The sequence below is a fragment of the Mobula birostris genome, chromosome 4 (genome assembly GCF_030028105.1).
Source record: "Mobula birostris isolate sMobBir1 chromosome 4, sMobBir1.hap1, whole genome shotgun sequence".
Classification (NCBI taxonomy): Eukaryota; Metazoa; Chordata; class Chondrichthyes; order Myliobatiformes; family Myliobatidae; genus Mobula; species Mobula birostris.
Window position 1 is genome coordinate 182,451,644 of NC_092373.1, and position 72,089 is coordinate 182,523,732.

Genomic DNA, 72,089 nt, shown 5'->3' on the forward strand with positions numbered 1-72,089 from the left:
TACAAAGATCAACCCTCTGAATCATTAATGCATGCATTGTTCCAATTCTTACAGAAAGTGAAGTCCTTTGGAATGTGGCGTTTGTTGTAAACAGTGTGGCAGCCAGTGTACTACATGATCCTACAAGCAGCAGTCTGATAAAAGAAGATACAGCATTACAGCACAGTGCATGCCCTTCAGCCCATGATGTTGTGCCAACCCTTTAACCTGCTCCAAGATCAATCTAACCCTTCCCTCCAATTTCCTCTTGTCCATGGAACACTCACAACATGCCGGAGGAACTCAGCAGGTCGGGCAGCATCCGTGGAAAAGACTGACCGAACTTTTCCACGGATGCTGCCCGACCCGCTGAGTTCCTCCGGCGTGTTGCGAGTGTTGCTTTGACCCCAGCATCTGCAGATTATTTTGTGTTTTCTCTTGTCAATGTTGCCTAACTGACTCTTAAATATCCCCAATGTAACTGCCTCCACTATCCCTCCTGACAGTATGCTCCACACACCCATCACTTTCTAAAAATTTTTATCTCTGACAACCCCACCTATAATTTCCTTCAATCACCTTAAAACTATGCCCTCTCGTATTAGCCATTTCTGCCCTGGGAAAGTATATCAGTTTTTCCACTCTATCTATGCCTCTTGTACACCTCTATCAAGTCACCTCTCAACCTCCTTCGCTCCAAAAAGAAATACCCTAGTTCATTCAACTTATCCTCATAAGAAATGTTCTCCAATCCGGGCAGCACCCTTGTAAACCACCTCTGCACCCTCTCTAAATGCTGACCGGTGGTGTAGTGACATCAGCACCGGACTTCGAGGCGAGTGGTCTGGGGTTTGAATCCGGCCGGCCCCTTGCACGCTTTCCCTCCGTGCTGGGTTGAGCATTGAGCTAGCAACTCGGCCTCATTAAAAAACAGACAAATGCTAAGGAAATGGCAAAAAATGCTGCCCAGTGCGCCACAAGGCGCGTAAAGGAAGAACAGCCCTCTCTAAAGCGTACATACCCTTCCTATAATTAGGCAAGAGGAACGGAACATAATATTCCAACTGCGGTCTAACCAGGGATTTATAGAACTGCAACAATACCTCATACCTCTTGAACACAGCCCCCCCAGCTAATGGAGGCCACCACACCATAAACTTCTTAATAACTCTGTGAACTTGCACTACATTTTGATGGCTCTAATAATGAGGACCCCAAGATTCCTCTGTTCTTCCACACTGTTAAGAATCCTGCCATTAGCACTTCAAGATTGATAACCTCTTGTATTTAGTGTAGCATTAGTTGAGGAATACAAGGGAGAATTTCTATGCACCTCTACATGCTTTCCCAACATCTCCAGGGTCCACCTGTGAAAGCGCATGAGGCTTTAATATCCCAGCTGAAAGCCGAGAGCTCTGTCTGTACAGAACTCCCATAGCACTGGACCAAGCTATCAGTATGGATTAGATGCTCATATGTCATGAGCAGGCCAGAAGCCATGATCTTCTGACTGCCAGGTAAAGACCATAAGACCACAGGACACAGAACCAGAATGAAGCTATTCAGCCCATCACATCTGCACTGCCACAGCATCATGCCTGATTTATTAACCCTCTCAACCCTATTCTCCTGCATTTCCCCATAACCTTTGGCACCCTGACTAGTCAAAAGTAAAGGTGCTAACTTAGTTAATTAAATTTAAATTGCTAAATTTATGGATATTACATTGAACTTTTAATCCAGAACTTCAACTCATAATCTGTATCAAAGTTGCACTGTGGGAAGTGTTAGAACACCCAGAAGAATTGGCCACTTTAACCTTCCCTGAACAATGATAAATAATGACTATAAATAATAATTTAGTGCAGATTTACCAAGAAATTATTCTCGATTCATTTCTACAAGTCTCTATATCACTTTTATTTTTATAAATCTCTCAATCCTTAAACAAAGCACTTCTGTTTGTTGAGAGCACTCAGACCTGTACTCTTCCTGGAGAATTGTCACGAGATTACTTAGTTAAAATTTGGGATGGAAGAAAATGCTACTCTTGAGTTAAATTGTGGGCCACATTCCAAATATGCTGTTAACCAGGCCTTTAGACTAAGACTGGGTATTAGCAAGCAAAATATAGAAAGGCTGATTCTGAGAAACATGACAAAGGTCTCTCTGGGAGATAGCCCAGCAGTGGAGAAGTATGTAGAGTTCTTCTAATTTAACTTCCGTGCTTCCAAGATTAGAGTTGGTAAACATTGTTTCTGGCGTGGAACTGATTTCTGGTATGGGTATGAACTTTAGCTTCAATATAAGCATCAGATATTATCAGCTGATCGCCTGCCTGCTAGATACTACTGTGAATTAGGTTCAGGAAGGTAGCCAGGGAAAGGATAAGCCTACTCAAGGATCTGGAGGGAATTTATGCATGTAGTCAGAGAAAGTGGGTGAAATCCTTAATTTGAGTAGTAGTTATACAATCACTCAGGTCAAGTCTGATGTTCTCCCAATGAGTTATTACCTTAATGGAGCATGCCTGTGCATGACTTTGTTTAACACTGGGAGGCTGATGCATGGGCATCTATCACACAGTCCTTAACAGACTGGGGTCGGGGTCCAGTGACATGGAGAGCAAGATGACTGAGGACCCGTCACTGCCGCAGCCTTCCCGCATACTCACTGACACTGTGATCTGTCATTATCCCCATCAGCTCCACCATCATGGTCTTTGTCTAGAACCGTGCCGAGCAGCTTCCATCGTCAAGGGCCTTCACCACACAGGACATGCCCTCTTCTCGTTGTTACCGTGGGGAAGGAGGAACAGAAGCCTGAAGGCACACATACAGCCATTCAGTACCAGCTTCTTCCCCTCTGCCATCTGATTTCTAAATGGACATTGAATCCATAAATAGGACCTCACCACTTCTTTTAAATTTCTGTTTTTTTGGTTTATTTATTATTTATTGCATTGAACTGCTGCCACCAAGTTCACAGATTTCACGACATATGCCAATGATATTAAACTGATTCCGATTCTGAACTTCCTGTTTGACCTTGCCGCCATGGTGACCATACCAGGAGCTAATCTCAGATAGCGTAGCTTTTGGGATCTCAGAAACTCATGAAGCTCTCCACCACAACAAGGTGATAATCCTTAATAAGAGTACTTCACATTGGTACTCACCAAGGAAAGGATGTGAATGATGGTAAAAATAGGAAGGAGTATTCTGATATTTGATGGAAGTGTTAATATTTAGAAGGAAGAGGTGTTGGATGTCATGAGAACCATTAACGTGGATAAATCTCCAAGGCTTGATGAAATCTGTCCCAACATATAGAGGCAATGGGGAAGATTTCTGGGGCCTGTACAGAGATCGTTATAGCCTCTTTAGCAACAGGAAAAGTGGAAGAAGACTGGAGAATAGAAAATGATGTCCCTTTGTTTAAGTAAAGAAACAAGGACAAACCAAGAAATTATACATCAATGAACCTTATAGCAGTGGTAGGAAAAGTATCGAAGAAGATTCTTGGAGAGAGGATTTACTTACATTGTAAAGGAATGAACTTATTAGGTACAGTCAGGACGTAGGAGACACCTTGTCCCACTCAAGGCTTTTTGATGCTAGTTAATGGATTTTGTCTACTTGGTCTTCTGCAAAGCATTTACCAGAGTCCATCATGGCAGACTGTCTAGAAAATTAAATCACATAGGATACATGGTGAGTTGGTAAATTGAATCCGAAGTTTGGTTTGGTCATAGAATCCAGTGGTATAGAAATGATGCCTGGCTGGAGATCAAGACCTGTGGTGTTCTAAAGTATCAGCATTGGGATCTGTGTTATTCGTAACAGATTATTATAATCAGAATGAAAAGTTTGATTAGTAAGTTTGCAGATGACATGAAAATTCAGATTCAAATTTCAGGTCAGGTTCGGATTGATTTTACACATGTACAAACGTATATTGAAGCATACAGTGAAATGTGTAATTTGTGTTAACAACCAACGCAAGCAAGGATCTGCTAAGGGCATCCTGAGAGTGTCACCGCACATGCAGGTGCCAACATAGCATATCCACAATGTCCAACACAGGAACAACACAACACACAACACAGAACAACACAATACACAACACAGAACACAACACATAACACACAACACAGAACAACACAACACACAACACAGAACCACGCAACACACAACAACACAACACACAACACAGGAACAACACAACACACAACACAGAACAACACAATACACAACACAGAACACAACACATAACACACAACACAGAACAACACAACACACAACACAGAACCACGCAACACACAACACAGGAACAACAGAACACACAACACAGAACCACGCAACACACAACACAGAACCACGCAACACACAACAACACAACACACAACACAGGAACAACACAACACACAACACAGAACCACGCAACACACAACAACACAACACACAACACAGGAACAACACAACACACAACACAGAACAACACAACACACAACACACAACACAGAACAACACAACACACAACACAGGAACAACACAACACACAACACAGAACAACACAAACCACAACTCAGAACCACGCAACACACAACACAGGAACAACACAAGCAGCAGCAACAACAACAGGACAACAACATCAGCACAACAGGCCCCTGTCTCACCCTCCCGATACTCATACATGCATGCAGGCCTCCTACCACAGGACAGAGTATCTCCAGGTCTCCAATCCATAGTCCCTAGACCCTCAGACTCACAGATGCTAGGCCTCCAGCCTCTAGTCTCTGGCCCAGACTCACAGATTTGAACTTCAGGCCTTTATCTCTAGACTTACTGGCTTCGGTCGTTGACCTTTCCAGCTTTCTACCTCCAGACTTGTTCATCTCTGGACTTTCATCTTCATCTCTGGCCTCTGGACTTTGTTCACCTTTGGGCATCAACCCCAGGACTCGCCAATCACAGTTTGACCTTTAGGCCACAACTGACTCAACCGTCGGGACCTTCGGCCACAGAGCATCTCGGGCCTCAACTTCTGGACTTGCACAGACCCAGGATCCCAGTTGCCTGTGAGGGGGTGGGGTCAGTGAAGAAGAATAAAGCAGGAATAAGATCAACTGGAAATCTGGGAAGGTTAATGACCGATGGAGGATAGTCCACACAGTGTGAGGTGACCCATTTGGAAGATGAAATACAAGAGGAAGGTACATAGTAAATGGCAAGATCCTTAGCTGCACTGATGTAGAGAGAGGACTTTGGTGCAGATCTATTGCTCCCTGGAAGTGTTAGCACAATTGAAAAGAGCAGTAATGAAGGCATACGGAACACTTGTCTTTGACAGCTGGGCGGCTGGTAGGTCATGTTACACCTGTTAAAGACTTTGGTTAGGCCACATTGGGAGTATTGTATGCCATTCTGGACACTCCATCACAGGGAGAATTCGGAGGCTCTGGAGAAGAGATTCACCAGGATGTCACCCAGATTGGAATTTTTTTAGCTGTATGGAGATGTTGAACAAACTTGGACTATTTTCACTAGAGCAACTGAGGCAGAGGAGTAACTGACAGAAGCAAATAAAACTATGAGAGACATAGAGAAAGTACATAGCAGTGGCTTTTCCCCGGCAGAAATGCTGAATTCTAGCAGGATAGGTTTAAGGTGGGGGTCAAAAGTTTGAAGATTTACAAGACAAACGTTTCTATGCAGGAAGAGGTAGATGCCTGCAATGCACCACCAGGAAGGTGTTAGATGCAGATGCAGTCACAATGTTTTAGAGTCAGTCAGATAGGAGATGAACAAGCAAGGAATAGAGGACTATGGACCATGTACAGGTAAATGGGATTACTTTTGATGGGCATCGTGGTCAGTGCTCTTCTTCTGCAGACCAATATGTTCACAACCTCATGAGTGGAATTTTCACCTCAGGCCTCAAATAAGTGCAATTGGTGAAAATTCATAATGATGATTGCCTCGCACTCAACGTCAGCAAGACCAAGGAACCGAATGGGGGACATCAGGAAGGGGAAGTCGGGGGAAAACACACCAGTCCTCATTGAGTGGTCAGCAGTGGAAAAGGTGAGTAGCTTCAAGCGCCTGGATATCAGCATCTCAGAGGATCTGTCCTGGGCCAACACATTGATGCAATCATGAAGAAGGCATGGTTGTGGCTTTGCTTCATTGCGAGTTTGAAGAGATTTAGTGTGTCATCAAAGACGCCAGCAGATTACCAGAGATGTGCCATGGAGAGCATTCTGACTGGTTGCATCACGGCCTGATATGGAGGCTCCAATGCCAGGATGACAAGAGGCTGCAGAGGGTTCCAGACTCAGCCAGGTCCGTCACGGGCACCACCCTCTCTGCCACTGAGGACATCTTCAAGAGGCGGTGCTTCAAGAAAGCAGCATCCACCATTAAAGACCTTCACCCTCTGGGACATGCCCTCTTCTCATTATTACCATCTGGGAGGAGGCAAAGAACCCTGAAAACCCACTCTCAGCATTTTGGGAACAGCTTTTCCCCTCTGCCATCAGATTTCTGAACAGTCCATTAACCCAGGAAAACTCCCTCATTATTCATCTTTCACTAAGTTTGTAACTTAGAGTAATTTTTATATGTCTTGCACTGTGCTGCTGCCACAAAACAACAAATTTCACAACTTATGTTAGTGATAATCCAATTCTGATTCTATTTAGCCAGCTTGTAGCCCTTCTATACTGGTAGATCCAATACAACCAAATTTATACTCATGATGAAGTCATGATGGGGAGAAGTTCAGCAGAATTAATAAGAGAAACTCTATTTCTCTTTCCACAAATGCTGCTGAGTATCTCCAGTATTTTCTGATTTTATTTCAGATCTCCAGACATTACTCCAGCCTCACCTGCTGAATATGTTTGGATAGGTTAATGTTGGGCATCATGAGGCTACTCACCTGCCATGATCTAATCTACCTGGCCAGACCCAGCATCTCCTGGATGGTATGAAAGGGCAGCACACACAAAGTTCTGAAGGAACTCAACAAGTCAGACAGCATCTGTGAGGGAGTATAAAACAGTCAATGTTTTGGGCCAAGACACTTCAGAGTCAGAATCAGGTTTAATTTCACTGGCATATGTCATGAAATTTGTTGTCTTTGCAGCAGCAATACATAATAATGCAATACATAATAGAAAAAATATGAATTACAGTAAATATATATAAATAAATAGTTAAATAAGTGCAAAAATAAAAAGGTAATGAGGTGGTGTTCATGGGTTCAATGTCCATTCAGAAATCCGATGGCAGATGTATTATTGGGCGGTTCATATACGCTATGCATGTTCTTGGTTATATTGGACTGATAAAAATGAACGACTACCATGGGTTGATTTGGAATTGAAAGTTGTGAAACAATTTTACTTAAGTTCGTTATTAGGAGCTTCTTTACCTGTACAATTAGCTAAAATTTCTATTTTAAATATAAATCCTATGATTAAGCAGTCATTATGAATTTGGTACCAGTTTCGTAAGTTTTTAAACCTTAAAAAATTTAACCTTCTTAGTTTAATTTATCGAAACTATTTATTTAAACCTTCACTTAGTGATCTTACCTTTTCTCTTTGGAGGAATAAAGGAATTTATTCCTAGATGGATCTGTTTCAAGAAGGCCGATTGATGTCCTTTGAGAAATTAGTAACCAAATACTCTTACACACTCACACTTTTTGCAATATCTTCAGGTCAGACATTTTTTACAAGAATATTTAAGTGATTTTCCATATATACAAGATTCTGACCTGTTAGACATTATTTTAAAAATGAACCCTTTAGTGAAAGATTTTATTGGGAAAATTTATAATTTACTATTACAACAGGATAATTATCCTCTATTTAAGATTAAGCAAGATTGGGAAAGAGAGCTTAACATGACCCTGATAACAGAGGATTGGTTGCGAATTTTGAAGTTGGTTAACTCTTCTTCGATTTGTGCCAGTCAAATTTCTGGCACAAAAATTTAATTGTGTTAAATTTAATTCAATTTAAAATTGTACATCGTTATTATTTGACAAAGGAGAGACTGTCTAAAATATTTCCTAATGTTAATAGTCAGTGTGACAGATGTAAAGTTGAAATAGCTACATTGACACATATGTTTTGGTCATGTTCTGCATTGAAACAGCTTTGGAAATCTATTTTTTCTACAATTTCTAAAGCTTTAAAAATTAATTTACAACCTAATAAATTGACAGTTCTGTTTGGTATAATTCCTCAATATATTCATGGAATTTCTATATCAGACCAACATGTAATTGCATTTGTTACATTTTTGGCTAGAAGGGCTATTTTATTAAAATGGAAAGATGCTTCTGCTCCCACTTTGAAACAATGGTTCTCTCAGGTGATGCTATGTCTTAGTTTGGAAAAAATTAGAAGTCGAACTTTTGATCCTCGATTTGACTTTGAGAAAAGGTGGGGCTCTTTTGCCTGCTACAACCGTTTGATTTGAGTTAATTAAGATGGTCCCCTTCTGATTCTTGGGTTGATGTGGTTGGTGGATTGATGTTTTCTTTTATGGAAGCTTGTATGGTGTATAGCTCCGGGTTTGTGCTCCAAATGGGTTTTTTTCCCTCATTTTTTTTGTTAGCAGGGTTTTTTTTTGTTTTAATTAGCAGGGGTTCTTTTTTCCTTCTTTCTTTTTTCCAAATAAAAGCTTTAACATTTTGATTTTTCTTATTATTATTATCATTGATATATTGTTCAGCTTGGCTAATAGTTTGACTCTTTATTATACATATAGATATACTGACTTGATTATTTTAATGTTTTTTTGGTTGTCGATTTTCAATAATAATTGATAAAAAGATCTTAAAATGAAATGAGAAATCCGATGGCAGAGGGCAAAATCTATTCCTGAATCACTGAGTGTGTGCCTTCAGGCTTCTGTACTTCCTTCCTGATGTAGCAATGAGAACAAGGCATGACCTGGGTGATGGGGGTCCTTAATGATGGAAGCCACCTTTTTGAGGCATCGTTCCTTGAAGATCATCGTGACTGGAAAGGAAGGTGGCAGAAGCCAGAATAAGAAGGTGTGGGGCCATGGTGGTGGTTGTGAGCTGGTGGAGAAGAAGCTCAAGCTGGCAAGTGATAGGTGAGACCAGATAGGGGGAAGGAGGGTGGGTGGAGGAGAGGGGGGATGAAGTAAAAAGCTGGGAATGTATAGGTGGAAGAAGTAAAGGGATGAAGAAGAAGGAATCTAAAAGGGGAAGAAAGTGGACCATGGATGAAAAGGAAGTCAGAGGGCGGTGATGGGCACGTGAAGGAGAAGAGGAGCAGGTAACCAGAATGGGAAATGGCAAAAGGGAGGAGGAAGGGTGGGAGAAATTACTGGAAGTTGGAGACATTGATGTTCATGCCATTGGGTTCGAGGCTATTCAGGTGCAACATGAGGAGGTGTTCCTCTTCATGGCAGCATAAGAGGCCATGGATCAACATGTCGGAACGAGAATGGGAATTAAAATTGAGGTGGGCTTTCTGTCTTTTGCAGTGGACAGAGCAGTTCCCCCAATCTGTGTCGGGTCTCACCAGTATAGAGGAAGCCACATTGGAAGCACCGTATACAATTGATGACCCCAACAGAAATGCAGGTGAAGAGTCACCTCACCTGGAAGGACTGCTTGGGGCCCTGAATGGTGATGAGGGAGGAGGTGTAGGGGCAAGTACAGCACTTGTCACACCTGCAGGGATAAGGTATGAAAGGGCTAAGTGAATCACCGGCAGAAGAAGACCACTGTCCAGGACTCCCAACCAGCTGTAAGATCAATATCAAATCTGTTGGAATTCTCTGAGGAAAAAGCTGACAAGATAGACAAAGGAGGGTCAACGGATGTTGTTTACTTGGATTTTCAGAAGGCCTTTGTCAAGGTGCAGTAAATGAGGTTGCTAAGCAAGATAAGAGCCCCCACCCCATACTACAGGAAAAATAGTAGTGTGGACAGAAGATTGGCCGACTGGCCAAAGGTAAAGAGCCTTTTCTGGCTGGTTGCCGAGGGTCACTGTAAAATCAGTATCAACACCAGTGTTAACTAATACGGTTCACATTGTGGGGGAGGGAGGGGCCAGAAGCGAATTCTGCGACCGGCAAGAAGAAACGGCTCTTGACCTGACGTCACCCCAGCCTAGTCTTGATTTTAAGGTTATTTCTTTATATTTTCAAAAATAAATTTTATTCATAATAAAATATACAGTGGCATGGAAAAGTCTGGGCACCTCTGGTCAAAATTTCTGTTACTGTGAATAGTTAAGTGAGTAGAAGATGACCTGATCTCCAAAAGTTATAAAGTTAAAGATGAAACATTCTTTTCAACATTTTAAGCAAGATTAGTGTATTATTTTTGTTTTGTACAATTTTAGAGTGAAGAAAAAGAAAGGAGCACCATGAAAAAGTTTGGGCACCCCAAGAGATTTGAGCTCTCAGATAACTTTTAGCAAGGTCTCAGACCTTAATTAGCTTGTTAGGGCTATGGCTTGTTCACAGTCATTGTTAGGAAAGGCCAGGTGATGCAAATTTCAAAGCTTTATAAATACCCTGACTCCTCAAACCTTGTCCCAACAATCAGCATCCATGGGCTCCTCTAAGCAGCTTCCTACCACTCTGAAAATTAAAATAAATGATGCCCACAAAGCAGAAAGGCTGTAAGAAGATAGCAAAGCATTTTCAGGTAGCCATTTCCTCAGTTCGAAATGTAATTAAGAAATGGCAGTTAACAGGAACGGTGGAGATCAAGTTGAGGTCTGGAAGACCAAGAAAACTTTCCAAGAGAATTGCTCGTAGGATTGCTAGAAAGGCAAATCAAAACCCCACTTTGACTGCAAAAGACCTTCAGGAAGATTTAGCAGACTCTGGAGTGGTGGTGCACTGTTCTACTGTGCAGCGACACCTGCACAAATATGACCTTCATGGAAGAGTCAGCAGAAGAAAGCCTTTCTTGTGTCCTCACCACAAAATTCAGTGTCAGAAGTTTGCAAAGGAACATCTAAAGAGGCCTGTTGCATTTTGGAAACAAGTCCTGTGGGCTAAGGAAGTTAAAATAGAACTTTTTGGCTGCAAAGAGCAAAGGTATGTTTGGAGAAAAAAGGGTGCAGAATTTCACGAAAAGAACACCTCTCCAACTGTTAAGCACGGGGGTGGATCGATCATGCTTTGGGCTTGTGTTGCAGCCAGTGGCACGGGGAACATTTCACTGGTAGAGGGAAGAATGAATTCAATTAAATACTAGCAAATTCTGGAAGCAAACATCACACCATCTGTAAAAAAGGTGAAGATGAAAAGAGGATGGCTTCTACAACAGGATAATGATCCTAAACACACCACAAAATCCACAATGGACTACCTCAAGAGGTGCAAGCTGAAGGTTTTGCCATGGCCCTCACAGTCCCCTGACCTAAACATCATCGAGAATCTGTGGATAGACCTCAAAAGAGCAGTGCATGCAAGACGGCCCAAGAATCTCACGGAACTAGAAGCCTTTTGCAAGGAAGAATGGGTGAAAATCCCCCAAACAAGAATTGAAAGACTCTTAGCTGGCTACAGAAAGCGTTTACAAGCTGTGATACTTGCCAAAGGGGGTGTTACTAAATACTGACCATGCAGGGTGCCCAAACTTCTGCTTCGGGCCCTTTACCTTTTTTGTTATTTTAAAACTGTAAAAGATGGAAATAAAAAAGTAATCTTGCTTAAAATATTAAAGAAATGTGTCATTTTTATCTTTATGCCTTTTAGAAATCAGGTCATCTTTTACTCGCTTAGCTATTCACAGTAACAGAAATTTTGACCAGGGGTGCCCTTGCATGCCACTGTATATATACACGAAGGAATGAACACAAAGCAAAGCTCTTAACATCCTTAGTGTCATTTGGTGTTAGCACGAGAAGTGATACTGATATTTAAAATGTTCTGTTCGCTCCCATTGTAGGACAAAATCTCTCTCTTTCTCTTCCCCCACCACTCCACTCCCCCCGCCCCGCCACCATCCATCCCCTTTAAACATCACCATTCAGATGACCCTTTGAAGCTTCTAGTCTCAGCTTTTTCCAGCTCGTTAATTCATTGGATTTGATTTCCCGGTGAAATCAAATCGTCGACCCGCAGACCATAGCGGATGGAGGCTGCATTGGCTGTGCTTTGGAACCCGTCCCGGGACCGTACTGTGGACGAGAGCAGCTTTCTCCCCGCAAGAGAGCGGTTCGCACCCTCCCTCCGACAGGCATCGCGATGACTGATCTCGCTAACACGGGCTTCTGTGTAAATTGAGGCTAAACAAACACAGATGGATCGCCGAATGCGTTCACAAAAAAAATGTTGGCAATGCGAAGAAGGGACTTCAGTTGACATTCTAACATCACTAGAGGCATAGCTTCAGAATTGTTGCTATAGCCGCCGAGGAGGAGCGTTCTCTCTCTCTCTCTCTCTCTCTCTCACACACACAAACACACACACACACACACACACTCACACACACACACACACACACACACACACACACACACACACACACACACACACACACACACACACACACACACAGTACTGAGGTTGATACGGAAGATTTAAATAAATACAAACTTGGCTTCTTCCATCAGAATGAGGACTTCGGAAAACCTAGATGTGACTGAGTGGAATAAATTGTGTGTCAAGCGGATCGGTACAATAAAGAGGTTGAAACGGAAAAACCGCGATGTCCTGAGGCACGTCGAAATGGAGAAAGTTCACCGGGCTCAGCTGGATCCTTTGATCGCCCGGTTGGCGGAGGGCACCGGCTGCTTCAACGGGACGGCCCGGGACAACGGCTCCACGGTCACTTGCAAAGACCCGCGGGCTGATGTGGTGGATTTGCGCAGGATTGCGGCCGTGCCGAGCGTGCCGGCTGGAGGAGTGGGGAGGGGACGAGAGGATGAATCTCCCGCTCCAGGTAGGGGCAAGCTGACTCGAGCACCTCAGTCCCAAACGTGCGCCTTTGAACCGCCGGCGCTGACGGAGCCGCCGAGCCTCCAGCCCCGGATCGTGCTCTGCCAGCACACCCCGGGAGGTTCCTACACATCGGTTCCGCACGCGAACTACAGCCCATCGCCCAGGAAACGGCCGGGGGAGACTTCCAACACCTCTACCGAGATCAAAGCCATTCAGCAGACCAGAAGGCTACTGGCAAACGCGAGGGAGAGAACCAGGGTCCACACCATCAGCGCGGCTTTCGAAGCCCTTAGAAAACAGGTAAAGTCTATCCAGGGACAGCGACACACTTCTCACCCTCACACAATGACCATCGGTTCTTCCAGGCAGAGGAATGTTTTATTTTATGAATAACTGAATCTCAGCTACTGGGGAGGGCAGGTCTTCGGGTATATTTAAATCAGAGATTGATAGATCCTTGATTAGTAAGGGCGTCAAAGGTTACCGGGGGGGGGGGGGGAGTGGTGAGGCCGGAGAATGGAGTTTGAGAGGGATAATAAATCAGCCATGCTGGAATAGCGGACCAGACATGATGGGCCGAATGGCCCGATTCTGCTGCTATGTCTTAACTCCAAAAAATACTCAAAGAAAACAAATAATGCTCTCTCTGAACTATGTGTAGTTTAAACTCCTGTAACTTATAATAGGTATATTGAGTGTTTTGGTATTAATGGTTGTGGCTTTAATACCTAAAGCCCAATAGGTTCACGTTAAATTGGGGATAGTTTAAATGGATGGGAGCGCCATGTACAGGGCACCCTTAAGTAACTATCGTTTGCGGACTATCAGAATTAGATGCGGAGGAGGACTCCCTGAGTGCTTCACGGAGATACAGAGGAGCACGGAAGTACACGTAGATGCATGCACACTCGTCCTTTTGCCTGTGAAAGATTCGGCTGTCCAACGCAAATCCCGTTGTCCCTTTAATACGGAGCCGATCGCTCAGTGCTTACACTTCAGATCAGTGCTTAAAGCTTGACTGTCTAGCCCAGCCCAGAGTGCCGCAAAAATAGAAACTTGTCAGCCCGCATTGGGTGTATATTTCACAAGTCTGAGGGAGAAAGGAACACGCTTCACACAAAGTGCGAAACATTTGCCTGGGTTATATAATGCAGCGTGCAGGCGAAGACATCTGTGTGTATGTTTACTGATGGCTCTCTGTGGGGGGAAAGGCCACTGTACAGATTACCGCAAAATAGCACAAACTGCGTTCATAATGAGCTGCAAAATTGTCGAAGCGATATTTGGACAAGAGCCCAGGGAATATTGGACGTGTTGTGCTTGGTTCTTGATTTTCCTCAAAACAATTAACTTCTGAGCTTGGAGGAACCTTATCATTAGTGAACTCGTCGTTATATCAAACCAACCTTGCTGCGGTTGCTTTATAAAAAAATAAAAGTAAAACCAGCTCAGCGATAAGATTCATTTCACGGAAACCTACCTGCATAACACTGTCGCAACTCCCGTGACCCCTTTTGTAAATATAAGTCACCATGTGAAGGCCAGAAATAGCATTCGGCTAATATACATAAACATTAAAAAGTATTTATCTATTTGATGTACAGAGTCATATAGTATTAATCACTGAAGCAGGCCTTTCGGGCATCTTGTCCGTGCCGACTAATTTGCTCTCCTAAGCTAGCCCCTAGCCCCACATGCCCGCGTTTAGTCCGCATCGCTCTAAACCTTTGCTATCCATGTACTAATGCATTTATCTATTAGAAATACTTTCGTGTGGGTATGCACGTTTCTGTGTGCCTTTTATGGTTATCTAGCTATATGTGCACAATACATATTATATATAGTGTGCATCATATGTTCATTATACTATATTATTTGCATTGTATAGCATATAGCATGATGTTATGGACTATAATATATATATCATATATTCTATATATTATAGTCTATAATGTTATTCCATATACTATATAGCACAACGTTTTACAGTAGTAGTGACAGGGGTTCAATTCTCGCTGCTGCCTGTAAGGGGGTTGCACATTCTCCGCGTGACCGTGTGGGTTTCCTCCGGGTGCTCCGATTTCCTCCCACAGTTCCGGTTTGTAGGTTAATTGACCGGTGTAAATTCTCCCGTGATTAGGCTAGCATTAAATCGGGCGGCGTGGCCAGAAAGGCCTATTTGTTTCAACGCTGTATCTCAAAAAATAAATAAATAATGTATATTATGTTATATAATATACACACACGGACCCACACACACAATATTATATATACAGTTTATATGCATTGTATATAATTGAAATGTGCATGTCTGGCGTGCCAGACGTTCATCTTGTGTTTTCTCCTTCAATGACTCTGGGCGCCTCTCTCCAGGTTCCTTGCTATTCCTATGGACAGAAGCTGTCCAAGTTGGCGATCCTAAGGATAGCGTGTAATTACATCCTGTCCCTGGCCAGGCTGGCTGACCTCGACTACAGCTCGGATCACAGCAACATGAGCTTCTCCGAGTGTGTGGAGCAATGCACCAAGACATTGCAGGCAGAGGGAAGATCAAAAAAGAGGAAGGTGAGCTTCCAGCCCGGTGCCGAGAGCACAAGGTCCCCTGTGCAGCTTTCTCACATGTGAACAGAGCTTGGTCGGGGAGGTGCTAGGGGATACCCACTCCTTTCTGTTAACGTAAGGGTTAAACAGTGTCCCCCCAACGCGTCAATCCCACTACCCCCATTTGACTCATAACAAGTATCGGTTGAGTTCGATCTGTTTATCTGTCTACATTCTGCATTTCGACAGAACTCCCGTCGGCCTTAACAAGGCTCGGCTGAGCTCCGACATTGCAGAACAGTGCCATCATTTGTTTTGATATGAACTCGAGAAAAATTGGAGTGGGATGGATGCTGGTGGTGTGTGTGTGTGTGTGTGAGTCAGACTGTGTGTATGTGTGTGTGTGTGTATGTGTGTGTGTGTGTGTGAGAGAGAGAGAGAGAGAGAGTCTGTGTGAGTGTGTGTGTGTGTGTGTGTGTGAGAGAGAGAGTCTGTGTGAGTGTGTGTGTGTGTGTGAGAGAGAGAGAGTCTGTGTGTGTGTGTGTGTGTGAGAGAGAGAGTCTGTGTGTGTGTGTGAGAGTCTGTGTGAGTCAGACTGTGTGTATGTGTGTGTGTGTGAGAGAGAGAGTCTGTGTGTGTGTGTGTGTGTGTGTGTGTGTGTGTGTGTGAGAGAGAGAGAGTCTGTGTGTGTGTGAGAGAGAGAGTCTGTGTATGTGTGTGTGAGAGAGAGAGAGTCTGTGTGAGTGTGTGTGTGTGTGTGTGTGTGTGTGTGTGTGTGCGCGCGTGTGTGTCAGACTGTGTGAATGTGTGTAGCCGCGCGCGTGTGTGTCTATGTCTTTGTGTGCGTATGCGGCGTGGGTACGTGTGTGTGTGTGTGTGTGTGTGTGTCCGTGTGTCCGCGTGCTTATGTGTGTGCGCGTGTGTATATGTGTGTATGTTTGTGGGTGTGTGTGTGCGTGTGTTTGTGTGTGTATCTGCCTGTATGTATGTGTGCCTATGTGGTCGCGTATGTGTGTGTTTGTATGTCTGTGCTTGAGTTTGTGTATCCGTGTGTGTTTGAGTGTGTGTATGTATGCGTGTGTTTGTGTGTGTATCTGCCTGTATGTATGTGTGCCTATGTGGTCGCGTATGTGTGTGTTTGTATGTCTGTGCTTGAGTTTGTGTATCCGTGTGTGTTTGAGTGTGTGTATGTATATATACAGTGTGTGTGTGTGTGTGTGTGTGTGTGTGTGTGTGTGTGTCCGTGTATGTGTGCGTGTTTGAGTGTGTGTACAGTGTGTGCCTGTGTGTGTGTGCGCGCGGCGGGGGGGGGGGGCTGAAGAGACGGGGGTGTGAAAATTGAGGGAAGTTTACCAAGACGATCGGTTCAATAAATATTTACTCACGAAAATCTGGGTGTTAATCAACTTTTATTCTGTTGACACTTAAGGATTCACTTCCTTTGATTCCAAACATAAAGCTAAACATTGATAATATCGTCAAGTAAGTACGCAAACTGCGTTTAATACAACTTTTTTTTCAAAAATAACTTGTGAAGCGATTAAGTTAAAGTGATTCAAGCTTTCGTTGCCACTTTATGACAATAGGAGTTTTTTAAACTTCATCTGAACTTCCCTCGGCATTCTTGAATGTTCCAGCTGCAATATTGTCTAATAAATCACACGCTGATCTTGCCACCGTGTTGTTTGTGGAATGAATGAATGGAGGGGATGGTTTTCGGGAGTGTTTGGTGTTTTGTGCAGCCCCAGACTCCAGATGTTCAGCTGCTGGTGTGGGAAGCAGCGCTGGCGCCACTCGGGGCAGAGGGCAGAGGAAAGGCACGCGATTTGGGGAAGAAACATTCAGTCACACGAAACTTTTGGCACATTCCCCAGCACTCGGGTGGACATCTGTTCCAGAAAAACTTTTTAATAGCTGGTTTGTGAGCAGCTCCTGAGGATACATTGAGTGCAGCTGTTTCATGTGAAGAGACAGACGGGAGGGGGGGAGGGAACGAAAACGTGTTATAAACAACGACGTAATGTTAAAGAATACTGTAATCATAATGCAACTTTAACGCCAGGAATGTTACTATCTTTTCTCTTTTTAAGCAAAAATTTTAAACTAATTTTTGTTGAGAATTTGATTTATTAGTTTCAATTTGTCTTGATGTTTCCTCACTCCAAAACAAGATTCCAATTTGTGTAAGTTTACCATGAATACAAGGTTACCATTCCAATCCTCCCAGTTTCTCTGTCTCTGTTACATCTGTACTGATGAGGACACTTTCTCTACCAGTGCTTCTGTTGTGTCTTCTCTTTTTGTTCAGCTGTGGTTTCCCTTCCTCTTTCATCTGGGGCAGTCCCTCTGGATCCACTCTGGTGTGTGCAGCCGATGAGGATCGCACTGTGACCTTCGGGGCTGTTGCTGTTGGGATCAGTCGTGGGGGTCCTGAAATGCCAGTTCCCAAGCATCATATTGCAGAGTGCAAGATGCCGGGTCACGGTTGCTTTTAACTTGGGGGGGGGGGGTGCGTTACTGTTGTCCGTGAGCTACCACGTAGGTTTGATTGAACAAGGTGGCCCAGAGAGACAGGAATCCAATAAGATTGGGGAGCAGGATCTGCTCCATGGGATTTCACTGCTGACACATCGATTGACTGTGGTCTCAGATACTTCTATTACAATCCTTACCTTCCATCCTACCAGCTTTTGAGCCAATGACTCATCCTCCATGATGCTTGACACCTCTAACATGATGCTAAGACTAAATCCCCTCCCCTCTAGCAATATGAGGAGATTCTTCCAAAAGCTTCCAGATCATTTCCATCAATACCTACTGTTCTACCCATGCAATCACAGGAGACACAGTTACTGCTCTTTTATTGCCTTCCTCCCACCCAGGGATTCAAATCCTCCCTCCGGGTGAAGCAGCGGTTAACTTGTGCATCTTGCCGAATTTGGTTCAAAAGTTGTGTTACTTCTGGGTTTTCTTTGAGGGCGAATTCCTTCTGTTTCACAAAGCTACATTTCACAGGGCCCATGTTATCAATCATTTGGAGGACGGGGTGGCTTCAGTGCTAACTTAAAGCTTAGGTTTTCTCTGTATTACGAATGGTATGGATACGCTGGAATGGAATTCTGGAATTCCCAGGCCAGGTGCAGCACTGGTTTGCAGTCAGGATTACTGTTGTTTCATGTGCTTGCCAATGAGACAGCTGTAAGAAGAGTACTTGACATGTGAATCTCACTTCAAGCTGGTAGGTAGCTCGAGAGCTTGAGTAAGATGGGTCACGCTCACAAAGACAGTAACTTGCCTTTGTATAATGCTCCAGAGCAAAGTTTTTACTCAAGGTATTTTATTAGGATTATTAAGTATGACACTAAACCACAGAAACAGATCAAGGTGTAGATTTTATAAAAATAACAGCGTGCACTCATAAAACAGTGCAGACTCTGCAAACTTTGGAGTCTACACACTGATAAATGCAGAATCCAAAATGTTGATATCAGAAATATCTTGCTCCTTCTCAGTACCCAGCAATTGACTTAAAATGAAGACGGAATGTAAAACAGTAGTGCAGGAATGGGTCCTGGAGCCCACTATGTCTGTGCCAACCATGATGCCAGCCTAAACTAATCTCATCTGCTTGCACATGCTTTGTACTCTTCAATTCCCTGACAGTTCATGTGTCTGTCTAGATGCCTGTTAAACATTGCTATCATATCTTCTCTACCCCTCCCCTGGCAGTACGTTCCAGGCACCTAGCATTCTCTGTGTTTAAAAAGAAAAGCTGGCTTTGAATATCTCCTTTAAACTTTAAACCCTGTCAGCTTTAACCTATGCCCTCCAGTATTTAACATTTGCACCTTGGGAAAATGATCTTGGCTGTCTACCCTGGCTACGTCTCTCATGATTTTGTATACATCTTTCAGGTCTCCCCTCAGCCCCTGAAGTTTCAGTGAGAACAACCTACATTTGTCCGACTTTTCCTAAAACAGGGTTCAATGAGGCATTAAAATGAAAATTCTACACACAACATTGAGTGAAGTGATCAGAACACAGAACAGTACAGGAACAGATCTTAAAGTTTATCCACCCTCCCCTTACTCTCTAACCCCGGCAACATCCTCTTCTACACCTTCTCCAAAGCCTCAACATCCTTCCTAAGTTGTGGTGGCCAGAAATGTACGCAATACTTCCAATGTGGTCTAAATGAAGCTTTTTGCAGCTGCCACATGACTTCCTGAATTTTGTACTCAATTCCTTGACCAATGAAGTCAAACATATTGTGTGTCTCCTTCACAGCCTATCTACTTGTGTTGCTGCTTGCAGAGAGATATAGATTTGTATTCCAAAATCCCTCTGTATTTTAATGCTCCTTAGCATCCTGCCACTTAGTGTCTAAGTTCCTCTTAAATTTGACTTCCAAAATGCAACTCCTCATGCTTGTCCAGAATAGACTTTCATTTGCCAATTCTCCACCCCAATTTCCTGCTGTATCTTTTGACAAGCCCTCCTGAATCCTAATTAAGTTTTCTCCTGCTTCATTCTCTTTTCAGTTAAATTTTGCAATATCTTCTCACCAAAGGCTCCTTATCTTTCATACAGAACAGACTTGTAACATCATAAATCAGTGAGTTGTTTGTTATGCCTCTCCACTCACTGTGAAATGGGGAAAACCTCTTTTCCCCTTATTAGGGAGAGAGAGAGCTGTGGTAAGTCAAACTATCGGGTGAACAATCAGTTTTTGGGGTACTGTAAGCCTGTGTCTTTACTGATGCTTCGCTGCACACTTGAGTGCTCGGTGGAGGGTGCCGATGCTTTTTTGATGGTGGGGGAGTGTCGTTGCCTTGCTGTTGCTTCTGCGTGGGAGGGGGAGTTGGGGGGGCTTCAGGGTTCTAACATTTTTACTGTCATTCATTTGTTGGGGCACTCCTCTGTTTTCATGGATGTCTGCGAAGAAAAAGAATTTCAGGATGTATATTTTATACATTCCTCTGACATTAAATGCACCTATTAAAACCTATCGAAATATGCTGGTCCTGAACTCGAACCAGGAGGCATTTAAAAGATTCTTATATCTCAGATGTAGATTTACCCACAAACTGCTCTGTCCGTCTACCTCCCCAGCTCCTGCCTAATAGCACTAATTTAGCACTTTCATTCAAGGACTATAGAGTTAGAGAGTCATAAAGCACTGCAGCACAGAAACAGCTCTTTCAGGCTATCTAGTCTGTGCCAAATAGTTATTCTGCCTAATCCCATGGACGGGCACCTGGACCAAGGCTGACCATACCCCTCCCATCCATGTATTTATCCAAACTTCTCTTAAATTTTGCAATCAAGCTCCCATCCACCACTTCCAATAGCAGTTTGTTTCACACTCAACCACCCTCTGAGTGAAGAAATTCCCCCTCAGGTTCCACTTAATTACTTCACTTTTCACCCTTAACTTATGATCACCAGCTCTAGCCTCAACCAGCCTGTTCAACCTTTCTCGATAACTTAGGTCCTCAAGGCCTGGCATCATAGTTTTACATGTTCTCTGTACTCTTTCAATCTTATTGATATCATTACTAGTCTTATCCTGATCCATCACTATCTTAAGTTTACAGAATTATGATATCTATTCCTAAAATGCTTCCCCACTGAAACTTCGATCTACCAGTCAGGTCTCATATGGCCCCATCCCTAGTTGGACCATGTACATATTGTTAAAAAAAACCTTGAATGTACCTCAGAAATGCAGCCTCATCTAATCCCCTGACACTAAGGGAATCCCAGTCAATACTAGAGAAGTTAAAAATCACCCACTATGACAACACAGTTGTTTTTACACTTTTCCATGGTCTGCATTCCTCCAACTCCCATTGTCTATTAAGAGGCCCATAGAAATACACCATCATAGTGACTGTACCTTTCATATTCCTGAATTCTATTCATGTGGCTCATTAGATCAGCCACCCAAAATGTCCTCTCTAAGTTCAGCTCCGTGCGGACTTGGGGGACCTATTCATTGTTGCCCAGTAAAATGCCAACAAGGTGAGAGCTGGACCAGACTAATTTCATTTTAGAGAAACAGCTCAGTAACAGGCCTTTCTGGCTCAACGAACCCACTCCACCCAATTACACATGACCAATCAATCTATTGACCAGAACATCTTCTAGAATGTGGGAGGAAGCCCACGCTGTTCGGGGGAGAATACACAAGCTCATTACAGACAGCAGCGGGAATTAAACTTGGGTTGCTGGCACTGTAATAGTGTTGCACTAACCGCTATGCTACCCTCTCTCCACTGTAATAGTGTTACACTAACCGCTATGCTTCCCAGTCTCCACTGTAATAGTGTTACACTAACCACTGTTACCCTCTCTCCACTGTAATAGTGTTACACTAACCACTATGCTGCCCTGTCTCCCCCAATTAATTTTAAACAGTTTGCCAGAGATCATTAAATGCCAAGTAGCAATTCTAGGTCTGAAATTTTAATTTTACAAGTGGGAGGTTTCATTCATTCAAAAGTTAGCGTTGAAGAATTAATTGCCGTTTTTTGCTACCTATCACTTCCACCTCTCCTCCATCCCATCTGCCTTTCTGCAAACAGCAGTGTCAGTGTAATTTCCAGTTCCTTTTCAGAACACTGATGGCTTAGGGAAAACTTCCAGCTGTTTGGTTGAAGTGCTTCTCTTACTTTGACTGGCGGCCACAAAAACTTTTTTGGATACTGGGACAAATAATCCAAAATCGCAAATCTTTGAAGCCGCATTAAAAAGGTGATAAGGCCGAGGAAGGGGAGTCCCAGCTGATCTGACAGCACAGCTGTCTTTGGGCAAGTTGGTGGTAATCTCGGGGGATGTAAGAGGCCAGAATGTGTGCAGGTTGGATGGATCATGCAGCACAGAAAATGAGTCTTGACAGGGTAACACTACCAGTCACAATCCTCTAGACTTCTCCTTAATTAATAAAGGGTGCAAAATCTCAAACCTATCACCCAAACACAATTTGCATCCTTCTTGGCCTTTAACACTATAGTCTGACTCAATGCGGTGTCAACACCTAGCAAGTTATGCTAGAAATTTCAAGCAACACACATAAAAGTTGCTGGTGAACGCAGCAGGCCAGGCAGCATCTCTAGGAAGAGGTGCTAGAAATTTCAGAGGGTTACGCATTGACCCCATCTTATAACTGCATTAAGTTTAGCTGCGTCAGTTCATCCTGAATTAATACAGTGGGGCTATAGCTGGCTGTAGCAGTGGGAATCACAGTGCCAGTTCTTGACCAGCATCCTCTCCAAGCACCAGGAATATTTAAATTCAAGTCAGCAAATAAATCTGGAATTTGGAATAAAGGATCAGAATCAGAATCAGGATTATTAGCACTGCCTTATATGATGTGAAATTTGTTGTTTTGCTGAAGTAGTATAGCACAAAGACATAAGATTGCCGTAAATTACAATGTAAGTAGCGTAGGTGCGGCACGGTAGTTTAGTGGTTAGCACAATGTTTTACAGTACCAGGGAGGGACCCGAGTTCGATTCCCAGCACAGCCTGTAAGGAGTTTGTACATTCTCCCCATGACCACCTGGGTTTCCTCTGGGTGCTTCAGTTTCCTACCACAATCCAAAGACATACTAGTCGATATGGCCATTGTAAATTGTCCCATGATTAGGCTAGGATAAGTTGGTGGAAATGCTGGACTGAGTGGCTCAAAGGGCCGGAAAGGCCTATTCCATGCTGTATCTTAATAAGTAACAAAAAATAAATAATCTGTGCAATGAGAAAGGAATCATGTGCTCATGGGTTCAATGTCCATTCAGAAATCTGATGGCAGAGGGGAAGAAGCTGTTCCCAAATCAATGAGTAAGGGCCTTCAGGCTCCTGTTCCTCCTTGCTGATGGCAGTCTTTATCAGCAACAATAGCCATCATTGTAACATCACATCTGATTGACTCATATCCTTCAAAAAAGGAAATTTGTTGGCCTTGCCTGATCTGGCCTATATGTGACTCCTAGTCAAAAGGCCACAAGACAGGAGTAGAATTAGGCCATCAGGTGTCAAAATGTCCAATAACATTGAGTTTACTTTGTCATTCCATCATGGCTGATTTATCATCCCTCTCAACCCCATTCTCCTGTTTTCTCCCAATAACAGAGCGATATCTGTCTCTCCCTTGTCAGTGAGACAGGGAGAGCCTGTGGGGGATGTCAAGGTGTTGGATTGAACAGTTAGTCCGTGATGGACTGTAGATCACGATCTCGCTTTGGGGTGAGGGCTTCACTGTTACTGGCATGGTGGGTGGTGGGAATGCTGACACTTCATGCTAGAGTAAGGGGAATTGTTGATGCCACTTTCTGCTGCATTTTTGTCAAGTGGGGTAGGGGAATTTGGGGTTCTGTTTTTTTTGTTATTCATTCTTTAAGGTTTTTTCCTGTTTCGAAGATGTCTGCAGAGAGTAAGAATTTCAGGTTGTATATCATATACATTCTCTGATATTAAGTGGAACTATTGAACTTTTGATGTCTTACTAATCAAGAACCTACAACCTCTGCATTAAATATACCCTGTGGCTTAGCCTCCACAGCCGTGAATTGCACTGACTCACCGATCCAGCCTCCTCAGCTCAGGGCCAAATGGACAATGAATCCACGAAGACTAGCCTCATTACTTTTCCCCTCCATTTTGCACGCTTATTTAATTATTTATACACATGTAGCTGGGGATGGTAGTGGGTGTAAACTCCCACTACCTATTAAATACTTCCAATGCCGTGCATCTCAAATAGCCTCTGACAATCAAATCCAGTTCCTGGCTTTCACATGTGGCTTAGCTAGTAAGCTCGGAGGAACCCTCTCTACTGATAGGAGAAGGGGCAAACACAGGTTACTGGTGCCTTAAAACGAGTTGCTTTGAGCAGATAGTTTTTGTCAGCTCTGGTTGGCAGCTAGGAGAAGAAAGACTCTGATCTCAAGCCTCCACTGCCTGCGGCCATACCCACTCATGGGTAAGGTTTTGAGAGTAAACCCCAAGGGAAAAATCCGGAGCTGGAGTCCCTAAGGCAGCCCTATGTTGAGTTCAGCTCTGACTGGCTACTCCTGCGATGTCGCTGGTGCCAAATTGTTTTGGTCTCTGCTGTTCCTTTGGATTTATCAGCTGAGTGGAGGGAGGGGGTAGCCTGCTACATGGGCAGCAGCTTGCTCTCCATATCGTACAGCCCTGGCTTGCGTATCAGATAGACAGCCGGGGCATAACATCTATGGTTGACTCTGATCAATGGAGGGCCTCATATAATAATAACCTGATTCTGATTCAGATTCTGAATTAGGGACAGATAATAAACACTGGTATCACAATGAACATCATATGGGACACATACATAATTACATAGAATTATGCAATACAGAAGAAGGTCAATCAATCAATACCTCATTCCCTCCTTAGCCCTTCAAGAAAGTTACCTAACTGTTCTGAACAGCATGGGCCTATAAATGTCTGAATTAAAGCTCTAATAATTAAGAACTACTAAATTAAGTTTTATCATTCCATTTTCAGAATTAGAATCAGAATCAGGTTTAATATCACCAACATAGGTTGTGAACTTTGTTGTTCCACAGCAGCAGTATAGTGTAATACATTGCAATAAAAACTATAAATTACAATAAGTATATATAAACATTAAATTAGTGCAATAAGAGAGAGATACAAAATACTTAAGAAGTGTTCATAGGTTCATTGTCCATTCGGAAATCTGCTGGCAGAGGGGAAGAAGCTGCTCCTGAAATGTTGAGGGTGTCTTTTTGGGCTCCTGTACCTCCTCCATTATGGTAGCAATGAGAAGAGGGCATGTCCTGGGCAAAGGGGGTCCTTAACAATGGACTTTTGAAGGTGTCCTTGATGCTGGGGAGGCTAGTGCCCATGATGAAGCTGGCTGAGTTTGCAACTTTCAGCAGCTTCTTTCCGATCCTGTGCAGTGCCCCCCCCCCATACCAGACGCTGATCCAACCAGTTAAAATGCTCTCTCTGATACATCTTCAGAAATTTGTGAGTGGCTTTGTTGACATACCGATTCCTCTCAAACTCATAATGAAATATAGCCGCTATAATTGCAGATGCATCAGTATGTCTGACCCAGGATAGAGTCTGGTCTTTTCCTTGAAATCACTAGACAATCAGATAGATGATTGAAAGGGATTGCATCGATCAAATAATCCCAAAACGCTGGCTCTGAAATCCATTTTCATCTAATAATGAATAAATACAATCTATATTTTTATGTAAAATATGTGTACAGGGCACTCTCTGACTAGAAACTACTGTTAAACATCAGGATAAATACAGGCAGACCAACTAGACCAAAACTGTCCCTAACATCCCATGGGAATTTGTTCTGGCTCATATCTTGGCAAAATTATGATATGAGGAAGTCTGCTATGAGAACTCTCCAACAACAATGTCACAGTGGTGCAGTGTGTGTGTGTTGATATGTGGTTTACTCATTTACCACAGCGTTCATTCTCTTCTCCATCATGCTTTAAAAATAAATGTGATCTCTGAGGGTAAAACACCATCTAAACTCCAATTCCCCTCTTCCATTTGAGTGAGAGTAAAATTAATCACCATTCTCCAAGGTTCCTGCTAGTGTCGCTGATTATTTTAAGAAACCCCTCTGCCTTCTCCCCCACAGCAAACAGATCAATCAAGACAATTCACCAGGTGCAGGAGACAATGGAGAAAGATACTCGTAGGAAGAGGGAGGATAGGAAAGTCATTCAGTCCCCTCTTTGCAAGGAACAGATAGAGTCATAGAGCATAGAGCACAGCAGCACAGAGACAGACCCTTTGGATCATCTAGTCCATGTTGGAGAGTTTGTCCCATTGACCCATACCTGGACTATAGTGCTCCATAGCCCTCCCATCCATGTACGAATCCAAATTTCTCTTAGATGGTGAAATTGAATCTGCATCCACCACTTTCACTGGCAGCTTGTTCCACACTCACACCAAGATTCAAGATTCAAGATTGTTTAATGTCATTTTCCATACACAAGCGCCAAGGAGAACATCCTCTGAGTGAAGAAGAATGATATAGATTTTTGCCTGGATGGTAAATATCGCCAAGAGGGCTCACAGAAAATTAGCCCAAGAGGACAATGTGATCATTTAAGAACCCTCAGGAATTTTTCTTTCATTAAATCGAACAAAGATCCTGTTACAAAGATTTTCTTCTCTGGACCTTGCTTATTGTCCTGGCAACACAGTTAAAGAAAGTGTAGCCCATTGACTATGAGTGATATGGGATGCATTGCCATGAAATCTACATCACTCTACAGTGTACTATCATGAGATTTTTCAAATGCATTGTGTCACTTCAAAATTTTAAGGCCTTCATTTTTAATAACCAACTCTTCAGTACAAGTAATAAATTATGTTTAAATACGTAGCTTCCTGTCAGTAACAGTGTTGGACACCACGTGCAGTGATTGCTGTTGCTTGGCATAGACATAGAACATAGAATAGTACAGTGCAGTACAGGCCCTTCGGCCCACAATGTTGTGCCGACCCTCAAACCCTGCCTCCCATATAACCCCCCACTTTAAATTCCTCCATATACCTGTTTAGTAATCTCTTAAACTTCACTAGTGTATCTGCCTCTACCACTGACTCAGGCAGTGCATTCCACGCACCAACCACTCTCTGAGTAAAAAACCTTCCTCTAATATCCCCCTTGAACTTCCCACCCCTTACCTTAAAGCCATGTTCTCTTGTATTGAGCAGTGGTGCCCTGGGGAAGAGGTGCTGGCTATCCACTCTATCTATTCCTCTTATTATCTTGTACACCTCTATCATGTCTCCTCTCATCCTCCTTCTCTCCAAAGAGTAAAGCCCTAGCTCCCTTAATCTCTGATCATAATGCATACTCTCTAAACCAGGCAGCATCCTGGTAAATCTCCTCTGTACCCTTTCCAATGCTTCCACATCCTTCCTATAGTGAGGCGACCAGAACTGACACAGTACTCCAAGTGTGGCCTAACCAGAGTTTTATAGAGCTGCATCATTACATCGCAACTCTTAAACTCTATCCCTCGACTTATGAAAGATAACACCCCATAAGCTTTCTTAACTACCCTATCCACCTGTGAGGCAACTTTCAGGGATCTGTGGACATGTATTCCCAGGTCCCTCTGCTCCTCCACACTACCAAGTATCCTGCCATTTACTTTGTACTCTGCCTTAGAGTTTGTTCTTCCAAAGTGTACCACCTCACACTTCTCCGGTTTGAACTCCATCTGCCACTTCTCAGCCCACTTCTGCATCCTATCAATGTCTCTCTGCAATCTTTGACAATCCTCTACGCTATCTACAACACCACCAACATTTGTGTCATCTGCAAACTTGCCAACCCACCCTTCTACCCCCACATCCAGGTCGTTAATAAAAATCAGGAAAAGTAGAGGTCCCAGAACAGATCAGACATAGAACATTACAGCACAGTACAAGCCCTTCAGTCCGCAGTGTTGTGTTGAGCATTTAATCTGCTCTTAAGGTCAATCTAAGCCTTCCATCCTAAATAGCCATCCATTTTTTTTTATCATCCATGTGCCTATATAAGAGTTTCTTAAAAGTACCTAACATATCTGCCTCCACTATCACCCCTGGGAGGGCATTCCACACTGACATACCCTTTTCTTTCTTCCATTAACCTTAAAGTTATGCCTTACTCATATTAGCTACTTTCACCCTGGGAAAAAGTCTCTGGCTAACCACTTGATGTATGCCTCTTCTCATCTTATACACCCCTATCAAGTCACCTCTCATCCTCCTTCACCCCAAAGAGAAAAGCCCTAGCTCAGCCAATATAGCCTCATGAGACAAGTTCTCCAAACCAGGCAGTATCCTGGTAAATCTCCTCTGCACCATCTCTAAAACTTCCGCATCCTTCGTACAATGAAATGACCAGAACGGAACACAATACTCCAAGTGTGGTCTAACCAGGGTTTTATAGAGTTGCAACATTACCCCCATGGTTCATGAAGTCAGTCCCCCAACTAAAGAAGGCCAACACACTATACACCTTCTTAACAACCCTATCTATTTGTGTGGCAACTTTGAGGAATCGATGGATGTGGACCCCAAGTTCCCTCTGTCCATCCATACTGTTAAGAATCCTGTCATTAACCCCAAAGTCTGCCTTCAAATTTGACCTTCCAAAGTGAATCACTTCACACTCTTCTGGGTCGAACTGCTGCAGCTTGATCTCCTAGTGTAAGGATTAACTGGTTATGGTGGGAAGATGTTTCACTACACATACTGCAGCAGTTCAGTTACCCACATCCCCATCACTTCCCCAGGGACAAATGGGGCAAAAAAAAAATCCCAGCCAATGATGTCTATATTCAACAAACAACAGGAATTCTGCAGATGCTGGAAATTCAAGCAACACACATCAAAGTTGCTGGTGAACGCAGTAGGCCAGGCAGCATCTCTAGGAAGAGGTGCAGTCGACGTTTCAGGCCGAGACCCTTCGTCAGGACTAACTGAAGGAAGAGTGAGTAAGGGATTTGAAAGTTGGAGGGGGAGGGGGAGATCCAAAATGATAGGAGAAGACAGGAGGGGGAGGGATAGAGCCAAGAGCTGGACAGGTGATTGGCAAAAGGGGATACGAGAGGATCATGGGACAGGAGGTCCGGGAAGAAAGACAAGGGGGGGGGGGACCCAGAGGATGGGCAAGAGGTATATTCAGAGGGACAGAGGGAGAAAAAGGAGAGTGAGAGAAAGAATGTGTGCATAAAAATAAGTAACAGATGGGGTACGAGGGGGAGGTGGGGCCTAGCGGAAGTTAGAGAAGTCGATGTTCATGCCATCAGGCTGGAGGCTACCCAGACGGAATATAAGGTGTTGTTCCTCCAACCTGAGTGTGGCTTCATCTTTACAGTAGAGGAGGCCGTGGATAGACATGTCAGAATGGGAATGGGATGTGGAATTAAAATGTGTGGCCACTGGGAGATCCTGCTTTCTCTGGCGGACAGAGCGTAGATGTTCAGCAAAGCGGTCTCCCAGTCTGCGTCGGGTCTCGCCAATATGTAAAAGGCCACATCGGGAGCACCGGACGCAGTATATCACCCCAGTCGACTCACAGGTGAAGTGTTGCCTCACCTGGAAGGACTGTTTGGGGCCCTGAATGGTGGTAAGGGAGGAAGTGTAAGGGCATGTGTAGCACTTGTTCCGCTTACACGGATAAGTGCCAGGAGGGAGATCAGTGGGGAGGGATGGGGGGGACGAATGGACAGGGGAGTTGTGTAGGGAGCGATCCCTGTGGAATGCAGAGGGGGGGGGGGAAGGGAAAGATGTGCTTAGTGGTGGGATCCCGTTGGAGGTGGCGGAAGTTACGGAGAATAATATGTTGGACCCAGAGGCTGGTGGGGTGGTAGGTGAGGACCAGGGGAACCCTATTCCTAGTGGGGTGGCGGGAGGATGGAGTGAGAGCAGATGTACGTGAAATGGGGGAGATGCATTTGAGAGCAGAGTTGATAGTGGAGGAAGGGAAGCCCCTTTCTTTAAAAAAGGAAGACATCTCCCTCGTCCTACAATGAAAAGCCTCATCCTGAGAGCAGATGCGGCGGAGACGGAGGAATTGCGAGAAGGGGATGGCGTTTTTGCAAGAGACAGGGTGAGAAGAGGAATAGTCCAGATAGCTGTGAGAGTCAGTAGGCTTATAGTAGACATCAGTGGATAAGCTGTCTCCAGAGACAGAGACAGAAAGATCTAGAAAGGGGAGGGAGGTGTCGGAAATGGACCAGGTAAACTTGAGGGCAGGGTGAAAGTTGGAGGCAAAGTTAATAAAGTCAACGAGTTCTGCATGCGTGCAGGAAGCAGCGCCAATGCAGCCATCGATGTAGCGAAGGAAAAGTGGGGGACAGATACCAGAATAGGCACGGAACACAGATTGTTCCACAAACCCAACAAAAAGGCAGGCATAGCTAGGACGCATACGGGTGCCCATAGCTACACCTTTAGTTTGGAGGAAGTGGGAGGAGCCAAGGGAGAAATTATTAAGAGTAAGGACTAATTCCGCTAGACGGAGCAGAGTGGTACAACAAGTTAATTTTGCTTCAGAATGTTCTTATCTGAGGGCATTTGGAAGGGATATTGACCAGTACATTGAGGTGGCAGCATGGTAGCATAGTGGTTAGCACAACGCTTTACAGTACAGTTGACCCAGGTTCAATTCCCACCACTGCCTGTGAGGAGTTTGTACATTTTCCTCGTGATTGAGTGGGTTTTCTCCGGGTGCTCCAGTTTCCTCCCACAGTCCAAAGACATACCGGCTATTTGGTTAACTGGTCATTGTAAATTATCTGTGATTAGCAAGCATTAAAATTGAGGGATTGTTGGGTGGCATGGCTCAAAGGGCCGGAAGGGCCTACTCCCCACTGTATCTCAATAAGTAAATAAATCAATCTCAGCAAACAGGTTCTCCTGCTGCTTAACATGTCTAATCTTATAATTAAAAACAAAGAAGCGTGCAGTTGCTAGACTTCTCAAATATAAACCAGAAATTCTTAAAGCACTTAGTGGGTCAGGCAACATCTGTGGAGAGAGAAGCTGATGCTGCCTGACCTGCTGAATTTATCCAGCATTTTATGATTTTATAATTCTTTAACTTTTCAGAGTAAATCCTGAGAATTACAATTGCAAAATAAAAAAATGTAAATAAGTATATTGGCATGCATTAAATGGCAATTGGACCAGTTAAGAAAGAATTTTGTGTTGGGAACAAATTATCTGATCATTCATCAGGCAGAAGTTGTTTGGTGATTGATAGTGGGGTAGGTGTCCTGCATCCATTGGCATATATCAGGAGGATACTATACCATCCCAAAGGACGTTGACAATATCTTTCCTTAAATTCCATTCACTGCTCTGCGCAAAGTGATGCCACCTCAGTTAGCGACACAGACGGGATCGTGGCATTTGACTCCCGTATGTGATGGCAAAGCCGGATGGAAACAAAACCATCTAGGATTCACATTCTTGGAAGTGTTGTTTTGAGTATGTCAGATGAGGACAGGGTTCAGCTTGGCTGTGGTATCATCCGCACTTGCCAGTCAATGTGGCCCATGTCTTGTTTATGTAGAATGGCCACCCGTTGACGAGCTGAATGACTGCCAAAGCCCATGAGACTACATCCTTACAAGGACAAAAAGAAAATAGCAAAATAAAATGTCCACTTTCTTTGACCCAAGTTTAACATGAGAATGTTATATTTCTTGGAATAGAGATATGTTGACAAAATACCATGCTTCTTGATTGCTTCACAGAAGCTCTGGCATTCTAATAAAATAACATTCCAATGTTTGTAATGGATTGGAACAAGTCCATGGATATTGCAAACTCAAAATAGAAGTTGATTTTGTTAGCTTCATTGAGTCAATAGAGTTCTTTTTACTGTATGTGAGGTTTATGGATTTAAGTCCCACTCCTTTAGCATATAATGTATTGTTGAGGCATCGCTGTACTTTGGCTATGTAGAGCAGAAGCCCTGTCTGTCCATTCTCATGACTCAGGTGGAACATCAAATTTCCACAGTAGTACCAAAGACGACAGAAGGTATTCTTTATGATTTCACCCATCGCCTTCCAACTCGCCCCCTCCCTCCCCCCCCCACCTTTCTATTTTGGTGTCTTCCCCCCCTCCTTCTCCGTCCTGAAGAAGGGTCTCAGTCTGAAACGTCAACTGTTTATTCATTTCCATAAATGCTGCCTGACCTGCTGTGTTACTCCAGTGTTTTGTGTGTGTGTTGCTTTGCAAATGATTACCTGGTTATTTCCCTTGGACATGCTCTTTAAGATGTTATTACATAGAATATGCAACATTACAGCACAGCACAGGCCCTTCAGCCCATGATGTTGTGCTGACTTTTAACCATCCCTAATATCAATTTAACCCTTCCCTCTTTCACAGCCTTCCATTTTTCTATTGTACACGAACATTTTGAATGTATTGGGGCAAAGTGATACTATGTAAAGATCCAAATCTTTCTTCAACTGGTTGCGTTCTTACTTAGCTTTTCCCTCTGTCTGGTTCACATACCGATCTTGTGACTTGCAATGTGATGGCGTGCTTCGTGCTGCGACTTCACATAAAGCCAACAAACTAAGCTGGCATCATTCACAGTTTGGGAATTTCATAGAGTGTCTAGCTTATCTCAGCTGAGTCAATTCAAGGTAAGATGAAAGTAGAATAGCGAAGAGCTAGCAAGCCCAAGTTAGCATCAGTCTCAAGCTGGACACTCGAAACTTCCACGGTCCAACCAAAGTTTGAAGACATCTCTTACAGGAGAAAGTTTCTAGTCTCCCATCAAAAGTAGGGAGAGATGTAAGGAAAGTCATGAGAAATTTTTTCTCAAACTGCCAATGACACAAGTGCATCTTTAGAGGCTCTCCGCAAGCATTCTTTTCAGTTCTAATATTGGTTCAGATCTTGGAATTGTTAACTCTGACTCTTTGACAAAACTTGAAGACGGGTAAGTGGACTGTGAAGTATCCTAATAGCATCATATGGGCTCCATCTCCCCAGGATCCATTTTGATAGAAGATAATATTGAACGATAAAGTTGAAACCGTTGTGTTCAAAATCTGAATTCTTTGCTGCCCCAAATTAAATATCCAAGCATTTTTTGCTTAAGTGAGATGCAGTATCTTTCAAGGAGTTTTACAAGAGCTTTCAGCTAATCTGCCTTCATCTTCAAGTCTGTGTATAATACTGTAATACAGAACATTTTTGACTGCTAACAGCTGCTAGTAAGCTTAGTACTCTATGGGTTAATTAATCTCATCCTATTTCACATGCCCTGAGAGTAATTCCTATCATAAATTATATTCTTCCATTTCAGGAATGACCTGCAGAAGGAGCGACATTTCACAGGAACATCACACAGCGCGCTGGTGTCTAGCCAACACTGGCAGGAAGGCAGAAAGTGAAGAGAGGATATAGAATTACAGGGGACATCATGTAGAAGAGATATTAACCCAAAATGAAATGATGCTGCCTGTTTAAGATAATAAGTCCTTTATCTTGGTGACACAATATCAGCGTACACGAACAGTAAATTTTTGGACAAATGCTTTCAGCACTTTCCTTTTTTTTGTTGTGTTCGGGGATAACATTTGTTTGAGTCATCCTTTACCTTAAGATCACCAATATCAGGATAAGGAGGAATACAGAATTTTCTATAGATAACTTGCTTTTTCTTAAAATTTAGGAGAATTAAAAGCAGGCTCTGAGACTGAATTAGCCATAAGCACATACTGGCCCAGTGGGTACAATGTAATGCATTGTGTAATCACGGCTGCACAAGAATTTATAAATCTGTAGAGAGGTCGTAACAATCATCTGTGTCCCAGGATTAGTTGCATGTTTTTGATATTGTAAATCTGAGTAACTTGCTGGAAACAGCTCTGTTCAATTTAACGAGTTAAGCTAGTGCTGGCACCGTCTGTGATGACAATTTGAAACGCCAGTACTTCTGGCAGGATGGTTAAAATAACGATGACCCCCACGTGTGATCTTCTGTGTATTTCTCAGCTTGTATCCTGGCTGGATTTCCAGCTGATAGTAAGTCGCAGAAGACTTCTGTCCTTCTCCCTAGAAACTAGTAGCTGGACAATCAGGAAGTCTACTGATAATATGTGCACTTTATGAGCTCTGTAATCACACTGCCCTCTATTATTGTGGGGTCATATTAATCAATAGTATTAATGTATGAATGTTTATAAAAGTATATGAGACTCTGGATGTCACACTGAAGTCAGTTATTGGTTTGGTGAAGCAGTCTAGATACAAAAAAAATAGGGGTGAATTTTTTAGGGATATTCACCTCACCATTGTCCTCCCATGAAACTACTATCTCCCTGGCCCCTCCCTTTCTCTTGTTTTCAATGTCCCAAGAGTTTTCTTCTGTGATTTGCTGAGCCATGCATATTCGTAAGTTCCATGACTTTGACTGATTCCAACCACACTTGTGATCATCTCTGTGTTCATTGAAGAGAGCATTTAAGAAATTCTTAGATAAGCACATGGATGTTAGAAAAATAGAGGGCTATGTAGGAAGGAAGTATTAGATTGATCTCAGAGTAGGTTGAAAGGTCAGCACAATATCATGGGCTGAATGGTCTGTAGTGTTCTAATGTCTAATGTCTACGATTATACAGGGAACTGGCTCTGATGGATAGGCTCAGGATCATCCCAGAAGTATTCACAAAAGAATGTCGCACAAGGAAAATGATTAGGATCTACAGAAATCCTCCGTGATTCAATAAACTGTTCACAAATGATGACTATGTACTCAGCTGCCAAAAATAGACTAGTGCGTGTGAATCTAGACAATGTTTCCAGGCAAGACCAGAATAGCTGTGAAAAGTGTCGCTGTCTACAGGTGAGGTGCTGGAGGATTAGAGAGTGGCTCATGTTGTTCTGTTGTCCCGTTGTTTAAAAAAGGATCGAAAAGTAATCCGGGAAATTATAGGCCAGTAAGTTTAACGTCGGTAGTAGGTAAGTTATTGGAGGGAGTACTAAGAGACAGAATCTACAAGCATTTGGATAGACAGGGACTTATTAGGGAGAGTCAACATGGCTTTGTGCGTGGTAGGTCATGTTTGATCAATCTATTGGAGTTTTTCGACGAGGTTACCAGGAAAGTGGACGAAGGGAAGGCAGTGGATATTGTCTACGTGGACTTCAGTAAGGCCTTTGACAAGGTCTCGCATGGGAGGTTAGTTAGGAAAATTCAGTCGCTAGGTATACATGGAGAGGTGGTAAATTGGATTAGACATTGGCTCAATGGAAGAAGCCAAAGAGTGGTAGTAGAGAATTGCTTCTCCAAGTGGAAGCCTGTGACTAGTGGTGTGCAACAGGGATCAGTGCTGGGTCCATTGTTATTTGTCATCTATATCAATGATCTGGATGATAATGTGGTAAATTGGATCAGCAAATTTGCTGATGATACAAAGATTAGAGGTGTAGTAGACAGTGAGGAAGGTTTTCAAAGCCTGCAGAGGGACTTGGACCAGCTGGAAAAATGGGCTGAAAAATGGCAGATGGAGTTTAATACAGACAAGTGTGAGGTCTTGCACGTTGGAAGGACAAACCAAGGTAGAACATACAGGGTTAATGGTAAGGCACTGAGGAGTGCAGTGGAGCAGAGGGATCTGGGAATACAGATACAAGATTCCCTAAAAGTGGCGTCACAGGTAGATAGGATCGTAAAGAGAGCTTTTGGTACATTGGTCTTTATTAATCAAAGTATTGAGTATAAGAGCTAGAATGTTATGATGAGGTTGTATAAGGCATTGGTGAGGCCGAATCTGGAGTATTGTGTTCAGTTTTGGTCACCAACTTACAGGAAGGATATAAATAAGGTTGAAAGAGTGCAGAGAAGGTTTACAAGGATGTTGCCAGGACTTGAGAAACTCAGTTACAGAGGAAGGTTGAATAGGTTAGGACTTTATTCCCTGGAGCGTAGAAGAATGAGGGGAGATTTGATAGAAGTATATAAAATTATGAGTATAGATAGAGTGAATGCAAGCAGGCTTTTTCCACTGAGGCAAGGGGAGAAAAAAACCAGAGGACATGGGTTAAGGGTGAGGGGGAAAAAGTTTATAGGGAACATTAGTGGGGGCTTCATCACACAGAGAGTGGTGGGAGTATGGAATGAGCTGCCAGACAAAGTGGTAAATGCGGAGTCTTTTTTAACATTTAAGAATAAATTGGACAGATACATGGATGGGAGGTGTATGGAGGGATATGGTCCGTGTGCAGGTCAGTGGGACTAGGCAGAAAATGGTTCGGCACAGCCAAGAAGGGCCAAAATGCCTGTTTCTGTGCTGTAGTTTCTATGGTTCTATGGTTCTAATTCATTCATTAATGGTGATCACTCAGACTTGCACTGGGTAAAACAAACAGACTTCACCATTGGTTGCTAATAAATTTTGATCAAAATGGTAGTCATTATGCAGAAATACTTACAATCGTGACTTTCAACTTGAACATGCCCATCTCCACAGCAATGTAAATTATAATTTAAAGAGACATTACGGTATCATAGCAGTTAGCGTGACGCAATTGCAGTGCCAACAACTGAGGTTCAGTTCTGCTGCTGTCTGTACAGAGTTTGTACATTCTCCCCGTGACCACGTAGGTTTTCTCCGATTCACGAGTTCTCTCTCACGTTCCAAAAGCGTATGGATCAGTCGGTTAACAACAGGAATTCTGCAGATGCTGGAAATTCAAGCAACACACATCAAAGTTGCTGGTGAACACAGCAGGCCAGGCAGCATCTCTAGGAAGAGGTACAGTCGACGTTTCAGGCCAAGACCCTTCGTCAGGACTAACTGATACGTCGACTGTACCTCTTCCTAGAGATGCTGCCTGGCCTGCTGCGTTCACCAGCAACTTTGATGTGTGGATCAGTAGGTTAATTGGTCGCATGAGTGAAATTGGGCGGCGTAGGCTTGTTGGGCCAATAGGGTCTTTTACCGGGTTGGGTCGCTGAATACATAAACAAACAGATTAATAAATAATTATTTTAAAACTGGCTACTTCTAAATTTTAAAAAAATCTCAACCAGTGGAATATGTTCTGCATTTTCCCAGGGATAATTCAAATCAAGGTGGTTCTCTATCATCTCCCATAGGGAAAACAGGCCAATCCCAAACTCAGAAAAATTTCCCTTCGGACACATTGATGGGACAAAGAGGAGACCAGGGGGCTGAGCTTGGGGTGAGATGATGAGCTACCTTTTTGGTTACAACTATTGGCCGACAGTAAATAAATGAACAAGTTGTTTACAGTGGATTATGGTTAATTTATCGGGACCAATACATTTTGGCCAAATTAAGCGGCTGTCCCAATTAGCCAAAGTTTCATAGAAATAGTTTAAAAAGACAAACTACATTTAATTAAGTAACAAATATGTATCTAAATGAAATACAGCATAAATTAGAAGACTACCAATATTACGATAAAACTATTATTTCTTAATAGTTATCGATTGAGGAATTCATACAGTGTACGCTGCCTTGTTCTTTAGACTGACTACAAACGAACAAAACCAACATAGACACTTAGTGCAGATAATAGACTGTCTTCATTGCTCTTCCACATGCAGTAGTGTCAAAAATCACTGCTTTTTTACTGGTAGATCACTGTTCCAGGGTTCCATTGTTTAAGACATGATAGAGCGGGAAGGATTAAAGGGGGAGAGGTGCATTACTAGTCAAGGCAATACTCAGACAGGACAGACTGGAGAACTCACCTACTGAGGCTATATGGGTGGAACTGAGGAATAAGAAAGGGGTGGATAAAGTTAATGGGATTGTATTATAGACCACTCAACAGTCCATGGGATTTAGAGGAGTAAATATGCAGAGAGGTCGCAAACTGTTGCAAGAAACACAAAGTTGTGATAGTAGGTGATTTTAACTTTCCACATGTTGATTGGGACTCTCATACTTTAAAAGGGCTGGATGGGATACAGCTTGTAAAAGTGTTCAGGAAAGTTTCCTTAATCCATACATAGAAGTTCCAACTAGAGAGAGTATGATACTAGATCTCCTATTAGGAAGTGTGATAAAGCAGATGACAGAAGTTTATGTAGGGGACTACTTTGTATTCAGTGATCATAATGCCAATAGGATCAGTATAGTTATGGAGAAGGATAGGTCTGCTCCTCGGCTTGAGACTTTAAGTTGGAGTAAGGCCAATCTTGATGGTATCAGAAAGAAATTGGCAAGTGTAGATGGGGATGGGTTGTTTTCAGGCTAAGGTGTGCTTGGTAAATGGCAGGTCTTCAAAAGTGAAATTTTGAGAGTACAGAGTTTGTATGTTCCTGTCAGAATAAAAGTCAGGGATAACAAGTTTAGGGAACCTTGGATTTCTAGAGATATTGAGACCCTGATGAAGAGGGAGGTACATAGCAGGTAGGATCAATGAGAGACTTGAGGACTATAAGAAATACAAGAAAACACTTAAGAAGGAAATCCAGAGGGCTAAAAGAAGGCAGGAGGTTGCTCGAGCAGACAAGGTGTAGAAGAATCCAAAGGGCTTCTGGAACCAAGTTTAATATCACTGGCATATGTCATGACCCACAACTCAGGCCAAAACCCCAGACACTCTGGACCCCTCAACTCACAACCTGGGACTACTGAGGGAGACAGATATTGGACCAGCCAGAATTCTGAACAATCCGGTGGCAGATTATTAGAGTTTCACGATACATTATGAATTAACCATCCATTTTTCTTCACCAATAGAACATGAATGACATGTTATGTCACTGACACCAGGAATTCTACTTCAACTCAGTCAGCTTATCAGGGCCCTAACGGGCAAGACTGAAAGTATAATGCTGAATCAGAACTGATAAACTGCCCAGCTTTGGGTAAGTAAATAGCAACAGCATTCCTGCATATCCTTGAGATGTTTTTCTGCCAACCTATCCGAATTGAAGTTAACAAAATTACGCAGTGTACATTGTGAAAGGCAAAAGCTCTACCATGGGTCTCTCCTTGTGTTTTAGGTCTCAAATATGGTGATTGTGATTGATTTTGAGATGATAACTTACAAAAAAAAAATCCATTTTACTCCATATTTGTATTTGATTACAACTGGAATGGTGAATAAAATATGTAAGGTTTTCCTTCTAACTGGCAAGATAATTGATCATTATATTGCATGATATTAGAGAGATAGAACCCCACAGCACAGGAACAGGCCTTTAGGGTACAGGCAGGGGAAATGCAAGCAGGCCTTTTACACTGCGGTAGGGTGAGACTAGAAATAGAGGTCATGGGTTAAGGGTGAAAGGTGAAACGTTTAAGGGGAGCATGAGGGGAACTTCTTCTTCTGAAGGTGGTGAGAGTGTGGAATGAGCTGCCAGCAGAAGTGGTGGATGCGGATCTGATTTCAACTTCTAAGAGAGATTTGGATGGCTACATGGATGGGAGAGGTGTGGAGGGCTATGGTCCAGGTGCAGGTTGATCTGACTAGGCAGAAAAATAGCTCAGCATGGACTGGATGGGCCAAAGGGCCTATTTTGTGCTGTAGTTTTCTATGATTCTTTGACACTATTTACAAATATATAGTTCAATGGTTCTATTTAATATTAGAGAAAGTATATATTATACAACCTGAAATTCTTACTCTCTGCGACATCCACAAAACAGAAGAAAATCCCCAAAGAATAAGTGACAGAAGAAGATACGAACCCCAAAGCCCCCTGCCCCCTTCCCATGCACAAGCAGCATCAACCCTCCCTCCCCCCACTTATTCTGGCATAAAGCACCAGCACTTCCACCACCCATCATGCAAGCAACAGCAAAGCCGCAAAAGAGACCATGGTGTAATGTCCATCAAAAACTACTGCTCATCCCAACGGTCTGACATTCCTCGGGCTCTCGCTGTCTCTGACAAGGGAGAAAGTGACATTACTCATCGCGAGAGAGGAGACAAACCACTGCTGTTTGGATGTTACAGTCTGGAGCGCCACTTTTATTTCAAGTTCCCCCGACTCAAGAATCGGCAGCAAACTCGCACTCACAAGAGTGTGTGAGAGAGAGAGAGTGTGTGTGAGAGAGAAAGGAGAGAGGGGGGAGATATATATGTATAAATAACTATTGAGAACATGAGATGAGGAGTCCCTGAAAGTGAGTCAGTGATACGGCAAGTGAAGTTGAGTGAAGTTATCCCCTCTGGTTCAGGAGACGGATGATCGAAAGGTTAATAAATTTTCCTGAACCTGGTGTTGTGAGTCCTGAGGCTTCTGTGCCTTCTTCTTGATGGAAGCAGCGAGGAGAAAGCATGACCTGTTTGGTGGGAGTCCCTGATGATAGATGCTGCTTTCCTACAACGCTCAGTGTAGATGGCTCTGTGGTGGGGCAACTTTATCTGTGATGGGCTGGGCTGTATCCACTACTTTTTGTAGGATTTCCCATTCAAGGGTATTAGTGTTTTCATACCAGGCTGTGATGCAGTCAGTCAATATAAACTCCACCACACATCTATAGAAGTTAGTCAAAGACAGGATGGTGCCAGTGTACAGTGCTCTCTTGGCCAACATCTTTCAGATAGCAAATCAAAATAGCATTTTTACTTCTTTTATGTCTGTTTTATACCTTAAATGTGTTTCTGGGACTGTTAAAGCTGGTGATTTACAGTTTGGAGATCGTTTGAATGATCCGGTGCTTTACTGACTCCGAGAAGATTCCAGGAAGTGAGCACATACTCAGTCAGCCTCAATGTGAAGAGAATTTGAGATGGGGCGTGAGCCGAGATTCAACTCCATTTCACTATTTGAAGTGTCCATTAATCACTGATTGAAGCGTCGAGGAAGACTGAGACCATGAAGGCAAGTGAGAGTGTCAGCACCGACTGCCTGCCTTTTGACCACTGCCGGATAAGGAGTCCGTGAGCGGCCCAACACTGTGTGGCTCGCTGATGCAGGCAGGTAGGCCTCTCTACCTCGTGTGGTGTCCCTCTCTTTCACTGAATGTCAGTGATATCGGAGGATGGTATCGTGGTTCTGCAATTATGAATTGGACAATTGCGTTTATAGACTGTGGACTTTATTCAGAGTTATAATTTTTATATTCTGTGTTTTTTTTTAATCACCCATTCCTTTTCTGTTTTGCTATGCAAGGGGAGGGTTTTTGAGGGTTGATGTTCTGTTAGTTTCTTTGTGCGGGGGAGTGATTGTTTTTGGGGGGGGGGGGTCGATGTTCCTGGTTTGTTCTGTGTGGGGTGAGGGAGGTTTGGTGGGGGGGGGATGATAATCAGGACACAATTCTTTTTTGCATGGGGGATGGGTTTGATATTTCTCTCTAAACGACGTTCATATTCTTTCTTTGTTTTGTGGCTATCTGGAGAAATACAGATTTTAGAGTTGTATATGGATACATGCTTCGGTAATAAATGAACCTTTGAACCCCTTGCACCTTTGAGGTTATAGATATCGTGCTGAATCTTCACAAACTTCTAAGAAAGTTGAGGCACTGTCATCTTTCTTCGTAATGGGTTGAGGAACTTAGTGCTGGGTCCAGGACAGATCATCTGAAATGATAACACGAGGAATTTAAAGTTACCATCCCTCTACACCTGATTTCGCCCAGTGAGGACTGGCTCGTGGACCTCCGGTTTCCTCCTCCTGAAGTCAATAATCATCTCCTTGGTCTTGCTGACATTGAGTGAGAGGTTGTTGTTCTGGCACCACTCAGCCAGGTTTTCAATTCGCCACCACCTTTGATTCGGCCTACAACAGTGGTGTCATCAGCAAACTTAAATATGGCATAAGGAGTTGTGCTTAGCCACACCGTCATAGGTGTAAAGTGAGTAGAGCAGGGGCTAAACACACAACCTTATGGTGCACCTGTGCTGACAGAGATTGTGGAGGAGATGCTGCCAAACCCAAATGACTGGTGTCTGCATGGAAGGAAATCGAGGATCCAACTGAACAAGGAGGTATTGAGGCCAAGGTCTTGAAGCTTACTGATTAGATACATCATTCTATTTACTTACATCAGCACAGCACTTATGTTCCAAACCTGTGTATTCCATGAGCCAGGCCCAAAGAGGTCTCACACAGGTTCCAGTCCATATGTGGATTTTATTGGAGAGCTGTAATCTGTAGCTATATCCACAAAGAGCCTCAGGAAGTGCTGCCAAGGTTCAATGTAGTCCTGCATCTTGGAGCTCAACATTCAGCCATGGACAGCACCTTGCAATAGAAATCCAGCAAGTTTCTGGAAGGCTAAAGGGTTTCTTTCAACTAGCTGGTGATCTTCCAGCTACTGCTGATGTTTGTCTCCGTGTGTACCCTTGGTGACAGCCTGTAAAACACAACGTTTTCTGTTACACAGATGTTCAGGATGACCCTTGACAAAGATCACAGCTTCCCGTTCAAACTGTCTTGGCAAATACACAACTCAGAAGGAGATGGATGATGTCCTCATCTCTCACCACATCCACGACAGGAGACTTTCGATGCACGCAAAACAGCTGACAAGAAGGACTTTTTCCAACATCAGACAAGCATGGTCTTAGTGTCCAATGGCGATGAGGCATTCTGCCAAATACTTTGGCTGTCTGCTTAAGTGACCTTCTGACTCCTCCTTTTCCTGCAGGATCTTTAGGACATTCCCTGTTGATTAATAGGAACTGCACAAGCCTTTCTGAAAGCAACAGGTGGTATGGAGCGGTCTAACTGAAAAGAACTGTCCTGGCCCCAGTGACCACGATCATTCTTTTCAACAGTACGACAACAAAAGGGATTGCATATGCTGGAATCTAGAGCAAAAGTAGAATACTGGAAGAACTCAGAGGGTGGAGCTGAACAGTGTACGTCGGCGTTTAGGATCAAAATCCCATGAGGGAACAGGAAAGAATGCCAGTATTTTACAGCATGAGGTGGGAGGTAGAATAGAGACTGGCAGGCATTAGGTAGAGCCAGACAGGGTGAGGATGATGGACAGATGGAACGAGGTGAGAGGAGGAACTGTAAGATGTGAACAAAGAGAGAAGAAAACTGGGTAGACAGGTAAGTGTGTGGTGGTGTCCATTATCTGAAAGTGAAAAATTCAATATGCACACTATTGGTTGTAAGCTAACCAAGCAGAATATGAGATGTGCATACTATTGAGTTGCTGCCTTTTCCACTGGCTCCAATACGATACCACCACCTCTCGCATCCAACCTTTCTGATTTCTGCAGGGACCACTCTCTTCAGGGCTCCCTAGTTCTCTCATCCCTGACACTTTCTCCAATTCACCCCCACCACCATCAGAGACCTAAACAGCTCTTCCAATTGAGCCAGAGATTCACCTGCACCACTTCCAACCTGCTCTACTGTATTGGATGACAGGGATGTGGCCTCCTCATTGTTGAAACCTATCACAGGCTAGACGACCATTCTGCAGAGCACCTGTGTCCACAACGGCCATCTTGAGCTCCCAGTTGCATGTCATTTTAACCCTGCATCCTGCTCCCACACTAACCTATCTGTCCATTGCTGTAGAGAAGTCAAACACAAATTATAAGAACAAGACCTCATATTCCATTTGGACAGCTGACAGCCCAATAGGATACACATTGAATTTTTCCATTTCTTGTTACCCACAATCTGTCTGCACCACACACTGCCCCAGTGAGATTACCAAACATCCAGTGGAAAAGATCGGTATGTGTGCCCAGGAAGGATTTCTGGCACAATTTGAGAACATACCTGGAGGAGAAGCCAATCTGGATCTAGTGCTAGGTTGCTTTGCCAATCTTTTTAAATCTGTATCTGTCAGGAACTGTAGAGTCTTCATTCAAAAGCAGAAAAGAGGAAACAATTCAGCACTGAATGATAACTTCAATAATAGGCTGCCAAATAAGAAATTATGAGGGCCACAAAACGAGAGTGGACAGAAACTAAACACAACAGGCAACATGGCAAATGGTAGGAAGTTAGGAGCAAATGGCTGGTTCAATACGTGAACAAGGAGAGTGGATGGGAACTGGGGTTTAATAGGCTGCAGGTGACGAGTCTAGAATGAGCAGCAGGAGAGTACTATTAGCTGGGTGAAGAACGGGAGGAGCCTGCATGCTCAGGCATGACCGCACACTGTCCCCTCCCCCTCATGCTACCACCAGCCCTCAACGGCCCAGGATGATTCACATGAGTCCACTGAAGTTTCTTGACGAGCGATGAATTAAAGATATAACTGGGCAGCACCCAAGACCTGTCCTCTGGACCGTAGCCTTCCCAGTTGACCAGGTAATGCACACCCTGTCCACTGTGACATGTATCCAGCAACAGGCAAATCTGTGTGCACAGCATCACTGTCCAACATCCTAGGTTCCAGAGATGTAGACTCAGGTGGATTGGGTGGTCCATGGACAAAAGACAAGGCAGGACACATGGAAGGTAAATGTGATCCTGAAGAACAGTGGCATCTGGAGACATTAAGTGACTGGATTGATATGGTGGGTCATCTTGAAGGCACCAATGAACTAGGGCGAGAGCTTGTGGTAGTCAATGTACGAGGGGCAGATAGATATCGTGTAGACATCCGGACACGTTCCCCAGGTTGGAGTAGTTTGGCTGGGCACCGTTGGAAGTTGCCCTGGTGATGGTAGGCATGGTGGCAGCTCTGTGCCCTCCTCAAAGCATTCTGGCAGCGGCAAACCAGGACCTGGTAGATGGGATCTCCATCGTCGGCTCTTCTGTGAGGAACAATGGGGGTTGAAGCTCTTCAAAAGGTGCCATCCTCGGTGGCAGAGGAGGTGTGCATATTGTGAGACAGCCTGACCCAGAGCAGATACTTCTTCTGTGTGGAAGGGTTAAGGGCGGTGAAGAATTGCAGAACCTTCTTCATTTGCTGATTGGCTCCTTCTGAACTAACTTCAGCTGGAGTTAGCAGAGGACAAACTCAGTGAGGTGTAGAGGAATGAGCAGAACTGGGAGATGAATTGTGGGCCCTGTTCTGACACAATGCCATGAGGGAAGCTGTGGATACGAATTACATGTTGAAGAATGAGGTCTGCCATATCAGCAACTGATAGAAGCCTGGGGAGGGCAATGAAGTGGGCAGCCTTGGAGGACCGTTCAGATCACCATGGCCCCATCAGAAGGTGGAAAACATGATGAAGTCCCTCCCCAATGTGGGACCATGGCGTTGAGGGAGCCACAGGACGTCAGAGAGCTGCTGGTTGGAGGAATTGGTCCAGGCAGACAGCGACGAACTGACGTACACTTGTGATCATGGTGGGCTACCAGAACTGATGTTGCAGAAAATCCAGAGTCCGTCATGCACCTGGACGGCCAGAGAGGGCTGAGGAATAGGCCCAATGGAATGTGTCTGTGTGCACGGCTGCTGGCATGTATATGCAGTTGTTAGGTGTGTTGGCCAGAGCAGGCTCCTGCTGTAGGGCCTAGCATATCTCACTCACAAGCTCCCAGATGATCAAGGCGAGAATCTGAGAGGATGGAATGATGAGCTGAGGGTTGATTGCCATTTCAGCTGGATCAAACTGTTGTGACAGGGCATTGGCCTTGGAACTGGGTCAGTAGGAAATGGTGAAGTTGAATTGCTCGAAGAAGAGGGCCCAGTGAGCCAGGTGTGGGATGAGTTGTTAGGATATGAAGTTCTAGTGGTCAGTCCAGATCAGGAATGGCTCCGTGTTTCCATCAGTCAATATCTTCATTCCTCCATTGCTCGTTTGATAGCAAGTAGCTCCCTGTCTCCTACTCCGTGATGGTGCTGTGTAGGGTTGAACATGTGTGAGAAGAAGGCACAGGGATGTGTCTTCTCATCCATTCTTCACTCGGAGAGGATTGCCCCGGCGCCTACATCAGAAGCATCCATTTCGGCCACAAAAGGTCCAGAGAGGTTCAGATGCTGAAGAAGGGGAGTGGTGGTGGAGCATCTCCTGAGCTCTTTGAAAGCTTGGTCCATGGCAGCAAACCAGGTTATCGGCAAGGTAAATGACTTGCTGAGGGAGGTGGGAGGTGCAATGATTTGGCTGTAGTTTCTGATGAAATGGTGGTAGAAGTTGGAGATGTCCAAGAAGCACTATTTGAGTGATTGTCATTGGGGTCACACACAGAGGGCATGCACTTTCTTTGAGTCCATGGTTATGTCTTGGGGTGAAAAGATGTAACCCAGGAAGGAAATGACTGGGCTGTGGAACTGGTAGTTTTCTAACTTGCAGTACAAGTGGCGGTTGAGGAGATGCTGAAGGACTGAACAGTCTTGGGAATGCTTGGACAAGATGAGGATGTCGAAGTAGACAGACACATACCTGTGTAGCGTGTCTTGGAGAATCTCACTAATGAAGGCTTAGAAAATGACTGGACTGCTGGGAAGTCTGAAAGGCATCACCAAGTATTCGTAATGGCCAGTGAACGTTATGAGCACTCTCATCCACTCATCCCAATAGCGGAATGGCCATGATGTTGAAGGAATGAGAGACAGATATGGTAAGGAGTCCAATTTGCACACATAGAGTCCTGAATTCCACCGCGTAATCCAGATCCGAGTGTGAGGGTCCTGAATTCCACCGTGTAATCCAGCACCGAGCGTGAGGATCCTGAATTCCACTGTGTAATCCAGATCCGAATGTGAGGGTCCTGAATTCCACCGTGTAATCCAGCTCCGAACGTGAGGATCCTGAATTCCACCGTGTAATCCAGCTCCGGGCATGAGGGTCCTGAATTCCATTCTGTAATCCAGCACCGAACGTGAGGATCCTGAATTCCACTGTGTAATCCAGATCCGAACGTGAGGGTCCTGAATTCCACTGTGTAATCCAGATCCGAACGTGAGGGTCCTGAATTCCACTGTGTAATCCAGATCTGAACATGAGGGTCCTGAATTCTACTGCGTAATCCAGCACTGAGCATGGGCCTTGACACAGATGAAGTATCAGATTCCCTTCCACTTCCCAGCTGGTCAAAAACCTGGCACACCTCAGCAGTGAAATCTTCATAGTTGTTACAAATGAGGGTCGTATTGTTCCTGTTAGCGGTTGCCCTGGTCATAGCTCGTCCAGTCAAGAGAGAGACGAGGAAGGCGATCTTGGCCCGGTCCGGAGACATCTGGAGATCAAAGTGTAAGGCACATTGGCACTGCAGCTTCGGGTCGGAGATCCAATGAAACATTCGGCCACAGGAATCCGGGGCTCAGTGGGAGGTGGTAGACTGGCTCTGAACTGCTGTACTGAGACAAAGAGTTGGAAACGAGTGACAAGTAGATGGTCAATAGTTTCCTGCTGCTTCTGGATCATTTATCCGAATCTGCTGAGTCAATCACTGGTTCACACATCCTGTCAGGAAACATAGAGGAGACTTGACCCAAAAGCAGAGCAGCAGAGATGATTCAGCAGTGAAGGATGACTTTAATCATAGATTGCAAAATACCAAGCCACAGTGGGGTTGGCGGGTGGGGGATGGGTGCGCAGTAACAAAACAAGAGAGAACAGATGAACAAGGTGAAGTTTAGTCAGGGACAGTAAAAGCTAGGAGCAACTGGTTGAGGCTGCCTGGTTTGATGAGTGAACAAGGACTGTGGATGAAAAGAAAGGTACATCGCATCCAGAATTTTTCCAGTTAGCGGACGACTTCCTCCCACGCCACTCTGACGTAGTTGGGAATCGCGTATGAGGCAAGTTACAGTAGCGGTTTGCCATTGCCTTCTGCCGGGTGAGTTTTTCAAAGAGATCACCAGCTCTTAACCCAGCACAGATGAAAGGCACGCAGGGGAGCCAGCTGGCTTCGAACTCGGGACCTCCCGCCCCGCAGTCCTGCACTGATGCCACTACGCCACCAGCCAGGTCATCTGGGGTTAAATAGGCTGCAGGTGATACGTCTAGTATGAGCAGCAGGTGATTGCTATTAGCTAGCTGAAGCCTGCACGTGCAGATTCATTAATATCTTCAGATTCTTGACCTTTGTACCGAAGGGAACTCATTCTCTTTGTTAAAAATATTTTTTAAAAAAATACTTACCCAGTCAAAACATTACTGCTTTGGTGGGACATGTTTGCATAAATTGAATGCCATATTTTATGCAGTCCTTCTGGCTTTACAATGGAGAGGAAGGCATTGGTGAAAAAAGCTAAAGGTAATTAGACCCTTGGGGAATTCTTGTGACAAGTTCTATATTCTATGTTCTAGAACAAAAAACACAGAACTGAACAGCAATGCACAGGCCCCTTGATCCAAAATAACTATGGCAACCAAATGCCAACCTAAACTAATCCATTCTAACTGCATATATCTAACCTTCATTTCCTGTCTGTACACTTACCTGTCTAAATGCTTCTTAAATGTTGCACTTGTAACTGCATGCACAACCTCCACGCTCCAGGCACCTAGCATATTCCGTGTAAAGCATTAGTCTTGTAAATCCTCTTAAAACATCCCCCCACCTTAATTCTATGCCCCCCTAGCAAATGACATTTTCATCCTGGGAAAAAGACTCTGACACTCAACCATATCTATGCCTCTTTCAGGTCATCTCCTCAGTCTCCAATGCTCCAGAGAAAACAATTCAAGTTTTCCATACCATTCAATCCAGGCAACATCGACTTCTGTACCCTCTGCAAAGTCTTCACATCCTTCCAGAACTACACACAATATTCCAGATGAAGTCTGACCAAAGTTTTGTACAGCCGTGATATGACTCCCCTAATTTTATCCTCAACATCCAACCAAAGAAGGCAAATATGGATATACAGCTTCTATACCCCCTGTCTACTTGTATTGCTACTTTCAGTTGATTTCAGCCCATAAATCCATGGAGATAGAGAAAACCCTCGACCTTCCAAACTCCTAAAAGGAATACCATGACTTAGCCAACACTTTCACTAAAAGGGAGGCCAGCACCCTACTGCCTACAGACCACATGACTGCATGATCAACCTCCCGCCGGGCGCCACCCCTCTTTGTTGCTGTCTGTTCTCCCTCTCCCCTCATGAGAGCCAAACCATGAATGACTACATCACCGAAGTGCTACAACATGGCTTCATTCAACTATCCAAGTCCCCAGTCGATGTAGGATTCTTCTTCGTCAAAAAGAAAGATGGGGGTCTTTGTCCCTGCATTAACTACTGTGGATTTAACAAAATCATCATTAAGAAACATACCCTCTCCTCTTGGTGGACAGCACATTCAAAAAAATCCACAGTGCCCAGATCTTCAGCAAACTATATCCACGGAGTGCGAACAACCGGATCTGCTTCCGCTAGAGAGACAAGTGGAAGACAGCATTCATAATTCCCACTGGCCACTACGAATACTTGGTGTAGCTTTGGGATTTTCTAGTAGTCCAGCCATTTACCAAGCCTTTATTAACGAGATCCTTTGAGACAAGCTCCATTGTTATGTGTTTATTTACCTTGATGATATCCTCATCTTCTCCAAGGAAACCCAAATCCGCATCTATCACATCCATACAGTCTTTCAGCGTCTCCTCATAAAGCAACTGTACTACAAGTTTAAAGAAAAAATGCCAGTTCGACACCCAAGTCATTTCTTTCCTGAGTTGCGTTGTTTCACCCCAAGGTAAAACCATGGACCTGGAGAAAGTTCACACCATTGTTGAATGGCCCCTTCTGTGCCCTCAAACAGCTATAGTGCTTCTTGGTCCTCTCCAACCTCTACTGCCATTTCATCAGAAACCACAGCTAGATCACTGCTCCTCTCACCTACCTCATGGATAACCTGATCTACTGCCACAGCCCAAGCTTTCGGGGACCACAAGAGATATTACACCACCACTTCCATTCGCCGCCATCTGAACCCCTCTTGGAATTGTGTGCTAGAGGTGGATGTATCTGACATGGGCACCGGGGCCATTCTCTCCCAGTGAAGACCAGATGGCAAGGCACAACCTTGTGTCTTCTCACACCTGCTCAACTCCACACAGTACTGTTATGGAGAAGGAGAAGGGGAGCTACTGGACCTTGGAGGAATGGAAACTGGCTGATGGGGAACACTGAGCCCTTCCTGATCTGGACCCACCACCAGAACCTTATGTCCATACAACAGTCCCACCAACTCAACCCACATCAGACTTGCTGGGCCCTCATCTTCGAGCAATTCAACTTCATCTCCTACCAACCTGGTTCCAGAAATACAAAGGTGGATGCTCTGTCACAACAGTTCAACCTTCATTCCATCCTCTCAGATCCTTGCCCCAATCATCTGGAACCTTGAGAACCAGGTCCGCCAGGTCCTACAGCACAAGCCTGCTCTGGCCAATGCACCTGACAACTGCATGTACGTGCTGGTGACTGTGTGCTCTGAGGCACTCCAGCGGGCCCACTCCTCACCCCTCACTAGCCATCCAGGCACACGACAGACTCTGGATTTTCTGCAATGCTGGTCCTGATGGTCCACCATCATCACAGATGTACCTCAGTTTGTTGCTAACATTGCTCAATGTGCCCAGCCCGGTTCCTCCAACCATCAGCCCTCTGGGCTCCTACATCCCCCTACCGATCCCTCGGTGCCTGGTCACATGTCACCAGGCTGTCACACGTTTTCCACCTTCCGATGGGGCCATGGTGAGCGTGACAGTGGTGAATCAGTTCATTCCCCTCCCCAAGCTTCCATCAGGCACTGCTACAGCGGTCCTAGTTCTCCAATATGTAGTTCTCCTCCATGGCTTCCTGGGGTTCACAGTTTGTCTCTTGCTTCAGCCAAGCCTTCTACTACCTCCTCCACACTTCAATGAGTTTATCTGCAGACAACCGGGCAATCAGAAAGAGCCAATCAGCAAATGGAGAAGTTTCTGTGATGCTTTGCCATCTCTAGCCCTTCCACGTGGAAGGAGTATCTGCTCTGGGCTGAGCTGTCCCACAATCTACACACCTCCTCTGCCACGGGTATGTCACACTTTGACATACTTCATGGCTACTGACCCCTTTTGTTCCCCACAGAAGAGCCAACACTGGAGGTCCTAAACTTCAGGGCTCTGTTTTGCCAATGGTGGAATACTTGGAAGAGGGCACAGAAGGCCATCCTAGCTCTGACTGTGCCTACTGCTGCCAGGCTAACCACTGTCAGTGACCAGCTTTCCGACTAGGGGACCTTGTTTGGCTGTCCGCCAGAGATCAGCCCCTATGCACCAACTCTCATAAACCTGTGCCCCAGTTAATTAGTCCTTTCAAGATTACCCATCGTATCAATCCAATTAATTACAATCTCTAACTGCCACCATCACCCAAGATCACACCTTCCTTCCAAGTATCCTACCTCAGACTCGTTGTCCATGGACCACTCGACCCAGCCTAGCCTCCACCTCCGGAACCTAGGATGGTGTAAGGTGGGCCAATGTACACAGTTCATTGGTTGATGGATTCACATTGTAATGAATATGGTGTACAGCACCTGTTCGACTGGGAAGGGTATGGATGGAGGAGGGATCAAGGGTGTTGTCCAATTACATCTTTGATCCATTGCTCAGCGAAGAGTTACACTGGACGCATCTAGATGGACCTAGCCCATTGGGGGCAGCCATAAAGGGGGGAGGGTCCAGTCAGGCCTGCACATGCAGTCTCCATCCAGCTAATGGGAGTCACCTGCCATTCGTTTCTAACTCACCACCTGAAGCCTATTTAAACCTAGCTCTCATTCACAGTCCTTGTTCACTTATCAAACCAGCCAGCCTCAAACATTTGCTCCTAACCTTCAATTATCTTCTTATGCAACTGGATTCTTGATTTCCTCACATGCAGACCGCAGCCAGTTTGGATTGGCAACAACATCTCCTCCACAGTCTCCATCAGCACAGGTGCACCACAAGGCTGTGTGCTTAAAACTCTGTTCTACTTGCTTTACAAGTCTGACTGTGGCTAAGCACAACTCTAATGCCATATTTAAGTTTGCTGACAATACCTCTATTGTAGAGCGAATCAAATGTGGTGATGAACCAGTATAGAAGCAGGAGGATGAAAATCTGGCTGACTTGTGCCACAGCAACAGCCTCTTACTCAATGTCAGCAAGACCAAGGAGCAGATTATTGACTTCAGGAGGAGGAAACCAGAGGTCCATGACCCAGTCCTCTTCATGGAATCAGAGGAGGAGAGGATCAGCAACTTTAAATTCCTTGATGTTATCATTTTGGAGTACCTGTCTTGGGCCTAGCACATAAATGCAATTATGAAGAAAGCACCTTAGTGCCTCTGTTTCCTTAGGACATTGCAAATATTCAGTATGACATCTAAAACTTTGATAAACTTCCATTGATGTACAGTGGAGAGTATATTGACTGGCTGCATCACAGCCTGCCATGGAAACACCAATAACCTTGGATGGAAAATCCTACAGAGAGTAGTCTATCAGTGGTCAGGCCCATCCCACCATAGAGCACATCTACACAGAGCGTTGTTGCAGGAGAGCAGCATCTATCATCAGGGATCCCCACCACCCAGGTCATGTTCTCTTCTCACTGCTGCCATCAGAAAGAAGATACAAGAGCCTCAGGACTCACACCGCCAGGTTCAGGAATATTCATTACCCTCAACCATCAGGCTCTTGAACCGGAGAGGATAACTTCACTCAACTTCACTTGCCCCATCATCGAACTGTTCTCACAATCGATGGAATAATTTTCAAGGACTCCTCATCTCATGTTCTCAATAGTTGTTGCTTATTGTTTTATTATTATTATTTCTTTTTGTTTTGGTCTTTCTGGTTGTCCATCCTGTTGGGTGCAGTCTTTCTTTGATTCTGTTATTGGATTTATTGTGTATGGCTGCAAGAAAATGAATGTCAGGTTGTATATGTTGGCATATATATTTTTTTAGGTGGCAGGGTGGAGATACGTCTCTACCAAAGAAGGTGCAATACACTTCTTCTCTCTGCTGGCCTGCATGTCACCCTTGGACAAAATGTAGCACTTGTTTGGACTGATCAGGCTCACTTGAAGCCATGGGAGCAGGTGATGAATGGTCATATAGGCAACTGGTGCATATCGTAAGTCCTGATTATGCAAGCACTGACTCCAGGCAGAAAATCTCTGAGGAGTATTGATAATGTCTGAGGTCATTCGACTTCTAAAGATACTGCCCTGGAGAAGGCAATGGCAAACCACTTCTGTAGAAAAAATTGCCAAGAACAATCATGGTCATTGACAGACCATGATAGCCCAAGTCATACGATACAGCACATAATGATGATGATAATATGTACTTTGATAATAAATTTACTTTGAACTTCCAACATTTCCTGACACCCTGCTAACAATACAGTTGCACGATGTTTATCCAAATGACACTTAAGTATACTTATCATATAATTGATTCTGAGATTTCCCAGTGTGCCATCTGTGTTTCATCACTGTAGCTTAATGCACATTATCTTCCATAGCGGTTTCATTATATTGGAATTCAACATATGGGCTCACTCATTTTTAAAAGTAGGACTTTTTTGATTGTTCAAATAAATGTATTTTGTGATAAAGTGTAATGAATTGTACACCAGTGTGTTCAAGAATATATAATCTTTCATATATGGCTGATTTTACATATACATAATTCAAATGAATTGGTTATCAGGGTCAGAATTAGATTTATTATCACTGACATATATGATGTAAAACTTGTTGTTTTGTGACAGCAGTATAATGCAAAGGCATGAAATTTACTACAAAGTACAAAATAAGTAAATAAATAGTGTCAAGGTAAGGGATAACAAGGTAGTATTCATAAATCTGATGGCGGAGGAGAGGAAGGGGCATTGGAATTGTTGAGTGTGGGTCACCAAGCTCCTGTATCTCCTCTCCAATGGCAGTATCAAGAAGAGGGCCTGTCCTGAATGGTGAGGCACTTGCCGTTGAAGATACTACTTAATGAGGCACTGCCCATTGAAGATGTAAGGAATATACAATCAGTGCACAGTGACTGCAACTATTATACAATACTCTGCAACATTAAAGACCCAGGTTGTTTGTATGTAGAGGTCTTCAACCTATGTTATGCACGCTGGTCACTTCCATGACTGAAACAAACTTGTATGATGCATTCCGACAAATTACACTGGGAATTCTGTCTTCCAGAACAATGAGGAATGAGTTGGAGTTCTTTGGTAACCAAGGTGATTCCAAAGATTTCAAAAGTATGAACAAGGAGATATCTCAAAGGCTGCAATTTCTACACAACAGAGAAAATGGTTATCCATAAATGTGATTATAACAGGAAGAACAACTCATTAAAATACTCTCCCAAAACCTGTGTAAGCAAAGGGGCAGAACGGCTTAATTAAACCGTACCAGAATGGAGTGAGCAATGGAGAGGCTCATCCTTCTTCACACAGCACCCTTCAGTGCCACAATAGCCTCAGCAATGGATACATTTTTGATGTTGGCACTTCTACCTCCAAATAAGAAGACTGTGGGTTCAAGTCCTAGGTCAGATTCCTGAGCATGCAATTGAGGCTGACACATCAGAGCAATACTGAGCAAGCACCATATTGAGTGTGCTGTTGGGGCTGAATCAGAGACATGAAATTTATGGCTATTTATAAGTAGGAAAGATTTATGTTTGGAGAGATATGAGCCAAATGCATGCAACTAGGACCAGCTCAGAAATCATACTGGTCAGCACAGACAAGTTGGGTTGAAGGATCTGTTTCGGTGCTAAATAACTCTGTACAACTGAGAAGCTGTCTGTTCTTTCTATAATTTATCCCGTTGCATTATTACAAAGTAGATGGAGAAAATGTGTTCAGGAAAGTTTCCTTAATTAGAACGTAGAAGTCCCAACGAGAGAGTATGCGATACATGATCTGCTACGAGTGAATGAAAAAAGGGCAAGTGACAGGAGTTTGTGTCGGGGAATACCCTGTATCTGATGACCACGATGTCATTGGTTTCAAAGTAAATATGCAAAAAAAAATAGGTCCAGTCCACAGGTTGAGATTCTAAATTGGGGGAAGGTTAATTTTGATGGTATCAGAAATTATCTGGCAAGTGTGGATTGGGACAAGATGTTTTCCGTCAAAGGTAAGTAATTTTGAGAGTACAAAGCTTGTATGTGCCCGTCAGAATAAAAGATAAAGTTAACAAGTGTAGGGAATCTTGGTTTTTAAGAAATATTCAGGCCCTGGTTAGGGGAAAAAGGAGGTGAATAACAGGTATAGACAGGTAGGAGCAAATGAGGTGCTTATGGAGTATAAGAAATCCAAGAGAACACATAAGAAAGAAATCAGGATAGCTAAAAGAAGGCATGAAGTTGCTCTAGCAGACAAGGTGAAGGAGAATCCTAAGGGATTCTACAGGTATGTTAAGAGCAAAAAGATCGCAAGACACAAAATTGGTCCTCTGGAATATCAGAATGGTAATCCATATGTGGGGCCAAAAGTGATGGAAGAAATCTTAAACATTTTTTGCATCTTTATTTACTCAGGAGATTGACACAGAGTATATAAAAGTGAGGCAAAGTGGCATCAACTTCATGGACCCTGTACAGATTGCAGGGGAGGTGTTTGTTGTACTGAGACAAATTAGGGTGGATAAATCCCCAGTACCTGACAAGGTGTTCCCTTGGACCCTACGGGAGGCAAGTTCAGAAATTGCCGGGACTCTGGTAGAAATATTTAAATCATCTTTAGTGACAGGAGAGGTACTAGAGGACTGGAGGACAGCCAAAGTTGTTCTGCTGTTTAAGAAAGGCTCTAAACAAAAACCAGGAAATTGCCGGCTGGTGATTCTGACATCAGTATTGGGAAAATTATTGGAAGGTATTCTAAGGGACTAGATATATAAGTATTTGGATAGACATGGATGATTAAGGACAGTCAACATGGCATCGTGCATCATAGGTCAAATCCAGCCAATCTTATAGAAACTTTTGAGGAAATTATCAGGAAAACTGATGAGGACAAAGCAGTGGACGTTGTCTACATGGACTTTAGCAAGGCATTTGACAAGGTCCCGCATGAGAGGTTGGTCAAGGTGGTTCAGTTGCTTTGCATTCAAGATGAGGTAGTAAATTGGATTAGGCACTGGCTTTGTGGGAAAAGCCAGAGTGTAGTGCTAGATGCTTGCCTCTCTGACTGGAGGCCTGTGACTAGTCATGCTGCATGAATCAGTGCTAGGTCCGTTGTAGTTTGCCATCTATATCAAGGATCTGGATGATAATGTGTTTAACTGGATCAGCAAATTTGTGGATGACCCAAGAATGGGAGTGTAGTGGACAGCAAGGAAGGCAGTCATGACTTGCAGAGGGATCTGGATCAGCTGGAAAAATGGGCAGAAAATGGCAGATGGAAATTAATGCAGAGGAGTGCAAAGTGTTGCACTTCGGTAGGACCACCATGGTAGGTCTTACACAGTGAATGGCAGGGCACTGAGGAATATGGTAGAACAGAGGCATCTGGGAATACAGGTCCATAATTCATTGAAAATGCTGTCACAGGTAGTTCGAGTCAGAAAGAAAGTTTTTGGCACGGTGGCCTTCATAAATCAAAGTATTGAGTACAGGAGATGGAATGTTATGTTGAAGTTGTATAATACGTTGGTCTAATTTGGAGTATTGTGTGCAGTTTTTTTGTCACCTACTGACAGGAAAGACGTAAATAAGTTTGGAAGAGTACAGACAAAGTTTTCAAGGATGTTGCTGGGTCTGGAGGACATGAGTTATAAGGAAAGATTGAATAGATTATGGCTTTATTCCTTAGAGCATAGAAGATTGAGAGGAGATTTGATAGAGGTATACAAAATTATGAGGGGTCTAGATAGGGTAAATGCAAGCAGGCCTTTTCCACTGAGGCTGGGTGGGACTACAACTAGAGGTCATGGATTAAGGGTGAAAGGTGAAATGTGTAAGGGGAATATGAGAGGAAGCTTCATCACTCAGGGGGTTGTGAGAGTGTGAACGAGCTGCCAACACAAGTCGTGCATGCAAGCTTGATTTCAACATTTAAGCGAGGTTGGATAAGTACATGGATGATAGGGGTATGGAGGGCTATGGTCCCAGTGCAGGCTGATGGAAGTATGCTGTTTAAATGGTTTCGGCATGGACTAAGTGGTCTGGAAGGCCTGTTTCTGTGCTGTACTTTTCTATGACTCTAAGAGTAGGTGGGCTTTCCCTTGTGTCCTGGCCAATATTTATTCTTCAATAACATGACCAAAACCAGATTATCTAATCCTCTTTAAGTATGTACAGTACTGGTTTTTAACTATGATTATTATTTTAAGGCTGTCACCTTTTAAAGATTATGTCATGTGTTTTAACAGCTTTTTTTTGTGTCCAGTTGTGTTTATTGAAAATTCCAGGGGGGGTGGTATGAGACTTTTGATCTTCTTGTCAAAGTCAAGTTGTGTCAAATGTGTCAGTCTGCAAACACAACAAAGAACCTCATCAGAGATTAAAAACAAAACTCCGACTTCACACTGACAATAAAGCTGGGATGGTGATTTACCAATAGCTATCAGAAGTGACAGGCCTCATAAGGACACGGAGTCCCAACATCACTGCATCGGGAAGGTAGCAGGTCTAAGATCCAGACAAGCATGAAAGGGGAAAAGCAAGCATCTGCAAATTTATGTGAACAAAGTTTATTGTTGGTTAAATTGTGAATAAAATTTATTGTTGGGTCAATTGATTGAGTTTAGCATTGGATCGAATTGGAAAAGTCCAGGTATAGGCCCAATAAAGGATGGGAGGGGAGGCCAGGCCCGAGAGTGTATCGAAGTGGCAGGGCCCAGGCCTAAGGTTTGGATGATTTATGCGCCGGGCCAGATTGAAAAGGTCAGGGTGTCGGGGCCGGAGGCGAGGGACGGGCCAGTTCACTTCAATGCTCCACGAGGTTTACCTGTCTCTGCACTGAAATGACGCTGTGGCCTGCAACTAACAGGCCCTTGGATCAACTACAGTGATGACTGGCTTCGTGTCTGTGGACTCACTTTCATGAACTTCAGTTCTGAATGTTAGTTGCTTACTTTTATTGCTTGCACGATTTGCCTGCTTTTCTGCATGTTGGGTGTTTGACCATCTTCTTTGTTTTAATGTGTTCTGTTGGGTTTCTTTGTTTTGAGGCTGCCTGTGAGGAGACAAATCCCAAGGTTGTACATAGCATACATACTTTGATAATAAATGTACTTCGTAAAATTTGTAAATAGTTAAATCGGCTTATACATGCTTTTTTAATAAAGGGAAGTAATAATATACATACAGTATATAATATTGATTGAGAACAATAATTGTTACCTAAAGTTTATCACCAATTTTATGGATAGATTATGTGACTAACTGCTCTCAGAAAGAATACTAGAAGTCCCTAAGGCCATCTGTAAATGGTCTATGAATAAATCTGTCTCAGCATTGTGTATCCCAAGAGTATCAGTCAGTGAACTCTGCGTAGACTTTGAAACAGTTTAAGACCCCGCCATGCATCCAATTTTCACAATTATCACATTACTTTCTCTGGGAACCTGCTGTGCACATTCACATTTGTTGTTTTTCCTGCAATGCAGAAAGTACTGTCTGTAGAGTACTCTGGAACTTCCTGAGATTGTGAAAAACTTCATATAATTGTAAATCTCTCTTCTGCTGCAGACGTGTCAAATGGGCACTTCTTATAACTTTGAGGCACAAAACGCCTCAGCAGCTCACTCGAAATATACCCCAGCCAATCACAGGCCATAGTGTCATGGTGCAGTCTCTCTGCACACTGCCCGTTTCAGTCGGAGGATTTCTACAGCCAGGTACTTAACTGAAGGCAGATACGTTTGTCTCCGACTATCATCAATTGTTTGGATGGGAGTTGCTACCCTCTACAAGCCAACGTTTAATGCCTTGTGTAAGTCACTTTCAAAGATTCCTTAATAAGTCACTTAAGCGTGTTCATCAAAAAATAACACAAAAAGATACCACAGATTTTGGTTAATAGATGTTCAGCAACTTAAAGCTGATTTCAACATTTGAAGTCAAGAAACTTCAAAACCTGAAGGAAATGCTGATTAATCAGTTTCAGAAAGAATATGGAACGGAGCAAACTACAGTACATTACAAGCCCATCACCCATGATGTTATAGTGACCTTATAACCTACTCTAAGATCAATCTAACCATTCCCTCCATTATAGCTTCTATTTTCCAATCATCCACGTGCCTATCTAAGAGTTTCTTAAACATTCCTGTTGTATTTGCCTTTACCACCACCCCTAGTACCCACCGCTCCATGTGTTTAAAACTTTCCTCTGACATCTCCCCTATACTTTCCTCCAATCAACATAAAATTGAGCCTCCTTGTATTAGTCAATTCCGCCCTGGGAAGAAATCAAAGAGAAAGGTAAGGCATGACCTCTTAGTCCAGGTAGCATCCTAGTAAGTCTCATCTGCACCCTCTCTAAAGCTTCTACGCCCTTCCTATAATGAGGTGACCAGAACTGAACACATTATTCCAAGTGTGGTCTAACCATGGTTTTATAGAGCTGCAACATTATCTTAGACCATAAGACAAAGGAGCAGAAGTCAGCCATTCGGCCCATCGAGTCTGCTCCGCCATTTTATCATGAGCTGATCCATTCTCCCATTTAGTCCCACTCACCCACCTTCTCACCATAATCTTTGATGCCCTGGCTACTCAGATACCTATCAATCTCTGCCTTAAATACACCCAATGACTTGGCCTCCACTGCCGCCCGTGGCAACAAATTCCATAGATTCACCACCCTCTGGCTAAAACAATTTCTTCGCATTTCTGTTCTGAATGGGTGCCCTTCAATCTTTAAGTCATGCCCTCTCGTACTAGACCCCCCCATCATGGGAAACAACTTAGCCACATCCACTCTGTCCATGCCTTTCAACATTCGAAATGTTTCTATGAGGACTCCCCTCATTCTTCGAAACTCCAAGGAATACAGTCCAACAGTCCAAGAGCGGACAAACATTCCTCATATGTTAACCCTCTCATTCCCGGAATCATTCTAGCGAATCTTCTCTGTACCCTCTCCAACGTCAGCACACCCTTTCTTAAATAAGGAGACCAAAACTGCCCACGGTACTCCAAGTGAGGATTATCTTGTGGCTCTTGAACACAGTACTCGACTAATGAAGGCCTTCTTAACAATCCTATGTATTTGCACAGCAACTTTAAAGGATTTCTGGATGTGGATAAAGGAAGTTGGTAGAGTTCTAAAGAGATGGAATAGATTAAACAAATAGGATTTTGGTCTTTAAAAATATCATATTAAAACAGAGAGGTATGATGATACGTTACTAAGGCAGGGAGGTTAGTTATAGACACTGGTTAACCTCCAATTGGAAAAAAATACCACACACTACTGGAGGAACCTAGCATCTGTGGAGGCAAAGGGGTGGTCGATGATTCGGGTCAGGACCCTGTTTCAGGATTGAGAGCACAGAGAGGAGATAGTTGGTATCAAGAGGTGAGGGGGGGAGGGGGAGGAAATAGATAGGTGGATCTAGGTGGGGGCAAGGGGTTGGTGGGCAGATGGAACAAGGTGGGGTAGGGAAAGGTGGAGACAGTGACAGAGGCTGGGAAGTGATTGGTGGAGACACCAAAGGGCTGCAGATTATAGATGATGATAAGAAAGGAAGGCAGTGAGTGGTGGGGGGGGGGGGGGCAGGGTTGGCAGTGAACAGATGGAACCAGGTGGGGGAGAGAAAAGAAGCTGAGTACAGAAGGCTGGAGTATCTGAAAAAAAGTGTGTGAGCAAAAGGTGAATCAGTAGGAGAGAAAAAGGAACAGAGGGAGAGCAGGTTACCCAGATTCACATTCATTTAGCATGTGCACATCCAAACGTACAGTGAGATGTATAATTTGTCTTATCAACCAGCACAACCTAAGGATATGCTGGGGGCAGCCTGCAAGTGTTGCCACATGATCCATTACTAACATAGCATGCCCACAATGCTTGGCAGAACCACACAGAGTCATTGGTTCGTTCATCGTGTAGTAGTGAGAACCACGCTAGTTATCTGCGATATATAGGGGCTGGACCGGTCTGCGGGTACATGAATGGCTGGAGAGCCCAAGCCATGCTCGAAAGGTTCTTTGGAATGTGGACTAAAGATGGCAGGTACATAAGGTTGTGTGCCGCAGGCTCGGAACAACGCAGAATAAAACAATGTTAGATTAGATTAGATTAGATTCAACTTTATTGTCATTGTATCGAGTACAGATACAAAGCCAATGAAATGCATTTAGCATCTGACCAGAAATGCAAAGAATAGTGTTATTTACAAAATAACTGCGAATAAAAAAGTGCTACAGCACCCAAATATAAAAGTACTGAGACAGTACAATACAGATGCAATACTGCTTAGCGCTGTGATGAGAGGTTCAGCAGTGTCACAGCCCCAGGGAAGAAGCTCTTCTGTGCCTACTGGTGCGGGAGTGGAGGCTCCTGTAGTACCTACTGGATAGGAAGAGAGTAAAAAGACCATGGTTAGGGTGAGATGCATCCTTGATAATGTTTTTCACCCTGCCCAGGCAGCGTTTATGGTAGATATTCTCAATGGTAGGCAATTGGGTGCCGATAATCCGCTGGACAGTTTTCACCACACGCTGGAGTGCTTTGCAGTCCGATACGGGCAATTACCATACCACACTGAGATGCAGTTGCTGAGTATGCGCTCAATGGTACAGCGGTAAAAGTCTGTCAGTATCCTGGGACAGAGGTGAGCTTTCTTCATGCTCCGCAGGAAATAAAGGTGCTGTTGCGCCTTTTTGATCAGGATGGAGGAGTTCAGGGACCAGGTGAGATCCTTGGAAATGTGGACACCAAGTAAGACACAACAAGCAACAAAGCATCAGCGAAGTAAGTCCCTTTCCTCCCTCCCAGCCTCCCACTCACACAGACAGTCCTCCGCCTCTGGGACAGACCTCTGAGCCTCCAGTTTCCAGTCGCCAGGCTCCATCTGGCTTCAACTTTTGTACATCTGGTCAACTTTCAGGCTTTGAGCTTCAATGTTGGAAATCAGCTTGAGAGTTCCATGTTCATGCTTGGTTGGTTGTAGACTACGTGGGTGGAATATCAAGTGCTATTCCTCTCGTTTACATATGAATGTAGAATATAGAACAATACATCTCAGTACTGGCCCTTCAGCCCATGATGCTGTGCTGACCTATATAAACTCACTCAATGATCAATCTAATGTTTCCCTGCTACACAACCTATAATTCTCCATTTTACAGACATCATTGCGCCCAATTAAGAGTATCTTATATGTCCCTATTGGCTCCACCTCTACTACCTCTCCCTGCAGTGCATTACAGGTATCTGCCACTCTCTGTGGGAAACCTACCTCTTTGGCATCTCCCCTGAACATTCCTCCACCCACCTCAGATGGATGTTAATGACCCTGACAGAGCAGGAGGCGAAGGACAGACAAATTAGTGTAGGCATGAGGATGGGAGTTGAAATAATTTGCAACCGGGAGCTCAAGATGGACAATATGAACAGAGTGCAGGTGCCTTGGCAAAATGGTCAGCCGGCCTGCATATGGTCTCGCCTAATCATAGGACGTGCCACATGAAGAGCATCAGATGCAGTAGACAAGGTTGGAAGAGGTGCATGAAAACCTCGGCCTCACCAGGGACAGCCGATTCGACCCCTGGATGGTGGAGAAGAAGGAGGTGTAGAGACAGGTGCTGCACCTCCTATGGCTGCACGAGAAAGTACCTCGGGACAGTTGGGATGGGTGGAACTGGAGAGGCATGGAACAAGAGGTCCCTGTGGAAAGCAGAAGGAAGTGGAGAGGGGATGATGTGACTGGTGACGGGATCACCAGCGAGCAGAAATAGTAGGGGCTGCTGTACTTGATGTGCCCATAAGACCAAAACACATAGGAGCAGAATTAGACCAATCAATCCATCAGGTCTGCTCTGGCTTTCTGTCATGGCTGATTTATTTTCCCTCTCAACCCCATTCCCCTGCCTTCCCCTGTAACATTTGACACCCTATCAACTTCCACTTTAAATATACCCAAAGACTGGTCTATCACAGCTGAACACAGTAATGAATTCCACAGATTTAACACTCTCTAACTAAAGAAATTCTTCTCATTTCTGTTCTAAAGAGACACCCTTCTATTCTGTGCCTTCTGGTCCTAGACTCTCCCACTATTGGAAACAATCTAAACATGTCCGCTCTTTCTAGGCCTTTCAATATTTCAGAATCAGGTTTATTATCACTGGCATGTGACGTGAAATTTGTTAACTTAGCAGCAGCAGTTCAATGCAATACATAATCTAGCAGAGAGAGAGAAAAAAATAAATAAAATAAAACATAATAAATAAACAAGTAAATCAAAATAGGTTATTAAAAAATGTGCAAAAACAGAAATACTGTATATTAAAAAAAAGTGAGGTAGTGTCCAAAGCTTCAATGTCCATTCAGGAATTGGATGGCAGAGGGGAAGAAGCTGTTCCTGAATCGCTGAGTGTGTGCCTTCAGGCTTCTGTATCTCCTACCTGATGGTAACAGTGAGAAAAGTGCATGCCCTGGGTGCTGGAGGTCTTTAATAATGGATGCTGCCTTTCTGAGACTCCGCTTCCTAAAGATGTCCTGGATATTTTGTAGGCTAGTACCCAAGATGGAGTTGACTAGATTTACAACCTTCTGCAGCTTCCTTCGGTCCTGTGCAGTAGCCCCTCCATACCAGACAGTGATGCAGCCTGTCAGAATGCTCTCCACAGTACAACTATTGAAGTTTTTGAGCGTATTTGTTGACGGGCCAAATCACTTCAAACTCCTAATAAAGTATAGCCACTGTCTCGCCTTCTTTATGACTACATCAATGTGTTGGGACCAGGTTATAAGCTCAGAGATCTTGACACCCAGGAACTTGAAGCTGCTCACTTTCTCCACTTCTGATCCCTCTATGAGGATTGGTATGTGTTCCTTCGTCTTACCTTTCCTGAAGCCCACAATCAGCTCTTTTGTCTTACTGACGTTGAGTGCCAGGTTGTTGCTGTGGCACCATTCCACTAGTTGGCATATCTCACTCCTGTACGCCCTCTCGTAACCATCTGAGATTCTACCAACAATGGTTGATTCATCAGCAAATTTGTAGATGGTGTTTGAGCTATGCCTAGCCACACAGTCGTGTGTATACAGAGAGTAGAGCAGTGGGTTAAGCACTGATAGGTTGATAGGTTTGATCGGTTTTAATGGGATCCCCTTCATTCTTCTAAACTCCAGCAAATACAGACCCAGAGTCATAATATATTAATCCTTTCATTCCAGGGATCATCTCGTACATCTCCTCTGGACCTTCTGCAATGCTAGTGCATTCTTTCTTAGAAATTGGATCCAAAACTGCTCCCAATACTCCAAATGCAGTTTGACCAATGCCTTATAAACCCTCAGCATTACATCCTTGCTTTAATATTGTGGTCCTCTGGAAATGATTATAAACTTTCTGGAGGCCGGTGGGGTGACCAAGGAAGCTTTATCTCTGATGTCCTTGAGTGGAAAGCTTCATCTTTGGAACAGATGTGGCAGATGTTCTGGTGATCATGCTTGGAGGTTTGAGAAAGTTTTGCTGAAATGGTTCCAGGGATTAGGGCCATGCTGTCAATGCAGATACTGTCAGTTTTAGCAGGCAAAGAGCAGAGGCAAAGTTGTTTTTCCAAAATACTGAGCAGTCTGAACTGAATGGTCAGCACTTGGAATGGTTATAGAGGCAGAATCAAAATGGACACTTGGAAGGGAGGCAGATTAGTAGCTGAAAGGAAAATGAAAATGCAGGGTACAGTGAAAGGGCACGGTACTCGAATCAGCTGCAGAGAGCCAATCTTCAGTGCTGTTACCATCCTTACTGTTCAATGCATATCCTTTACATATGATCCTCTTCATAACCAACTAAAGGTAAATTAGTTATGAAGTAACTATGGAAATCTACCAGCAGTAAATTTCCATGTTCAGCATCCAGTTGGAGCAATGGATCTCCTGAATTTGGGATGACTGTGAGCTACTGGCTTAAACACAGCATACTGAGAGTTTTCTGATCCACTGTCTTGCTAAAGAATATACCTGCAGGCAAAGGGCCAATTAGTAAAACTAGCCACGTCTGTTCTCTCTCTGCTCCCTACTATGCTCTGACACACCTCTCTTGCTTCTTCAACCTTTGCCCCCATCCTCATAATTAACAGTTTTAATGTTTTCAGTGATTTTCCTCCTCTCTGAGCCATTTGCTACAATCACCCTTATCCCCTGGCTAACCCACAATAATGCAGAATTAATTATGCAACCACTGCAGACGTGCCATCCACAGCTGTTCAGTTACTCCGGGATTTAGATCATCAGCCACATGCACCTCATCAAGCATGTGATATCCTGCCACGTGTGATCAAAAATCCTTGGGTCTCCCACCCCCCCCCAGCTCTGGAATCAAAACATGTAACCGCTGCTGCTTGCAGATCAATGTGTTTCACAAACATCCCGGGGGAAGTTAGAGTGTGAGCTACCCCCCTCTGCTGGCAACTCTCTGAGGCATGACATCAACAACATCCGAAGAACAGTAAACAGGTCGCCTAATCCTGCTGGTGAAATGAGGGAAAAAAGATCCCCTGGTTAACAATATGTAGAGGGACAGGAGACTACAGGGGCAGCTGAAGGAAGTTCAAGAGGTTAATAAGGCTACATTTGGACTACTGTATACAATTTTGTTCATCCCACTTAGGAAGGATGTCCCTAAAAACTACTCTATGACTCTATGATTCAAAAATCCTTGTAGGATAAGTTAAGATGCAGGGGTTCCCATTTATTTTTATGCCATGGACAAATACCATTAAGCTAGAGGTCCGTGGACCCCAGTTTGGGAACCCCTGCAGGAATGCAGTTCCTTGTTTTGTGCTGTCTGCGGGGAAGACGAATTTCAGGGTTGTATACTGCATACATACTCTGATAATAACTGTATACTTTGAATTTGAATTTGATTTGAATTGAATGGAAATGTGATTAGCTCATGTAGGAACTTTGGCTAGAATGGATGACTTGGGCCGAAAGGCCTGCTTCCACGCTGGTTAAGTCTATGACTGTGATTATATGACTCGATATTCAAGAGGGAGTTAAATATTGTACTTTGAGCTAAAGGGATGAATGAACATGGGGAAAGCACTGTAACGGTATTCAAATTTTGAATGATTACCAATGAACATTCTGTCCTTTGGAGCAGACTCCATGTTGCTAACTTCTCCATTTTGATCTTTCTAAATCTTGCTGCAGTAAAGAGAAATAGAAGCCCATTTAAGCTATAGAACCCTAAACCATTAACTTATTTAACCAAACTTCCTACATTGCTTTCTAATAATCATAATTTCTTTATAATTATTTACAATTGAAACATCAGGGATTTGTAGAATATCCTTATTCTTGTAGTCAAGTTCTCTCCCAATCAAAGCCAATGTACCACATGGTTTCTTAAGTACCTGTTGTATCTGCATTTTATCTTTCAGCGCTTTGTGCACATGGACATCCAGCTCCCTGTCCACACCAACATCTTCCAAATTCTCACTATTTTAATAAGGTACGCTACGTTTCTATTTTTACTTCCAAAATTGATGAGCTCACATTTTTCCACATTTATATCCCATCTGCCAAGTCTTCACTTGTTGACCTAACCTGTCTCGTTCCCACTGAGGAACTTCTGCTTCCTGTTCATAAGCCACTCTGGCATCAATTTTGCCTAATCTGCAGGATTAGATAAATCATACTTGATTCTCTCATGCAAAATATCCCTTGTACCTAATAAAGTGACTACTGAATGTATGTTGGTGGTCTTCTCCTGCTGCAGCCCATTCAGTCCAAGATTCGATGTGTTGTGCATTCAGAGATGCTCTTCTGCAAACCACTGTTGTAACGTGTGGTTATTTGAGTTACTGCCACCTTCCTGTCAGCTTGAACCAGTCTGGCAATACTCCTTTGACCTCTCTCATTAACAAAGCATTTTCATTTACAGAAATGCCACTCCCTGAATCTTTTTTCATTTTATGCACCATACTCTGTAAATTGTAGAGTCAGTTGCGTGAAAATCCCAGGAGGTCAGCAGCTTGTGAGACGCTCAAACCACTCTGTCTGGCATCAACAATCTTTCCAAAGTGAAAGTCTCTTAGATCATACTTCTTCCCCATTCTGATGTTTGGTCTGAGCAACAAATTAACCTCCTAACTATGTCTGAATGTTCCTATACATTGAATTGCTGCCACATGATTGGCTGATTAGATGTTTGCATTAACGAGCAGGTGTATAGGTGTACTTAATGCAATGGCCATGAGTTTACATTGCTGACAGCTTGACCCCTAGCACGGATCCCCACAGCTCTCCGGTAGTCACAGACTTCCAACCCAAAACTTACTCTTCCATTTCTAAGCTCTGTTAACCATGTCAAATTCAAATACCTGAGTTCTTTAGGAAGTTGGTGATGGAGCATTTAGAAAGTGACAGCAGGATTGGGTAGTCATCGTGGATTTATGGAAAGGAAGTAACATTTGACAAACCTGTCAGAGTGTTTTGAGGTCGTAGCTGGCAGAAAAGACCATGGGGGAACACCAGTAAATGTGGCCACTTAGATTTTCTGAAGCTTTCAATAAGGTGATTTAAAAAATCGGTGCACATTGGAGGCAACATACCAGCACAGAAAGAGCACTGGATAACAGTGCAGAGGGATAGAAGTTTCTACCCCCTCCTCTCCTCTCTTTTTCCTTCCTTGCCCCATCGTTTCTCCACACCTTCTTATCACCTCCCTCAAGTGGCCCTCCTCCTTTCCTTTTAGTCATGGTCATTGTTCTCTCCTATCAGACTCCTTCTACAGCCCCTCACCTCTTCCACCGATCACATCCCAGCTTCTCACTTCATCCCACCTCCCCTACCCACCTACCTATCATCTTACCTGGTTCCACCTATCATCTTCCAGCTTGTCCCCCTTCTTTCTTATTCTGGCATCTTCTCCCTTCCTTTCCAATCCTGATCAAAGGTCTTGGCCCAAAACATCAACTATTTATTGCCCTCCATAGATGCTGCCTGGCCTGCTGAGTGCCTCCAGCATTGTGTCTGTGTGTTACTTAGGAATAAAAGGGTAATTTTTCCTACCACTGATGCTAGACTAACTGCTCTATATTTCACAGTTTCTTTCTCCCTCTTTAAATAGCAGAATTAATTTTGCCAAGTTCCAGCCTACACTTAATGGATTTTTGGAAAATGACAACTGGTCCTTCCACTATCTCCATGCCGACCTCTTACAAAACCTAGGGATTTAACAGCTTTCAATTCAATTAAAATATTTAATTATGTCTATTCACTGTATTTTATAACTTTACACTCTGCTAATTGGATCTTTGCATTGGTAAAGGAAATATTTTTGAAGAAGGTGACAGGCCTTCATTTAATAATGTGCTACGAAGTACTATATACTAACAGTAATCCTGAAAGAAAGTAAGAAGAACCTCATGTATTGATTTGAAAGGTCAACAACAAAATTGTAGGCAGAAGGGCCTGTGTCATGCTGTCCTGACACCCGTCCTGACGAAGGGTCTCGGCCTGAAACGTCGACTGCACCCTTTCCTACAGATGCTGCTTGGCCTGCTGCGTTCACCAGCAACTTTGATGTGTGTTGCTTGAATTTCCAGCATCTGCAGAATTCCTGTCGTTTGTGTCATGCTGTAATGTTTTTGTTTCTATATTATGCATTGTGGAGAATTTATCACATGAGCGCATGGAATTTTATGACCTTCATCTCTTCAGTCTTGAATTATGCAGTTACCTGTCACTTGTGGGATAAATTGTCTGTATATTTATGAAATTCCTACCATGTACTCTGTTACAGAACATCTGTGATGTGGAGGCAGGAGTTCTGGGAACTGTCTCAAGCATGCCATTCACAGTTGGAGCCCTGGTTCCGATCCAGATGATTTGGCAGTTAAGGTTCCATGTGAAAAGATCTTTCAGTTCTCTTCATCTGGCTCAGAGTTAGAATGATTCACTTGATGGAGCTCACAGGAAACACAGAAGCAACTTCAGTTCAGGCTGGAACAAAAGACATACAGTCGGAGGCCACTTTATTAGGTACAGTAGTGGAGCCCGGTGTGTTGTTCTACTGCCGTAGCCCATCCACTTCAAGATTCAACATGTTGTGCATTGCGAGATGCTCTTCGGCACACCACTGTTGTAATAGGTGGCTATTTGAGTTACTATCACCTTCCTATCAGCTTGAACCAGTCTGGCCATTCTCCTCTGACCTCTCATTAACAAGATGTTTTCACACACAGAACTGCCACTCACTGGATGTGTTTTTTTTTTGTTTGTTTTCCAAACCTTTCTCTGTAAACTTCAGAGACTGTTGTGCATGAAAATCCCAGGAGATCAGCAGTTTGTAAGATACTCAAGCCACCCTGTCTGGCACCAACAATCATTCCATGGTCAAAGTCAATTAGAAACATAGAAAATAGGTGCAGGAGTAGGCCATTCGGCCCTTTGAGCCTGCACCGCCATTTATTATCATGGCTGATCATCCAACTCAGAACCCCGCCCCAGCCTTCCCTCCATACCTCCCAACCCCCATAGCCACAAGGGCCATATCTAACTCCCTCTTAAATATAGCCAAAGAACTGGCCGCAACTGTTTCCTGTGGCAGAGAATTCCACAGATTCACCACTCTCTGTGTGAAGAAGTTTTTCCTAATCTCGGTCCTAAAAGGCTTCCCCTCTATCCTCAAACTGTGGCCCCTCGTTCTGGACTTCCCCAACATCGGGAACAATCTTCCTGCATCTAGCCTGTCCAATCCCTTTAGGATCTTATACGTTTCAACCAGATCCCCCCTCAATCTTCTAAATTCCAACGAGTACAAGCCCAGTTCATCCAGTCTTTCTTCATATGAAAGTCCTGCCATCCCAGGAATCAATCTGGTGAACCTTCTTTGTACTCCCTCTATGGCAAGGATGTCTTTCCTCAGATTAGGGGACCAAAACTGCACACAATACTCCAGGTGTGGTCTCACCAAGGCGTTGTACAACTGCAGTAGTACCTCCCTGCTCCTGTACTCGAATCTTCTCGCTATAAATGCCAGCATACCATTCGCCTTTTTCACCGCCTGCTGTACCTGCATGCCCACTTTCAATGACTGGTGTATAATGACACCCAGGTCTCGTTGCACCTCCCCTTTTCCTAATCGGCCACCATTCAGATAATAATCTGTTTTCCTATTTTTGCCACCAAAGTGGATAACTTCACATTTATCCACATTAAATTGCATCTGCCATGAATTTGCCCACTCACTCAACCTATCCAAGTCACCCTGCATCCTCTTAGCATCCTCCTCACAGCTAACACTGCCACCCAGCTTCGTGTCATCCGCAAACTTGGAGATGCTGCATTTAATTCCCTCATCCAAGTCATTAATATATATTGTAAACAACTGGGGTCCCAGCACTGAGCCTTGCGGTACCCCACTAGTCACCGCCTGCCATTCTGAAAAGGTCCCATTTATTCCCACTCTTTGCTTCCTGTCTGCTAACCAACTCTCCACCCACACCAATACCTTACCCCCAATACCGTGTGCTTTAAGTTTGCACACTAATCTCCTGTGTGGGACCTTGTCAAAAGCCTTCTGAAAATCCAAATATACCACATCCACTGGTTCTCCCCTATCCACTCTACTAGTTACATCCTCAAAAAATTCTATGAGATTCATCAGACATGATTTTCCTTTCACAAATCCATGCTGACTTTGTCCGATCATTTCACCGCTTTCCAAATGTGCTGTTATCACATCTTTGATAACTGACTCCAGCAGTTTCCCCACCACCGACGTTAGGCTAACCGGTCTATAATTCCCCGGTTTCTCTCTCCCTCCTTTTTTAAAAAGTGGAGTTACATTAGCCACCCTCCAATCCTCAGGAACTAGTCCAGAATCTAACGAGTTTTGAAAAATTATCACTAATGCATCCACTATTTCTTGGGCTACTTCCTTAAGCACCCTGGGATGCAGACCATCTGGCCCTGGGGATTTATCTGCCTTCAATCCCTTCAATTTACCTAACACCACTTCCCTACTAACATGTATTTCGCTCAGTTCCTCCATCTCACTGGACCCTCTATCCCCTACTATTTCTTCCCCTTTCTGATGGTTAGTCTGAACAACAACTTAACCTCATGAGCAGATCTGCATGCTTTTATGCATTGAGTTGCTGCCACATGATTTACTAAATAGATATTTGCATTAACGAGCAGGTGTACAGGTGTACCTTATAAAGTGGCCACTGGATCTACGGCCAACATAAGCATGCAAACTGTTAAATAATTGGAATATCAAAAAAGTATTAAAATTGTGCAATATTATTCTGTTTTCATGCTCTATAAGGCAAATGCAATTCAATAGATTAAAGATACAATATTCACTGAAAAAGGCCGTAAAACCATAAGATGTAGGAGCAGAATTAGGCCATTTGGCCCATCAAGTCTACTCCGCATGATGGCTGTTCCAATTTTCCTGTCAGTCCCTATCTCCTGCCTTCTCCCCGTATCCCTTCATGCCCAGCCAAACAAGAATCTATCAGCCTCTGCCTTAAATATACATAAAGACTTGGCCTCTACAGTTGCCTGTGGCAAAGAATTACATAGGTTCACCACTCTCTTGCTAAAGATCACTTATCACAATATTCCCATAACTGCCTTGGTTGTGGCTCAAGTCAGAGACATTTCACACTTAACATCTTTTGTTTACCAAGAGAAATTATTTTTAATAATATCTTTAACCACAGCAATTGATTTGGCATACTGGGAGTTTTCCACTTAAAAAGTATGTGTTTCCTGGCTCCGACCGGCACTATATCATTCACTTAGTATGTGTCTCCCACTGTGTAGTCATGCATTTGGCTCTATCAAAGCAGCCAAGGCTCTCTCTCTCTGGTAACACAATGCAGATTACTGTACTGCATATGCAGCTCATCCAATTTATCTTCTCTGCAACAGTAAGTCATCAAGCGATCACCAGGAACAAAACTTCCCCTCCCCATCACTCTCCATATTAATCATTCCATTGTCAAGCTGTGGGCATAAAAGTGAGTTCACTGAGTGACCTTTGACCTTTGACCCATTTACAGAGTGAAAGAAGCTTTCTTTTGCCTTGT

The 72,089-nt window shown here is 43.7% G+C and overlaps 1 protein-coding gene and 1 long non-coding RNA gene across 2 annotated transcripts; both read left to right on the forward strand.

Moving 5' to 3' along the window:
- Window positions 1-12,078: 12,078 nt before the first annotated feature.
- Window positions 12,079-34,255, forward strand: atoh8 (atonal bHLH transcription factor 8). Its single transcript, XM_072256638.1, has 3 exons — window positions 12,079-13,235; window positions 15,309-15,500; window positions 33,349-34,255. The coding sequence occupies exons 1-3, from the start codon at window positions 12,609-12,611 to the stop codon at window positions 33,352-33,354; spliced, it is 825 nt and encodes a 274-aa protein (XP_072112739.1). The 5' UTR covers window positions 12,079-12,608; the 3' UTR covers window positions 33,355-34,255.
- A 2,558-nt stretch (window positions 34,256-36,813) lies between these two features.
- Window positions 36,814-58,146, forward strand: LOC140196815 (uncharacterized). The gene is made up of 3 exons (XR_011885816.1): window positions 36,814-38,892; window positions 40,653-40,956; window positions 48,500-58,146. It is a non-coding gene; the product is annotated as an uncharacterized lncRNA (long non-coding RNA).
- Window positions 58,147-72,089: the final 13,943 nt, after the last annotated feature.

What these genes read in the sequence shown, in the direction of transcription:
- atoh8 (XM_072256638.1), top strand. Translation starts at nt 12,609, where the DNA reads ATGAGGACTTCGGAAAACCTAGATGTGACTGAGTGGAATAAATTGTGT. An exon ending in TCGAAGCCCTTAGAAAACAG is followed by an intron (nt 13,236 to 15,308) that starts GTAAAGTCTATC and finishes GCCTCTCTCCAG; the next exon opens with GTTCCTTGCTATTCCTATGG.